Consider the following 72089-nt stretch of genomic DNA (forward strand, 5'->3'; position numbering starts at 1 on the left):
GGCAATGGGTTTTTGCACATTGATTTTGTATCCTGAAACTTGACTGTATTTGTTTATTGTTTCTAATAGTTTTTTGGAGGAGTTTTTAGGGTTTTCTATGTACAGAATCATGTCATCTGCAAAAAGTGACAGTTTCACTTCTTCCTCCCCTATTTGGATGCCTTTTATTTCTTTCCCTTGCCTTATTGCTCTAGCTAGGACTTCCAGAACTATCTATACTAATAAAAGGGTAATATGCTAATTAGGGCAGATGTCTTCCAGACGTCCATCCGGACAAAGCCACAGTGGATGTGAGGCCCAGGGCTCACAGCAGCCATGGGCTCATGGCAGCCATGGGCTCAGGCAGCCATGATCCCCGGTGGCTGCGAGGCCCGGGGCTCAGGCCTCGCAGCTGCCATGGCCGGCAGTGGGAGCAGCAGCAGGGTGATGGGGGCAGCACCTTTCCCTGATCAGCCTGGTCGCCTCCTGCAGAGGGAGGCCAGACTGCAGCTTAGGTCCACTCCCCATGGCCATCAGTAGGACATCCCCTGAGGGCTCCTGGACTGTGAGAGGGGGCAGGCCAGGCTGAGGGACCCCCCCACCCCCTGCCCTAGTGCACAGATTTTCATGCACCGGGCCTCTAGTGTTGAATAATAGTGGCAAGAGTGGACATCCTTGTCTTGTTCCTGATTTTAGAGGAAAAGCTTTCAATTTTTCACCATCGAGTATGATATTAGCTGAGGATTTATTATAGGTGGCCTTTATTATGTTGAGGTACTTTCCTTCTATTCATATTTTATTGAGTGTTTTAATCATAAATGGATATTGTATCTTGTCAAGTGCTTTTTCTGCATCTATTGATGAGATCATATGATTTTTATCCTTTCTTTTGTTAATGTGGTGTATTACATTGATTGATTTGCATATGTTGAACCATCCTTGTGCCCCTGGAATAAACCCCACTTGGTCGTGATGTATTATTTTATTTATTTATTTATTTTTGATGTACTGTTGTATTCGATCTGTATTTGTTTAGGACTTTTGCATCTGTATTCATCAGAGATATTGGTCTGTAGATTTTTTGTGTGTGTTATCTTTGCCAGGTTTTGGTATTAGGGTTATATTGTCCTCATAAAATATGTTAGGGAGTCTGATCTTTTCTTCAATTTTTTGGAAGAGTTTGAGAAGGATAGGTTTTAAATCTTCTTTGAATGTTTGGTAGAATTCACTGGTGAAGGCATCTGATCCTGGACTTTTATTTTTGGGGAGTTTTTTATGATTGTTTTAATTTCCTCACTGTTGACCAGTCTATTTAGATTTTCCAATTCTTCATGATTTAGTTTAGGAAGGTTATATATTTCTAGGAACTTACCCATTTCTTCTAAGTTATTGAATTTGGTGGCATATAGTCTTTTATAATATTCTAGTATGATCCTTTGTACAACTGTGATGTTGGTGTTGACTTCTCCTCTCTCATTTCTGATTTTGTTTATATAGGTCTGTTCCCTTTTTTCCTTAGTGAGTCTAGCCAGGGGTTTGTCAATTTTATTAATCTTTTCAAAGAATCAGCTTTTTGTTTTATGAATTTTTGTATAGACTTTTTGTTCTCAAGTTCATTCAATTCTCTAATTTTGATTATCTCCTTTCTTCTGCTGCTATTGCTTTTGTTCTTCTTTTTCTAGTTCCTTAAGATATGATGCTAGGTTGTTTACTTGGTATTTCTCTTGTTGCTTAAGATAGGTCTGTAATGATATAAATTTCCCTCTTATTACTGCTTTTACTGCATCCCAGAAGTTTTGATATGTTGTATTGTCATTCTAATTTGTCTCTCTATATCTTTTTTAAAATATATTTTTATTGATTTCAGAGAGGAAGGGAGAGGGAGATAGAGATAGAAACATCACTGATGAGAGAGAATCATTGATTAGCTGCCTTCTGCATGCCCCACACTCGGGATAAAGCTCGCAACCCAGGCATGTGCCCGAACCAGGAACCAACTGTGACCTCCTGGTTCATAGGTCAATGCTCAACCACTGAGCCACCACAGCTGGGCTATCTCTCTCTCTATTTTTTATCTCATCTTTTATTTCTTCTTTGACCCAGTCATTTTTAGTGGTATGTTGTTTAGTCTCCTCATATTTGCAGTTTGTTTCTAATTTCAAGTTGTCATAGTTAGAGAATATGCTTAGTATAATTTCAATCTTCTTGAATTTGTTGCTAGTCCTATGACCCAACATATGTGCACTGGAGAAGAATATATAATCTGATGTTCTGAGATGAAAGGTTCTGTAAATCAATTATGTTCGTGTGGTCTAGTATTTCAATATTTCTTTATTGATTTTCTGTTTGGTTGATTTGCCTAGAGCTGTCAGTGAAATATTAAGGTTGCCAGCTATGATTCTGTTTTGAAGTTTGAAGATAAACCAATAGAATGTATCTAAGCTGAAAAAACTAAAGACTGGGAAAAGTGAAGAATATCAGAGAGCTATGAGATCACCAAGGAATGGTTTAATATATGTGTACATGTAGTCTCAGAATAAGAGATGAGAGAAAAAATATTTGAGAAAAAATATGATACTATCCCAAAATTTGGTGAAAGGCATGATTTTACTCATCTAGCAAGTTCAATTGAACTCTAAGAAGAAAATAAACAAACAAAATCAAAACTATTTCTGGGCATATCACAGTCCATCTTCAGGAAACCATAGTTTAAAAGAAACTCTTGAAAGCAACCACAGATTAACCACATATTAATTTATAACATGCAGTGGAATGATATAGATTAACAATGATTTCTTCTCAGAAACAATGGAAACAAGAAGTCAATGGAATGACATCTCTAAAATGCAGTGAAAATAACATTCAAGAATGACGACAAATTAAGACATTTTCAGATAGATGAAAACTAAGAGGATTTTTATCATCAGACTTTCAGTGCAAAAGAAATGCAAAATAAATTCTTTAGGTGGAGAAATGATGATAGTTAGGACACTTAAATCTTCAGAAGAGAATGAAATACCAAAAATGATAAATGTGTGGCTAAGTATAAAATATCATTGTCTTCCTCCTAATTATTTTAGAAATATGGAAGAAGCTGTTTAAAGCAAAATTGATAACATTTTTATGGGATTTAAAATATTTTAGGTAAAATATATGACAACTAAAAAAACAAAAGGAAGAGTTTTAAATATATATTTTTTGAAAGACTATTATACTTTATGTGAAATGATCCAATATTAAATTTAAATAGACTGTGAAAGATTAAGGATGCATATTGTGACCCCTAGAGCAACCACTTGAAACAATGCAAAAAGATATAACTAAAAAGCCAAAACCCATTAAAAGGTAATTCTCAAAAAGTTTAAATTACATTAAAAAAATTAAGAACATAGGAACAGAAAATCAAAGAAAAAACACAAAAAACAGATAGGACCAACTGAAAACAACTAGTAAAATACTTGGTTTAAATTCATTTATATCAATAATTGGATGAAATGTAATTAGACTACACACTCCAATTATAAGTTTGAAATTCTCAGAACTGATAAAGGAGCAAGACCCAACATAGTCTCTCCACAAGAGATGAACTTTAATTATAAAAATACAAGTGGGTTGAAAGTAAATAATAGTAAAAGATATATCATGTAAACAAGAAACCTAAGAAGGTTGGAGTGGCTATATTAACAGGAGATATAATAGATGCCAAGACAAAGAGTCTTGCCAGAGATTAGCTGAGCTGTATGAAAACAATAAAAGGATAAATACACAAAAGGACTTAAGAATCATACATAGGCACATAAGGTATATGCCTAATAAAAGACATTCAAAATACACTAGATGAAAAAGTAACATAAAATTAAAAAGAGAAAGAAAGAAATCCACAATGATAATTGGCTTTTTCTCTTAGCAATTAATAGAAAAAATAGACAAAAGATCTAAATAACACTATCAATCTCCTTTATCTAATTGATATTTATAGAACATTACACCAAAAGATTGCAGAATCAACATTCTTTACAAGTGCATATAGCATGTTCACTAAGGTAAGCCATTTGCCAGACCATAAAACAAGTCTTATTAGTACACTTAAAATGATTGAAATAATAAACTATGTTTTCCTGAACATGGAAATAAATTAGAAACCAATAACAATAAGATATATAGGGTAACAAACCTCAAATATTTAGAAATGAAAGAAACACAATAATCCATGGGCCAAAGAAAAAAATCACAAGACATATTAGGAAATATTTCAAACTGAATTATAATGAAAATACAGCATATCAAAATTTGTGAAATACAGCTAACAGTGCTTAGAGGAAAATGCATAGCTTTTAAAGGCCTAGATAAGGAAAGAATGAAGGAATAAAAGCAATCATGTAAGGCTCTACTAAAGAAAGAAGAGCAAAATAAATCCCAAGTAACTCTAGCAAGAAAATAATAAAGAGTAGAAAACCATGAAATAGAAAGCAGATAAATGATAGAAAATATTGACATATATAAAGGTTTTTTTTGTAAAGGATAACAAAATTTACACTCTCTAGTTAGACTGATCAAGAAAAAAAATGGAAGTATAAATATCAGAAAAAATGTTCAAATATAGATCTTATAGATATTATGAACAACTTTCTGATAATAAATTCAACAACTTACATGAGTAGACACATTTCCTGAACAATACAACTTACCAAAATGGACATAAAATAAAATAGAAAATTTTTTAGCCCTATATCTATTAAAGAAGTTGGATTTGTTTGCTCAGGTATAATCATACAATCAATCATCAGGGTCTGATGGTGTCACAGGTAAAAAAAAAAAAAAGGTATTAATTTACATAAATACTTATATAAACAAAAGAGGAGGAAACACTTCCCAACATGTTTTATGAGACCAGCATGACTGGATACTAAATCTGACAGGGACATTTCACGGAAAGAAAATTAAACCATTAGTTTTGTCAAGTTGGCCACCTAGTTTGGTTTTCTTTCCCCACTACCAACAGGCAGGCAGGTTGCCCTGAATTTGGGGGAGCAGGGGGAAAAGTGGGCTGGCTGGCTGGTGGGCTACAATCCAGACAGTGCAATCCAATCTGTCTTCAAGTTCTTGCAAGATCTGGACAGAAGCCAGAAATGGTTGAAGAAATATATGGAAGCTGACTTAGAAGATGAAATGGCTGATTAGCTAAGTAAACATTATTGCCAAAGACTTTGTGCATCTATGATTTGTGGAACTAGTACTTATAAGACAGTTCTTTAAGATTATGTTTAACATATGCTTTGATTTAAGAAAAGCCATGCATTTGGCACAAAACTTGATATTTAAATAAAATTTCCTGGGAAATTCCTGAGCTCAACAAGATAATCTAGGATCTGTTGAGAATTACTCTAAAGAAATACTTTGTGTTCCAACAGTGAAGCACATTATTTAGTACCTTAAAGATATTTTCTTAGACTACTTCATAGTTCTTAAATGCTTATTTCTGACAGACTCCGTCCTAGAACAGCTTACACTTAACATCATGCCAACAGGTACCAAAGGGACTTATCCAATCCCTCACTGTCATATCAAGCCAGAACACAGAAGAAAAGAACTAGATCTTCCATCCATATATACAAAGCTCCCCATCTGTCTCACTTCACATTGTTGAAGTCCCTGTGTGTCCTTCCTTGATGAAGTCTGAGAATAAGAGATATGAAATTGGATGAAAAGACCTCAAAGCTAATCGAGAAATACTTTAAAAGACCAGAGGTTGAATAACTTTGCTTAATATAAATACTGATAGAAAGTATGATCTTAATATAATGGTAGGTACCGTATTTTCCGGCGTATAAGACGACTTTTTAACCCAGGAAAATCTTCTATACACCCAGTTGTCTTATACGCCGGAAAATATGGTACATATATCAAACTATACATATAAGCCAGAGCTTTCTAAAAGTATTTCAGAAACCACAAAAAATATCTAAGAGAAAGTTTGAAAATGGGTTTTAACCTTGTATTTTATATATGGAGGAAAAGCTATATGATATATGAAGCACTTAATTACTGAGTATTTCCTGTGGACCATCCATTGAATGCATTAAACATTGATGATCTACTTGTTAAGTGGCCACTGCTTGAACGTGCATTTCTTGAATGACCTCTCTTTTCAGAAGACAACATTGTTGGTGGCACTCTGGGGGTATTTTAGTTAAGTCATTTTGAATATAACATTATTATTTCTCTCCCACTAGAGGCCCGGTGCACGAATTTGTGCACAGGTCGGGTCCCTCAGCCTAGCCTGCACCCTCTTACAATCCGGGACCCATCGGGGGATATCAGACTGCCAGTTTTGGCCCGGTGGGATGGGGCTGAAACTGGCAGTCCGACACCCTCTGAGGGATGTAGCAGTGCCAAAGCGCAGGCAGCCTGAGAGGAGCCCAAGCTGGGGCCAGGCGCCATGCCGCCACTCACCCTGGCCCCGCTGCACCTACTGCTGCTTGGTAACGCTGCCACGGAGGCGGGAGCCCGCAGCTACACTTGCCAGCCATGAGCCTGGCTTCTGGCTGAGCAGCGCTCCCACTGTGGGAGTGCACTGACCACCAGGGGGCAGCTCCTGCATTGAGCGTCTGCCCCCTGGTAGTTGGTGTGTGTCATAATGACCAGTCGACTGGTCATTCCGATCGTTCCGATCGTTAAGATCGCTTAGGCTTTTATATATATGGATGATTCTAATTATTAGGTACTAGAGGCCTGGCACACGAAATTCATACATGGGTAGGTCCTTAGGCCAGGGCCAATTGGGGCCTTCTGGCTGCCAGCCAGGGCCTTGCTTCTGGCTGCTGGCTGGGGCCTTCCTTCACTGGCTGCCAGCTGCCGGCCAGGGCCTTCCTTCATTTTGGCCGGCCCCCTGGTGGTCAGCGCACGTCATAGTAAGTGATTGAACTCCTGGTCTCCTGGTCGAACTCTTGAGGGGACACTTCGCATATTAGCCTTTTATATATACTAGAGGCCCGGTGCATGAAATTTGTGCACGGGGTGGGGCGGTTCCCTCAGCCCAGCCTGCACCCTCTCCAATCTGGGACACCTCGAGGGATGGCCGACTGCCCATTTAGGCCCGATCCCGGTAGGATGGGGCCTAAATAGGCAATCGGACATCCCTCTCACAATCCAGGACTGCTGGCTCCCAACTGCTCACCTGCCTGCCTTCCAGATTGCCCCTAATCGCTTCTGCCTGCCAGCCTGATCACCCCCTAACCACTCCCCTGCCAGCCTGATTGATGCCTAACTGCTTCCCTGCCAGCCTGTTTGTCCCTAACTGCCCTCCCCTGCAGGCCTGGTCACCCCTAACTGTCCTCCCCTGCAGGCTTGATCGCCCCCAACTGACCTTCCTTTCAGGCCTGGTCCCTCCCAACTTCCCTCCCCTCCTGGCCTGATCACCAACAACTGCCCTCCCTTGCAGGCCTGGTCCCTCCCAACTGCCCTCCCCTGTTGGCCATCTTGTGGTGGCCATCTTTTTGTCCACATGGGGGCAGCCATCTTGTGTGTTGGAGTGATGGTCAATTTGCATATTATTCTTTTATTAGATAGGATAGATTTTATATATATAGATTACTTACCAGTTCTTTGAAGAAATAAATGCTGAGAAGGTGTGAAAAAGATATATACTTTATAAAATATTACAATAAAGTTCAGGACTAACCATTGACTAGTAGTCGCTTTACTATGTTGTTAAATCTCTAATGGGCAGTACAGTTGGTGTGGTTCAGTGGTTGAGCATCAACCCATGAACCAGGAGGTCGCAGGTTTTATCCCCAGTAGGGGATGTGCAGGAAGAGGCTGATTGATATTTCTCTCTCATCAATGTTTCTATCTCTCTCTCTCCATCTCCATTCCTCTCTTTGAAATCAGTAAAAGAACATATTTTTTTAAAAAAAAATTCTCTAATGGACAGTTAAAGAAGTTATCTAAATGTAGAAGAAACTGTGAACTCCCCAAACAGAGATTTCAGTGTAATATTATCTCCATTAAGTGAGTGTAAAGAGAAAATTAAAGTTTGAGTAGAAAGCAATCTACTGTTGTTCCATATCTGGTTGTTATTTACATTCATTTGTTGAATTTGCACCTTAACTGAGTCATAAGCTTTCTAGCAGGTGTACACTGAATACTTCTGTTTTGTGGTCAAAACAGAGTCAGAGGACAAAGATACTGACCATCTATTTGACGATTTTTCCATGACTATATCCATTGCCTTGTCTTGCTTTATAAGAACTACCTGAAAAAGATAGGAATTTTGTTATTTATATAGAAATAACATAGAAATTATTGCCTTCATTTTGGGTGGGAGAAATAACTTTTATACAATGTGCTTTAATCTAAATAAAATACAAATTTTATTATTCTTATTATTATTTAATCCTCACCCAAAGATATTTTTTCCATTGATTTTTAGAGATAGTGGAAGGAAAGGTTGGAGGGGGAGAGAGAGAGAAACATTGATGTGAAAGAGACACATCGATTGGTTGCCTCCTGCATACACCCTCACTGGGGCCAGGATTGAACCTGCAACCTAGATACATGCTCTTGACCAGGAATCAAACTCGAGACCCTTCCATGTGCCCGCCAGCACTCTAACCACTGAGCTCACCAGCCAGGGTGACTCACCTCATTTCTTATCAAAAGCAATGTTTTCCCAGCCTAGTCACTCAACTGACATGGCACCAAGAAACTTCCATTTCCAAACACCAAATCCATGCTTAAATTACAAATAGCTCTATTGAAGACATTTTTAAAGTGTACCAAATAGTTATCAAAGTTAGTCTTAAATACCCAAATGTGAGAGAAAACATTCTGAATTCAAATAGACTATCAATATTGTTGGCATAAATAATGGATGACTTCAAACAAAGCAAGCTTTTTTAGATAACTTTTAAAAAGTATGTATTATATATCAGTCTTTTCTCAGATACCTAAGTGGTTAGCCCTAACTGGCTACTCACTGAAGTAATGAACTATGCAGTGGTATATTTCTAATTGATGCCCACTCAGCAATTTCAAAGTAAGTAAATTGAAATACATAGATTTATATTTTTCTTCTTATATATTAAACCTTACAATGCATGAGAAGGGGCTTTATTTTTCAAAGGCTTACAAAGAATAGAAAGGAATAAACAATGATTTCAAATGCTTGATAATCTGTATTATGTTCAGAATTTCAGAAAGGAAGGAGGAAAAGGAAAAGGCAAAAGGTCTTCTTTTAATCTGTGCTGACTTTAAGTAATGTTCCCAGAGATCCCAGACAGATGAAAAATGATCAATAAAAAAAAATTAACTTTGTTAAAAATGGGCCTCTTAGAATACATGAACCAAGACTTTTTCATTGCCTAATCTTTACCCTGAGTCAATTAAATTCTTTATTCATCTTTCTACTGGACTTTGTGCATCATATTTCACAGTAAAATACTAAACTGTACTTTATTTGAACTTAGAAATCCAGGACAAAGACACGGTGTCCCAAAATATGTATACACACTTCGAATAGTTACTAATTCCAATGGGTTAAATCTGAAAAGAAAAGGATAACAATTGAGCTATCAGAAAAAACAGTGTATACATTTTTTGGGACACCCTATATAAGGAGGTTGAAATAAAAGAGGAGCCTCCCTTGGAAGCCAAATTTTGAAAAGCAGAGAGGAAGTTGCATTTTGTTGTGCAACTTTTTGGTTACACAGAACCCTTGGCCTAATTCTAAGACATGACATTAATTTAACTATTGCCCAACTTGGTGCCTTACACAACCAATATGTGTTGATTTGATTTTAAAACACTGTCTTCCATTCTTTTGGTCATCAGGAAAGATGAAGAAACTAAGAGAGGGAGCTGAGTGTCCTAGTTGATACAACCTTTTCTCCAACTTGGAAGTGGGTCGCATGACCTTGGCTATGAGCAAAGCTCTGATTCAACCTACACTGTTCTTACAATTCTCTTGGCATTAATGGAATACACACACACACACACACACACACACACACACACACACACATATACAGTAACTGAGAATACATGTTATATATATGTAACATATTTACTGAACACACACATATATTATGTAATATACTATGTAATATGTTGTTATACATTTTACAGTATAATACATACTATAATAGTATCTGTATATTATGTATACAACTATAATAATACATAAATTATACACATATAATATATACATATACGGCACATGTACATATAATATATATAATGTTAGTTTTGTACTCAGTACCAGGTTGTTTGTCATTTGTTTCCCTATTGTTTCAAATGTATGTTTTGTTCTCCCTTAAACCCATGTTAAGCTTGGTCTTTTATTTCTTAATACATATAATTAATATAATGAAAGAAAAATAATAAAAATTATAAAGTTGGCTTCAATTTCATACTTTTATAATGGGCTAGATGTTCTCATTATATTTCCAGTTACCCCAGATATGTACTCTATGAACTTAAAAAAAGTTTTATTATCTAAGATGGCATAAAAAATGGCCATTGGAAAACTTAAGTTCAGAATTTAATTTTTTTATTGATTTTTTTTTTTTTTAGAGAAAGAGGAAAAGAGAAAGAGAAAAAAACATTGAGTTGTTGTTCCACTTATTTATGCATTCATTGGTTGATTGTTGTATGTGCCCTGACTGGGGATCAAACCCACAACCTTGGCATATTGAGACGATGCTCTAACCAAATGAGCCCAGACAGGGCCCAGAATTTTATTTATTTAATGCAACAAAATATTTCCAGTTGAATTCAATCTATGATAGATGGTTTATATAACTTAATTAAACAGAAATTTAAGATGGAGTAGAGTAATGGAGCAACACTCTTTCTGTATGTGGCAAAGAAAATTAGACACTCAGAAAGAAGGTGGTCTGGATGAGTTATCTAGAAAATGGCCTTCGTTAGCTGCAAGATTTTTGCCTGGGTAGCAGGACTTTGTGGGTAAACAAGATCTACTTGAATTGTTTGGGTCTGATAGAATCACCTAGATTTGATTACTAAATTGAATTCACCAACAGATTTCCAGGAAATAGGATCACTAGAAACATCAAATACAAAATAATCTATTCTTATAGAGCAGTATTAAAGTATTTCTTAGATTAGTTAAACTGCTGAAACCAAAGTTTCAAAATGCAACAGCTCAACACTGAGAAAGTTCAAGTTGGTTCCAGTTCACCAGGGGTGCTCTGTGCTCGGTTCCATGCACCTTTGCAAGAACCTGGGCTGCTGGCAGCTGTGACATCTTCAACATGTGGCTTTCGGGGGTAGTTTGGTATCACCCTCCCCCTTTTCATCAGTAAAGTGAAAGAGTATGAAGGAACAGTTGGGTGGGGGTGGTTATACATCAGGCTTGGAAGCGGCACACAGCACATATGACCAGTCCATGGCCAATACCTAACTACAGAGGAGGCTGGGGAAGGTATCTAGTTGGGTGCCCAGGAGGAAGGGAAGAAGAGATTCAGGTGAACAGCTAATGTCTCTGTCACAAAAGTCATTCAACAAGCAGGTCTCCTATAGCCTCTGTAATTCTGAGCCTCAACAGTCTTATGAAAACAGAAGGGCAGTTTGGAGGAGTAGCAGTTAGGTTCTGGGGATCAGATGGCATTAGGCTGGGTGACCTTGGCAGGGATGTCCCATCCTTTTGGGGCCATAGCTCTTTCAACCAGAGAAGAATTCTCTCAGAGTTTTAGCCTCCTGCTGTTCCCATAGACATCATTGCAGCTGCCTCAGCTATAGCACATTAGGGGCTGGGACTGAGCACAACAAAAAATCCCACACAAAACAGTGATTTCTCCCCACTCTCTCTGGTTGTTGGGAGACCTTTTTCCTTCTCTTCAAGCCCAAACAAGAGGACTTCTCCTGGAGCTCTCTGTTGGCACCTATGTCCATGTCCACATTCTCCGCTGTCCTGAGCCCAGCCGAGGGGACACAGAGAAAAAGGCATGGGACACTAATGGCTTGTTTGACGGCACTTCCAATTCTCATCTTCCTCCCCAACCGACCAGCTCCTCTTTCCTCTCCAAATTCCTCCCTGCGTGCTAAGTTCAGTGGCATGTGCCTTAGGAGACACTGGATGAAGGATGTTCACTCTATCTTGCCCTATACTGGACCCTTCATTATTAATTTTATACTTGCTTAAATTCTCATTTAAGTATAAAACAAAAGTAACAACAAAAACTTCAAGGAATATGCTGTAGTTTCCTTAAGTTTTCTTAATGTCAAGATGAAATAATGTTGTGTAACTGGCAGCAGTTGGGAGGGGAAGGGGGGAGGGGAGGAAGTTTAAATACGCTGATCTCCTCATTTTTCATAGTTACAAATATATCTGAAGTAGCTAAAATTCAGGAAGAATCCACAGAGAAGCTAATAATGACGGTTGCCTGAGGAGCACTAAGTGGCTTGGGAACAGGGGTGAAAGGTGACTTTTTACTGAACACACTTCAGCCATCTGAATATATTATGTTAAAAGCAAAACAGGGGGAAATAGAGGTAGATACTTGTCCATCAATAGAATTCTTCACAAGTTCTCTTTGCTTGTTCTTTAGGAGGAATATTCTTTAGAAGTTGGCATTCCCGTGTAGTTTTTAAAATCTATTAATATTTAAATAAAACAATAATAAAAGCTAGCATTTATTGAGTATTTATAGCTCCAGACTCCACTCTAAAGATATAATATTAGTGGTCTAGTGCACGAAATTCATGCACATTAAAAGGGATTAATTAGAGGAAATATTTTAATATTGCTATTTGCCCTTTCTCTATAATAGAATTGTCAGAGATGAAAGAAAATTAGTAAAATGTATATGAAAATCTTCCTCCTATCAGAGTCTGGGGCGCACCATGGGACCCAGAGTCAAGTCCCCACCCACCCACGTGCGCCTCAAAATCACGTGAGACCCAGACCTGGCCGCCCTCCCCCCCATTGGGCTAGATCCAGACTGGCCAGTCCCACCCTTGTCAAGCCCCACCAGGCAGGGGGTGGGGGGGGGCGCAGCCTTGAGGTCCCCTGTCAAGCCCCACTGGGTAGGAGCGTGGCCTGAGGTCCCCTGTCAAGCCACGCTGAGGTCCCATGGCCCGGGGCAAGTGGAGCAGCCTAAGGTCCCCCGCCCAGCACTGGGGTGGAGGGGGGCACACCTTGAGGTCCCCTGTCAAGCCCTGCCGGGCAGGGGCCGTGGCCTGAGGTCCCCTGTCCAGGCGGGGGGCACGGCCTCAGGTCCCCTAGCCCGGTGCTGGGGTGGGGGTCATGGCCTGAGGTCCCCCATCAAGCCCTGCCAGGTGGGGGGCTTGGCATGAGGTCCCCCGGCCTGGCACCAGGGTGTTGGGGCACGACCTGAGGTTAACTGTCAAGCCCCACAGGGGCGGGGGGGTGGAGGGGAGCAGCCTCAGGTCCCTGCTGATTGCTCGTTAAGGCTTGTTACAGGAACTCAGCCTCTGCTGTGGGTGCAGCCATCTTGTGTTATGGAAACCCTCACCTCCGCTGTGGGTGCCGCCATGTTTGTGGCAGAGTGATGGTCAATTTGCATATTCTCTATTATATAGGATAGAAATGAATAATATATATGAAATACAGATATTTCCCATTTTACAGATGAGGAAACTGAAGATCAGTGAGGTTAAATAGCTTGCATAATGTTCTTATCTGGTAAAACAGCCAGACTTGGATTAGACCAGGTGTTGAGTTGTAGAGGTAAAGAGTAGAAAATATATAACCTACTGTAATCTGTTTAAAGTTAACAGAGAGTATATACTTTTGAATTGCTTAGAGTGTGTCAACAGCTACACTCTGTTTAGGGGAGATTGGGGTAGTGGAGATTACCATAAGAATAAAAGTGGATCCAGCCCTTTCAAATTATAATGAACATAAACAAAAGAAAGGCAACACAAACCATACCAACTATTTTAGAAGAAGCAACAAAAATAGAAAGAATAATATAGCCAATACTACATGCTTATTATATCAACAAATACAAAGTTTAAATTAAAATAGGAATTGAACATTATATTACAAAGTAAAATTCAACATAAGAATTCCCTAAAACAAAGTGATTCAGAAAGGTTGACAAAGATATACTTGGCAAAATGCAAGCAAAAATAAAGTTAATATTTCTTCTAAAGTCATGACCTTAACATTAGGCAAGATTAAATTAAATTTTAAAAGAATTCTATAATACAAATTGACATTTTTAATCTGAAAAGTAAAATCATAATTAAAATTTAACCTATTTGAGTATCTATCCACTATAAAAAATACAGAATTAAAATTCATAAAGCCCAAACTATAAAAAAAGAAAAAGAAACAGAAATATATTATTTGTAGACTGATCTCACTCAGCTGTGTTAGACTGCATTATTTGTTCAAATTATTTGTTGCTTCCACCTACTCACCTTCGCCATTCTTCCCAGTAGACCAAATATACTTCTTTATTTTATTCAGTTTGGGTTTGACCTTTCTGCTTTGACCAAATAAATGTGAGTATACATGACATGAACCATACTGGAGCATAAACTTAAAATGCACCTGCATGGTTTGGCCCTGCCTCTCTTGTTCCTGCCAGGACTGGGTTCTAGGTGGGTCATAATGTATTCGTTTTTAGACTTGGGGTAACAAACCAGGAGCTACACTGTAAGGGGGTGATAGCTGGGAGAATTTGGTAGGTAGGTGGTATGAATGCATAGATGGAGGGAGCGCACAAGAATGAAGTAGAAAATGGAGCTAGAGGCACATGTCCTGACTCTGGGTGACTGTGGGTGGAGGTCCTATCCCACTGCCATTACAAAGCAGCTCTCCTTCCTTTTCTGGGCAGGGCTCGATCCCTCCGAAGCCTCATATCATTAGTTGGTACCCTAGGTGTACCATATGTTACTGAGGAGACAAAACAGGACATATCTTTATATTTCCTAGTCCCAGAAATTTAAGTTTTTCAAACAGTCTACGTGGGCAATTTGGAATTCTTCTAATTCTGATGTCAGTTTGCAAAATCGTTTTTAGAGTCAGAGTTATCACAGAAGGAAAATCCTCTTTACCTTGTTTCTCTGACTTACTGTGATGGAAATGTCTCTTGACACTAATAGGTGTTCTGAGAAACATTTCAACATGTAAGTTTCAGCACAATACACAGTTTGGAATGATATGCATGGCTTTCTTCCTCTTACTTCTGTCATTTTGTTACAGGATTCCAGGGCAGGAGGGATAGGGAAACTGAGACAGGAAAGTTAAAACAAGGCCAAACAGTGTGGGCAATTTGCAGCTACCCTGTAACTTAGCAAGCCATTATCTTCCCCAGCCAAGGACATGAGAGCAAATGGTTAAAAAACCTCTCTAGTGTGAGAATGCAGGAAGGGAAGGGGGAAAATGGAAAGGCAAAAAGGGCAGTTTTACTTCCTAAGCAGAGAAAGAAGCCAGCAGTCTCAAGGCTTGGCGTGATAAAGTTGCCAGGTGCTGCTCATGAATTCTGGGAAGGCCACAGCAAAGTAAAAATAAATAAATAAATAAATAAATAAATAAATAAATAAATAAATAAATAAATAAAGGGGGGTGGGGCTTGAGAATTAATCTGTACCAAAATATTCAGCAAATGATTTTTGAAACTTATAGACAGGGGGTATATAACACCTCGGACCCCCATCCAACCTGCTTTACAGATTAGCTGAGAGCCTGTTTGTGCTTTGTAAGGCAGATGTATAGGTTTGCTTGCTTGCTTTGCTTTTTCAATAAAGGTGCATGCTTTAATTAATTGACTTTTCACAACGCAGTCAAGGTCTCTCATATAAATTCATTGAGGATCGAGGTTGGGAACAGCCCTCTCCCACTGACTGAGGGGGCTGTCCAGTAACACCTCTCTGGTGACGGTGAGGTGCCGCTAACACCTCTAACAATTCTTACATAGTACCTTACAGCAAGAAAGATAAAGTGGAGAAAAAAATGACTTTAAGGACATTTCCTCTAAGGATCAATATCATTGTGCAGTCTAACTGATTTTAAAAGCTTTATTCTGGGCTCTATCTGGACATTTAATAGGATGGATAAGACTTATGAGTGAACCCTCAGTTGTGTGTAAGAAATAAACCAGGAACTGTTCATAAATTGCTTATTTTATACTGAAGGGCACAGGATTGAAAGAGACTTTTAGGAGTCATTTGGGGTGTTCCCTGATTTCTGGCAGGAATGTGACTAAGGCATTCCTTGATTGTTGTATTAATGCAATATCTAAAATCTGCAAGGAAAGAAATTACACAATTTTCATTTGCATTAACTCACTTTTGTGTTTTATAGCTCTGGCTGTTAGAAAATGTTCAATTCCCTTAAGAGTACTGGCTTCCAACACAGTGGGTATCATTAGCCTAATATAAGTTAAATGCAATGAATTAGCCTAGAGAGTAGAGAACTTATTAATATTCAAATCCTATACATAATGCCTAGCATAGAACATTATAAGTAATAGATGCCAAATAAATACTTATTAAATTGAATGAAACTGAAAAGCAGGGGGAAGGTTGTTGGGTTATCAAAGTGCATTATGGACTAGAGCAGTAATTTTCAACCGGGGTGCCGCCAGAATTTTTAAAACATGCAATCCCAGATGATTTTAGTCAGGGGCACTGACCTCTTTCCCCTTAAATTGTCAAAAAAAAATGACAACAGCCAACACAACAGTGGCCATCTGGTGTGAATGAATCAAAATAATACCTAGCATGTTGTTTTTTGTCAGATTGGCAAAAAATATATTTTTGGGTGTGCCGCAGAATTTTAGTAATTGGTTTATGTGTGCCATGAGGTGAAAAGGGTTGATAGCCGCTGGACCAGAGGCTTCATTGCTGTGTCTTACTTTCTCATTTCTGAAATCAATACTTAAATTACATTTTTAAAAAAATATGTGAAACAAGAAAAATGCTGACTTTCTATGACATTCATTCAGCAAATATTTATTGAACATCATGTGCTAGGCACTGTCCCAGGTTCTGAATATTTTATTTTATTTTTTAAATTGAATTTATTCAGGTGACATTGGTTCACAAAACCATACCGGTTTCAAGTGCATAACTCAATAAGACATCATCTGCACACATCATCATGTCCCCATTGCCCCAAGCAAAGTCTCTGTCAGTCCCCTCCCCCCCGCCTTTGCCCACCTCCACACACCTCACCCTCCTTTCCCTCTGGCTATCACCACACTGTTTTCTGTGTCTATGTGTTATGTATACATGTGTTTTTCTAATGCCTTCACCTTCTTTCACCCAGTCCCCCCATCCTGCTTCCCCTCTGACATCCGTCAGTCTGTATCCATGCCTCTGTTTCTATTTTGGTCATCAGTTTATTTTGTTCATTAGATTCAACATCTGAGTGAGATCATATGGTATTTGTCTTTCACTGACTGCCTTATTTCACATAGCATAATAATCTCTAGATCCATCCATGCTGTCACAAAAGGTCAGATTTCCTTCTTCTATATGGCCAAGTAGTATTCCATTGTGTAAATGTACCAGTTTTTTTTTTTTTTTTTTATCCCCTCATCTACTGATGGGCACTTGGGCTATTTCCAGATCTTGGCTATTGTAAATACCACTGCAATGTGCATGAATGCTATGTTTTAAACAATAGTGTACAATACTGAGAATACCAATTGTTCCAAACCAACTGAAAGTTCCTGATGTGAGAGTTTAATGAGCTGTTGCTCAGAGTTTGCTATGAACACTTCACTGGATGTGGTTGCGTGATTTTTTAAAATACCACTACTCATATACTATCGACTCTCTTAATACCACCATTACATAACCTGCACCTCCACATCCAGAATCTTAAAGTTATGGAGTAATAGTGAGTTAAGAAACACAGTGTGGTTGCTAGAAAGAATTAATAGACGGGGAATTCATAAACTAGCCTCTGAAGTGGTGTCACCTCTGTCAAGAAACTGAATTGTGCAGAATCCGTTTCCTTATCTATTAAATAAAATGAATTAGAAAAATGCTAAGGCCAATTTTAAGTCTGATATTCTATAATCTTTAATTAATTAAGATCTAGATAATTCTAAATATTGGGAGGAAGATAAACTCTACATTATTTGTTTGGTTCCAATTCCTATTAGTGATACAACAATTTCCCCTTTTTTTTTTGTGTTGTGACACCAATACATCTATTATATACACATACATAAATATGTATGTATAATTACTGTTTTAAAAGTGGTCACCAAAGTACCATCATACAGGTGATTCAACCCTACAGGTTTTGCCGAGTATACTTGCTTTTGCTACGGCATGAACTTCCCTTCCCTTTGTACATCTTCTTTACAGATGGCAGAGCCATTGAAAAGGGTGGAGTTGGGAATGGCAGTGGCTAGTGCATATTTACGTTATGGCCAAAACTTAATTTTTATTTTTCAAGTTAAAAGGTTTCAAACTTCAAGGAGTTTAGTTTGTCATAGTTGGAATTTAGATAGCTCCTCAGGCTAACCGATGCGCATGAAAAAAAGGTAGCAAACAATGGGAAGAAAGTTTAAGTCCTAGGGGAGAAAAATAACGAAAGCTTTTTAAAAATTTGTTTGTTTTTACAATTTAAATAAAAAGAATACTGCAATGCAAAAAGAGCTAGATCAGGGAATGGCGCCGAATAGGACACCTGCGAGCCCTATGTCAGTAAGTATTTGGGAACCTGGAACCACAGGAGGCCCAAGTTCTTGCTGCCAGAAGGACTGGATGAATGAGAAAGGGAGTCTATTTCCGTTTTAGTAGCTTTAAAGTATATTCTGCAGGTGGTGACCTATCCAACTCACCTGACTCACTCAGAAAAACACACACACAAAAACCCTCAATTAATAAACGTAAAATGTTGAGATATTTAAGCCTTTCAAAAAAGGATGCAAACATTTGCTATCAAAAGTATTTCATTAGGAGCCAAAGATCTGAACTACCACAGAAACCATCTCAGGAAGTTTAGTACCGTTTGCCCCCCCTCTCCTCCCCGCCCCGCGCTCAGGCTTGGTCTTCAGCACCGACGGCCACTCCGCACGCCCGGAGCGCCGCGGGTCAAGGGCTGCAGCTCCCAGGGCGCGCGCCCGCGTGTGGGGCGGGGAGTGTGGGGGTGGGTCCTTGCGGCACCCAATCAGCAGCGGAGCCGGCGGTGGCGCTAGTGACGCAACTGCGCTTCTCCCCGCCCCACTGCGGGTGGCTCCCGGCGCTGTCGGCCTCGCGAGCTCCGCGCGGGGAGGGGAATAAGGAGGACTCCGGGGCCGGCCGGGTGTCCGAGGGCGGCGGGTCGCGGGAAGCGGGAGACTGAGCATGCGCAGCCGATCCGGCGAAGGAAGGGAGGAGGGGACCCGTGCGCGCGCGCACGAGCGGCCCGCCGGCGGCCGCGGGTGGAGGGGGCGGTTCCTCGAGTGTCGGCGGCCGGAGGGTGGGCAGGCTGGTGGCAGGTGCCGCCTGGGCCACCGCCGCAGCCTCCTCCGGGTCCCGGGTCTCCCGAGCCTCCGGAGGTGATGAGTTGGACTCCGTTGGGGGCTGCACCTGCCGGCTGCCCATCACTCCAAGCCTCCCGGCTTGACCTCGGCCTCCCAGCGCGCCCGATCCCCGCGGCGCGGTGCTGCCCCTGAGAGGGAGCGGCGGCGGCCTCCTCCGCACCGCGTCCTCGCTGGGGGGCCGCGCGGGGACAGCGCCGGGCCCCCTCCCCTCCCCCGTCCGCCGTCCTCAATGTCTCCGCGGCGGGGAGGGGGCTGCCTGGGAGACGCGCTGAGCGGCCCCCCTCGGAGGTCCGTCGGCCGCAGCCGCAGCGCCCAGCCCGGCGCCCCGCAGCCTTGCCCGGCGGCGGCGGCCTGGAGGAGCCGCGCACCCGCCGCCGCCCCCGGAGCCTCACACCAGCTGCCGCCCCCCGGCGCCCGAGGAGAAGGCGGCGGGCGCCCCCCGGGGAAGATGAAGGCGGAGGGGGGTGACCACTCCATGATCAACCTGTCGGTGCAGCAGGTCCTGAGCCTCTGGGCCCACGGGACGGTGCTGAGGAACCTCACGGGTAATTGATGCGCCGGGGTGGGGACTGGGATGCGGTGCCACCCCTCGCCTTCTCCCTCCCTCCCGAGCGGAGGAAGTGCTCCGGGCCGCCCCACCCCGCGTGCGCCTCCTCGGGAGATCGCGGTCCCAGGTCCCGGCCGGGGAGGTCTTCATTGGATCCGCTCCGCGCGGGATCCAGGGGCGCCGGCGGCCGCCACCCGTTCGCCCCGCGCTCAGGGGCTCCCCGGTCTGGAGGGTGCGCGGGGGAGAATCCACGACCCCCGCCTCCCGCCTTGCAGGGGAGGGCCCAGGGCCCTGCCTCCCGTAGTACTCGCGGAACAGCATCTGTGCAGAGACGGGAGCACAGTTAGCTTTCATTTACCCCTCTGCCCCCACTAGCGCGCACACTCGTACACGCACAGCGCTTTTTATTGTTTAGATCTTTTTCTGTTTAGCTCTTTTTTCTTTCTGGCAAACCTCAGGCTGAACGCAGGACTTAAATTTCCTGCTCATGATCAATTTGCTTCCAGTATTAACTTTTTGTTGTTTTTTTGGAAAGATAGATGACATGAAGTAGATTACAGTGGGTCAGGGGCTGGGCCAAGGTCTAGTGATTATAAGCATTTTAGTTTCAACCATACATCTCCTCCCTCTCCTGTTTCCTTTTGTCTGTCTGTCTCTCTTTCTCCCCTTCTGGCCTCAAGCGGCTGCTTCTGTGACATTTGATAATTTTATGCATTTCCCTTCATTCTCAAGGCTATCAGGAGGGAATTGGACTGAACTACATTACAATAATTAACATCAGTTTATCGTTATAAAAATGAGCAGTAATACTCATTTTTATAGGATGTCCGGGTTTGCTTTGTGAAGAAACTTCTGGGTTTGTTAATGTGGAAATGCTTGATAATACTCTTGAGTTGTGAATTTTAAAAAGACCCTCTAAAGATTAGTATTTACAAGAAAGAGATTCTTTTGCAGTTGGGTGACTCCTCAGTGCCTTATCCTCAGAGAAAAAACTTTAAAACATGCCCAGGATTTGATTCTTGCAAATGTATAAAGCAGCTAATTTTGATAGAACTTTAGTATTTCAAAATGCATTATGTCAAACTGGCTAAGAGTAGGAAGAGTATACTGTAAATATAACTGGTATGATATGGATATTCATAGAGATATTTGGGGTTTTTTTTGGAATTATATACCACAAGGTGACTTAGAGTCACTGGTTTTCTTGAATGTGGAAGCTATAAAATTAAAGTAAGTTCTGGATTGATTCATGATGTCCTCAGTTTTAATACGTGGTTATTTAACTTGGAGCAAACTGACCTTACATGATGGTTTAAAGACAGGAACATGTTCTTAGTTCTGAAAAACTATGTTGACAAGTTTATGACAAGACCACTTTATGATTCAATAGAATTTAGGGATAGACTGCTTTGCCTTTTTACTATGGCTTTGCCTCATATTTGTTCATTGTGTATATTTCAAATGTTGTATCAGTTAGAGTATTTAGAAAAAATAGCTTTGGGGAACAGAGAAAATGTAAATGTAACTTAACCTCTTGGCTGGATTTTACAATATTTTAAAATATTTACTTTTAGATTCTAACCATTATTTAGCAGCTTCCAGTTCTGCAAGTCAACCATTAGGTTAGTAATAGTAGTTTGAGCCCAGAGTTAGCTCCAATTATGTCCTAATACAATCTTAATAATCACCAGTTGCTCACAGGACTTTGCCATTTCCTGGAGGATATGCAGAACGTCCCAAACTAGGACTGAAGTGGGCCTGGGGAATAAATGGAAAAAAGTAGAGTGTGAGTATGCAAAATTGTTTGTCAGGGTAAAAATGGAGAAGGAAATAGATTAGAAATATGTTTCACCAGCAGGTGAGTGTACCACGTTAGGAACTACATCACTTTGGACTTTGGAAGTGGTAACATTCTGATGTGGTTCTTTATGGCATTCTCGGTTCTGGCGACATATGTAGTTTAATCATTAGTCAAGATATGCTACCCACCATAGCTTTTAAATTTGGTCTATTAAAAACAAATCCTAAAACAATGAAAAATAATTTCTGCTATGTATCAGGTACTTCACATATATTATTTCTAATCTTCAGAATAACTCTCCAAAGTAGATTTACAAAGAAGCTCAGAGAGGTAAATTCAGTTGCCCCAAATCACAGAGCTAGTAAATGGCTGAGCTAGGCTTTAAAAACCCAGTCTTTGCCTGCAAAACTACTCTTTCCCCTTTTCCAGGATGTTTTAGCTACTTCCTCTTTACGCTCTGTAGATAGTGAAACATTTGCTTCATCCTGCTCCTTGTATATGCTTTTCAATTATATTTTTCAATTGTATTATAGACTATGAGCTTTTTGGGGGTGGAATCAATGTCTTAATCACCGATTTCTGGAACCCTAGCATTATAGTACCTGGCACATAGTAAATGCTCAATACATATTTACAGAATTTTAAAAATAATACTTAACAGTTGCATGATTTAAACATTCTATTTGTATTATGTTTTGGTTACATCTTTTGGAGTAAATATGCTGTTAACTAGGGAATGAGGTGTTTCAATAACTTTTGTAGATAATTGTCAAAGATTTAAAACACACAAATGCTTATTGAAAGTACTTTTGTGCTAGTTAACCATACTTCCATGTATATTATTGAATCTTGTCAACAATCTTAAGAGAGATTGTTTATCTTTATTTTACACATTTAGACATTGAAGTGAAGAGTAACTTGCTTACATCTGATAGCTAATAAGTTAAATATCATTACCTTTTTTCAAAGTATGATAACATTAAGTCAGAAAGCATTTTTGTCACCATAATAAACTTGGAAGAGAAACAGGTAAAAGAAAGGAGCATAGTATAGAACCAGACTGATTTGGATTTAAGAAATGACTGTGTAAAGGATTTATAGAATTCTGAGAAATAGGAATTCTAGTTATTAAAAGCCAATTAAAGGGGGAACACCCTCTCATCTCTATTTTTTTGAAAAAAATATTTTTATTGATTTCTGAGAGCAAGGTAGAGGGGGAGAGAGATAAAAACATCAATGATGAGAGAGAATCATGATCAGCTGCCTCCTGCATACCTACTGGGGACCGAGTCCACAACCTGGGCCAATACCTTGACTGGAAATCAAACTGTGATCTTCAGGTTCCTAGGTTGATGCTCAACTACTGAGCCACACCAGACAGGCTGTATTTTTTTCTTTATACAAACCAACAGCTGTTTGTTTTTTTTTCCTTCTCTTTGCATCTTATCCCATAAGTGAAGCGGGAAAATTTTTATATTGACCTTTTTATCTTAGAGACTGACCTTTAGAAAGCAGTCTTGAGTATGTATCACTTTGATAGAAATAAATGTTTAAAAAGTGATCATGAGAACAAACAACATTTTAGAGCTAGAAGTTATGTTGTTCAGCGACTTCACTTTGGAAATATCAAATGTCACATTGTTGAAGTGAAGGGCATGGCGGGGATCAAACAGTTGCTTAATGATGGAGGCAGGGCTGGAACTAACCTTCCCTGACCCTTAGTTCTGTGCCTTTTCCTTTTACCCCACATGGCTTTTTTCAGGCAGGTCTGTTGGACAATTAATCTTAATGTACTTAAGAATAGCCTGGTAAGTATTTGTCCCAATGAATCCAAGAATGTATGACTGGAATTTATTTCTATCCATCTAATAAAATATATTAGAAAATGCAAGAATTATTGAATAATAGTGCTTTATAAAATTTTAAGTTGCTTTTGCCTATGTAAAAGTTAGTGATTCATATTTATATATATCCACTTTTAGAAATCCTATGAAGTTCAGGCTGCTATTTATTTTTCCTCCTTCATGGAAGACACTAGGATTGAGGACTCCATATAGAGCAGATTAATAGATGGAGACCCCCATGTCTGTCACTTAGTAACCATTGCCACAGTTCTCTTCTGTATCCAACACTTCCCAAAATGTGTGATTCATAAGATTCCTAAAGTGTTAACTGTGCATAGGTTAGATGGGTCTTTAGCTTACTAAAGTAGAGAGATAAATGGCTTTCTTTCTCAAATCGTTTTTCTTTCTCTAAATTTTTCCTAATACCATAGCCCCAATCTAAAATTAGTCAGTATGTATATACTCTTTCAGTTTCATGGGTTACTGGACTTTAAAAAATGATCTACAATAAAATGTATTCCTTTGCTTTACCTTTATTTTCTCAACTTTGTGTTCTAACCCAAATTTGGTTTAGAGAAGAATTTTTTACTTAGAAATAGGCAGGATGCATAAACCCCTGGATAAACACAGATCCAGGCTGGTGTTGGGAAAGGGATAATTGGTCCCTGGGAAAAAAGGCAAAGGCTGGCCTTAGACTGTCTCCTCTCTCAGTGACAGCAGCAAATGTGGCGGCAGGTGCTCCCCTTTTTCTATTGGTAATAAGCATTGGGAGGCTGGGAATTCAAACTGGAAGGAAAGTCAACCGTCTCTGTGTGTGCGTATATGTGTGTGTCTATAGTAAATATATGTGCTTATTTTTGCAGTATGTACACACACACTATTGTAGTTCCCTTTTAGACTTTTCACTTACTAAGCCACTTCAGTGTTAATATTTTTAGCAAAAAAAAAAAAAAAAAAAAAAAAAAAGAAAGAAAGAAAGAGGGAAAATAATTGGTATCTACTATAGGTATCTGGAATTGCTTACACCACATGCTAGTAAGGCCGGCACCTTCCTTTAGCCGTGCTCCCAAGTCGGTTTGCTTCTCTCTGTGTTATTTTGTATCCTAGGCTACGATTAAATTTAATTCCTCTTCCTAACTGCTCTGTTATTGGAGGTGAGTTTATGTAGGTAAAATTATTTCAAATGTCCACTTATAGGTATTTATGTTTTGTAAATGTAGCCTTAAAGACAAGTACTTCTTTTCAGTATTGTGCTGGACTCCAAAATTAGCTGTTTCTGAAATACTTGTGAAAAAATCCTGTATTCTTTTGTGGTACAGAGCCAATTAATAAGTGATGGTATGATTTGTACTTTATAGGAGTTTGCTTTTTGGAAGGTTGTATATCGTATTGTGAATGAAGCTACTGTAATTTTTCAAAAATTAGATTTTTTATCTTAAGGTTTTAAAAATTCCCATTTCATTATCTTTGAACCATATCCTCTGGCAATACCAAGTCTAAGGTCCAGATGACATGTTTTAAATCTAAAGCAATTTCTGGGTAAGTCTTGGGACTGTGTAAGCTATGATTTTGATAATTTAATAGTTAACTAGTAGTTAACTATCAAGTACAAATTTATCTTTGCTCTGTTCAGTTGTGATAGGCTAATTATGTATTTTTTAAAATATATTTTTATTGATTTCAGAGAGGAAGGGAGAAGGAGAGAGAGATAGAAACATCAAGGATGAGAGAGAATCATTGATCAGCTGCCTCCTGCACACCCCCTACTGGGGATAAGGTCAATAACCCGGGCATGTCCTGACCAGGAATCGAACTGTGACCTCTTGGTTCATAGGTCAATGCTCAACCACTGAGCCATGCTGGCTGAACTAATTATGTATTTTTAATGACTAAGTATTTTAACAAAAATCATATAGTGAACAGTGGCAATAGCAACACATTTGAGAGAGTTCTCATTAAACTATTATTCCAGTGACCTTAGCTAAGTAGATGAAACTTTGAAATAGAAAAAGATTTTCCACCAAATTTCATACAAAAAAAAAAAAAAGAACCAAACTTTTACCTGGATCCAGTTACTTGTGTTCTTATAATATAATCTTGTAATATAGTCTAGGAGCATGTTATGAACTTATTGCAGTATGACTAGGACAAATGAAAACAGTTTTGAGGAAAATAGATTGCTAAATTAATTAGTATTATCATATTAACATATCCAGTATCTTCTTTTATTTGGTATTCTATCTTAATATTTGAAGGTAAATCAGTTTTCTAAGTTTATTTCATGAATCTGACATGGCTTGTAAATAATTCTTACTTTAAAAAATTCATTTTTAGGGTTTCAATACTAAGGAAAGAGAGTGATACATTTCCTTTTAAGAAATTTTACTTTTAGTAGTTAACAACGCTTAACACTTTTTAGTGTGGTGGGCATTGTTCTGAGGCAGTTATGAATATTATATTATTGGATCCTTATAATAACCCCGTGAGGTAAGGGACCATTATTGATTCCACTTTTAAAACTAGAGAAAGTGTTATAGGCAATATCTTGCTCCTGCTTACAAAATACATAATCTAGGACTTGAAAAATTATCAATCAATCCAATTCAGCAAACATTGGAGTAACTGCAGTGGACATGATGCTGTCAGAGATACCATAACATGTCATGGCTGTTTTTAAGAAGCTTATGTTGTAGTGAGTATGCATTTACAAATCTTTGTATTCGTTATTTATTGCGGAGTAATAAATTACCCCAGAATTTAGCAGTTTAAAACCAAACACATTCATTTTCTCATACAGTTTTTGATACTCAGGAATCTGGGAATGGTTTTGCTGGTTGCGGCTCATCGTCTTACAGAGGTAACAGTCAAGCTGTCAGCCTGGACTGCAGTCTCTACAGACCTGACTGTGCTGGAGGGTTGGCTCACTTCCAGGCACTTGCATGTGACTGCTGGTAGGAGGCATCCAGGGGCTGCTCGTAACATGGCTTTCGCCATAGTGAGTGGTCAGAGAGAAACCAAAAACAGAAGTCATAGGGTCTCTTATGATCTAATCTTGGAAGTGGTATCCCATCACTTCTGCTGTACTCTATTGTCACACAACTCTGGTATATTGTCCAGGGGACTGTACCAGATCAGGATCATTGGGGGTCTCCCAGAGCCTGGCTGCTCAGTCCTGGAGGTAGGTATGGGGAGTAGGGAATGAGGCCCTGAACGGGAAGACTAGAGGTAATGTAGTGGGTGAGGGGATGAAATATCTGTAAGAGGAACAGGTGCCTAGAAAAAGCAAAACCCATCTTGATACATTGAAGAATTATACTAAAATGCAGTGTCTAGCATTTTTAAGGTTTAATTTATTGGATATTTCTTGATCATGAGTCATGTGTCAGTCTCTGGTAAATACTGATAAAGATGAAAATATCAATCATTGTCCCTAAGGAGCTCATGGGCTAAAGACCCTGACTAACCATCAGGTTAAGTCAGTGGTCGGCAAACTGCAACTCGCGAGCCACGTGCGGCTCGCAAGCCGCGGTTTGCCGCTCTGTTGACTAATGAGTTTGCCGACCACTGGGTTAAGTAATTCTTTTGTGGCTTTTTGAGTTCAGGGAGAACCAGGTAGTGGGATTTTGAAGGCAACAGAAGAGGTAGAGAGTGGAGAAAGAACCTGTTTATGGGGTGATGGAGAGAAAGGAAAGATGAACTGCCTGTAGGATGGTCCAGGAATACTATCAGGACTTGATTAAGTTTAAAAGTATTACTTGAATATCTGTCCAACTAAGATGTTTTCATTAGTAATGTGAAACTGGATTTTCATGATCAAATTCTCCTTCTTCCATTCCCTCCCATGAATTACTTTAATCCCGAATGATTTCTAAACCTTGCTAATATTGGAATCACCTGGGGCTGGTTAAGGGCACAGATCCAGGGCCTCAGCCCCTGTCTATGGAAGTAGGGTCTTTGAAAACAGAGGCTAGGAAACCACCTTTTAAACTAGCTCTTCAGGTAATTTTGTTATTGAGGGTTCAAGGATTGGGAACACCTGATTTTTAAAAACTAAGTTTTTTAGTGATCAAATTGTAGGTATGTAAGATATATAATGCACTTTAATATGGAGTATTTAGTATAGTTAAAATATCAATATTAATGATCCATGTATTTCCAAGAGGATGCTATACCAATTTTTTAAGTGACTTTTAGCATTAGGATCATATATCTTTTAAAAATGTTTTCTTTATTTATATGAACTATTAGCTATAGAGAATAATGCTTATGAAATAATTGTATTTTTAAAATTCTATGCAGTTTATATTAAATCTGAAGTATATGGGAGAATTAAACATGAACACTGTTTATGTAAATACTTACATAATGAGCAGTTATTAGAATTACCCCTAGTATAATTTGGGTTCTGCTAGATTTCTCTATGCAAATAAAGAGTCTAAATAAGCACTAGATCCTTGAGTTTATAAGAACCTGAGTTTTATCCTTGAATGCTACTAATTAGCCTTTGCACTTAAGACAACCCACCTATTTCCGAGGCCTAGGTTTTCTCATTCATAATATAACCTAATGCCCACAGTTTTCATATTGAAAGCTGATTTAGAAATTTTGATGAGTTGAGAAAAAGTGTAGAAATTTTACTATGAGTTAAGAAAAATGTTTATATTTGCATAGAAACTTGTTTCTTTACTCTCTAAAACTAAGAAACTTCTTTTTTAATGGGGACTTCTTCAGATATTTTAATATGCTAATTAATTAGGTTTTGGTTTAGGACCTAGAAAATCTTTGGTGTCTGAATACCATTTAATAGCTCTTATAATTAGACCTTCTTAAAATTTGGTTTAGAAACTGGATTCAGTATCTGAAGATCCCTTCAAGTTCCGAAATTATGTTGTTTTTGTTTTTTTAATCCCCATGCGGTATAAACCACTCCCTCAGGATTACTATCAATAATACCTGAGGCGTGACTGTCTTGACGTGCTTGTGCATTGCTTGCTTAGTTTTTCTGGTGCTTTTATTTTCTGATCTGCCATTCATGTTAATAATTTGTTATTGGGTATTTCATTATAAGTTCTGCTTATTGATGTAAAAAGTTCATTTTTCAGTATTCAGTGTAAATATCTTTTTGTAATGTATCATGAGATCATTCGCTGAGTTAAGGACAGTGACTAAATCAAACAAATGTAATTTAAGATGCTTGAGGGCAGACAAGTAATAACAATAGAAACTATTGCATAATCTTTTTTAATTTTATAATTAGATTCAGATTCTGATTTATAAACCCTATATTTTATAACTGAGTGATAATTAATCATTTATGAGGAAGAACAAACAATGACATCCTTAGGAAGATAGTGCTGTGGCTTAAATATAGAGCAATTTTTGAACTATTTTAAATAGCTTAACCTGATTTCTTTAAAGCAATTGGTATTCAGATTGTTTTAAATTAAACACCTGTTTTTCTAAGAATTTTACTATTCAATGATGAGTACTGTAATTTACAGTTTAAAATTACATAATTATCTAGTGAAAGGGTAATTTAGTTTAAGTGGGTGATAAACAGTATTGCCATAAGCTTTAAGAGAGGCAGTATTTTAAAGTAGTTCTTGAAGGTGTCACAATTAAATTTAAAATCTAGTGTTTTTGCTCTTTTTTAAGCAGAATTAAATATCCAACACAGCTTTAACTTCTATGTTAAATGAGGTTTCAAGTGCAAAAACAGTAACTTATTTTTAAATCTGGTTAAAATGTTAGTGTGATTAAAAATAAGAAAATATATCTTATGTTTATCTTCACTGTTACTCATTTCTTTGTGTAGAGTTAGGATTCCATGTAGTATTATACTTCTGTCTGAAGAACTTCCTTTACTATGTCTTGTAGCTCAGGTCTGTCGGCAGTTAATTCTCCCAGCATTTTTATTTCTGGAAAAAGTCTTCATTTCACCTTCAGTTCTGAAAGTTATTTCTCTTGAATATAGATTTCTGGCTTTACAGATTTTTTTCTTTCAGTCTTTTTTAAAAATGTCATTCTGTTGTCTTCTGGTTTGATAATTTCTGATGAGAAGTATGCTCTACTTTTTATCTTTGTTCCTCTGTGTCTAATATAACTGGAGTCCTAGAAGGAGAAGAGAGAATGGAGAAGAAAAATATTTGAAGAGAGACCATTTGAACCATTTGAAATTATTCCATAGCTCTTGGATGGTTTCTATTTGTCCTTCTATTATATTTCAGTTTGAATAACTTCTACTGTTTTATAAGTTCACTGATTCTTTGCTTAGCTGTGTCCAGTCTTCTGGTGAGCCTACCAGTATTAAAGGAATTCTTTATCTCTGAGATATTTTTGTTGTTACTGTATTTTAAAACAATTTCTAGGATTTTCATTTGACTTTTTCCTAGAGTTTCTATCTCTTTGCTGAAATTTCTCTGTTCATGTGAGCTGTCCACCTTTTTCATGAGAGCCTTTAACGTGTTAATTATAGTTATTTTAAAGTTCTTGTCTGGTTGTTCTAAAATCTGGATCATCCCTGGGTCTGGTTTTGTTGATCACTTTATTTCTTAGCAGTGGATTGTTTTTCCTGTTTTTGAGTGGGTCTCATAATTTATTTTTTTAATTCTCACCTGAGAATATGTTTATAGATTTCAGAAAGAAAGGGAGAGAGAAAGAGAGGTGAGAGAAATATCAATCAGTTGCCTCCATTACATGCCCAGACTGGGGATTGAACCCTTAACCTAGATATGTGCCCTGACTGGGAATTGAGCCCTCAACCCTTTTGGTGTATGGGATGAAGCTCCAACCAACTAAGCCACCTGGCCAGGACTGTCTCATAATTTTTTATTAAATGCAGGACTTTATATGCATAGCAGTACAGACTGAAGTATGTAGTATTTATGCCAGCAAATGGGCTGCTGCTTGTTAGACCAGAGTGTGAAGAGTTGATTTAATCTCCTCAGGAGTAAGCTGAGTTTGAGTTGTGTTGTTGTTATGGTTACCTTCAGTGTGCCACAGGCTTCAAAGTCTATAGACATTGCTGCTGTTGCGATGTCCCTGTGCTGCAGAGTTATTCTCATTGTCAGTGCTGTGTGTCAGGTTTTAGCCATCTCTGCATGCCGACACCACAGAAGGACTGTCAGTCCACGCACTTCCCTTCCCCCAGTGGCAGACTTCTGTTGCTTGTTACTTAGTGTTTGACTCATGGTGGAGGCAGGAAGATTTCTTTGCTGGCCTGGTCCAGTTTTCATCTTTGGTAAACTCTGTGTTAAGATCTCAAGAATTGGACTGTATTTTTGCCTTTTAGAACTATGGTAGCCACACTATTCCTTGTATCAGGTAACCTTGCCTGCTTCTTGGCACCTTCTATTATTCAAAACAAAAGACTTAAGCCATTGGGGGAGAGCAACCTCAAGACCAGAGTTTTTGCAGTTTCATATTCTCCATTGCGTGTAATTCTATGACTTGATCATTATATCTTAGAGCAGTTTTTTTCTCATTCGTGGCTGTGCATGAGTCACCTGGGAACTTTAAAAATTTCTGATGCCCAATTAAATCAGAATTTCTGTGGTGGTATTTCTTTTAGGCTCACTCAAGTCACTCCAACATATGGGGGGCGGGGGAAGGGGTTCTGAGAACCATCCACCATCCCCATTCCTCACCCTTATTCTATCTCCAATATGTTTATAGTTTGGTTAATCCTGTTTATTTTTGAAAACTCAGGTGTAGCAATGTGTTCTCTTGCAATCTTCTTTGATATTCCTTCCTTTTGCTGAGGACTCTATATCCCATAGTACTAGCTGCACACTGTGCTCTGAAGAACCTAAGGTATTAGAATATATGCCATTGAAGTATCATTAATTAAATACCAGATGTGTTCTTGATAATATATGGAAGTACTGTGACTAATTTTCAATGGGGTATGGAACAACGCAGCACCCAGGACATATGTCAAATCATCTAGACCAGGAATCGGCAACTTTTTCTGTAAAGGCCAGTACTCAACATACTCAACATATAGTAACTGCAGTAAATATTTTTGGCTTTGCTGACCATATGGTCTCTATCCCAACTACTCGACTGCCCATTGTAGCATGAACATAGCCATAGACAATGTGAATGAGCATGTTTGCATTAGAATAAAACTTCATGAACAATGAAATTTGAATTTTTTGTAATTTTCATGTGCCTTGAAATATTGTTTTTTGAATTTTTTCAACCATTTCAAAATATAAAAGCAATTTTTAGCTCACAAACTCAAAGGCTAACACAGCCAAATAAATAAGGTTTAAGTTTATGTGGGCCACAAAAAAACAAAAGCTTCAGTTTTCATAGTAAGGTAGGTTTATTTTGATAGAAACATGCTAAATACAAAGGGCTGAAATAAATGAGTAATCGTTAACATAAAATAATAGAACATTTTAATAAAAATTGATATTTTTTTCTCGAACATTAACTTACCAGACACTGAATAACTGCACAAATTAATAAGCATAACGCAAATAAACCTAGTATTTTTATTGTTCTCCAAAAGCAAAATATTTTCTGTTGCACACACCAAACAGTTCAGTACAAGACAAATGATGTGGCAATCGACTGCTAAAATATTCGCTGTTAGTATTAGTGGAGAGAAATGGTGAACCTGCGCATCAGGCGTTTAAGGGAAATGAATGCAACATGATTATAGTAATCATTCATTACGAATGTTGTAGTTTGTTATTAATAACTAGAGGCCCAGTGCACGAAATTTGTGCATGGGTAGGGTCCCTAGGCCTGGCCGGCGATCAGGGCCGATCAGGTTCCCCGCCTCCCCACCTCCTCCTTCCCTCACCACCTGCGCCCCCCCAACGCATGGTTCCTCACCTCCTCCTTCCCTTGCTCCCTTAGTGCCCTGCTGCCGCTGGTCGCCCGCCATGTTCCGCGCCGCCCCCCTGGTGGTCAGCGCATGTCATAGCGAGCGATCGAACTCCCGGTCAAACTCCTGAGGGGACACTTTGCATATTAGCCTTTTATATATATAGATTATGTATAACAGGATATTGTAAAAAGTAAGTTATGAAATTTGTATTAAAACATTTCTTACATACCGTTATGTTGGCTGGGCTGCAAAAATATTCGTTGTGGGCCGCGAGTTTGACATGCTTGCTGTACAGAAACAGGCGGTGGATCAGACAGTTATGGGTCATGAGCCATATCTGAGGCTGACTCTGATCTGGTGACTTTTTCACATACAAATGCATCATTTTCCTGAGAACCTAATAAGCCTCCTCTGTTGGATATATCCCCAAATTTAGAAGTTACTCCTATTTGAAACTAGAGAGAGCAAGTTCCACACCTTAGATTTGCTAGAATGAAAAAAGTTTGAGACACTGAGATAGCCTAATTTGAACACAATTTATTTAAACTTATAGTGTGCACCATTTCTATAAAGAAGGTGGAAAATTATGAACAGTCCCCAAATAGAGTCTTACTGGCATGGTATCTTCAGCTTGAGGCTTAGAATATGTTGAATACATAGTACATTTTTAGTATCTACTTGCTAATGATATTAAAGGGTTAGATACGCTACAGAGGATTAAAAATACATTTAGTGTTGTTTAATGAGATAGGTTTCCTTGTTTTATGACTTTTGGATTTTTTTAAACACATACCTCTATGAACCTTTAGCTTAGAGTAATTTCTGTCTCTATTGCATGTCATGATTATTTGATAAAAACATGGTAGTTTAGGTCCTACCTCCAGAGAGTATTAGTTGCTCCATGGGTAATTATCATGAGCTGCCTGGGTTGAGAACCTTTGGCTTTGATGAACTATAGAATGAAAACCTATTTTTTTTTGTTAATCCTCACTAAGGATTTTTCCATTGATTTTTTAGAGAAAGTGGAAGGGAGGGAGGGAGATGGGGGTGGGAGAGAGAGAGAGAGAGAGAGAAAAACATATCGATGTGAGAGAGACACATGGATTGGTTGCCTCTTGCACATGTCCCAGGGCCAGGGAGCAAACCTGCCATCCAGGTTTGTGCTCTTGACCAGAAATTGAACCTGAGACCCTTTGGTGCTAACCACTTAGCACCGGCCAGGGCAAAAACCTATTTTTTAAAGACAGTATGTTTGCAGTAAAATTTTTTTAAAAGTCTTTCCAGCAGGTTGTTAAAAACAAGCAAATGATAAAGAATATATAAAATGGCATTCATCTTGTATCTTATCTTTAAAAGATAGCCATTGTCAAGTATTTTGTTTATTTATACATTTTATGTACATATATAAACATGTAATTTTTTAAACAAATAGGATGAAACATTATGTACCATTCTTTGACTTGTCTTTACTCAGTTAATATATTCTAAACATTGAGAGAAGTTCATTTTTCATAAATAATTTTCCCAAGGATTAAAATCAAAAGCACAGAGTATAATTTCTGAGTGACTTGGCAACCAGGGCTGATGAGGTGTAGATTTCAAGCAGGGCTATTACTAGTATTGTTTGGAGGCTGAAACAAATCACAACTCTCCTGCCTCTTGTCTCACTAAAAAGTAAACAAACACTGCAAAAATCCAGGCAAAACTACTTTAAGATGAAGATTATGGACAGCCTTCAATAGGGAGAAATAACCAAAGGGCTTCCTAAGATGTGTCCACGAAGAAGGGATACTTCTTCCATGGAATTAAAGCGATTATATGGATGGCATGCTTCAAAGTTTCTGTGTTGTGCATTGTACTTTAAATTTTTGTATTTGTTTAGCACTAGCAAAGGCTCCCTCTGGCTTCCTCCCTTCACTATTGCTTAATTGCTCGAAAGTTGGATCAGATGAGTTATAGATGGAAAGGAAAAACTGGGATTCTTAGTGTTCAAGTTAGCTGTAGGACCTAGATAGTTAAAGAAAAAATTGTGATATTCTACTCCTGTCCTCTTAGTACCTGTTCTTCCTCTAGGGCTTTTGGACAACTCTTCTTGCTCTACTCTTAGGATCCTACACTTCTCTTCATCTGAACTAACCCAGTAGGTTTCCTGGGTTTGCCAATGGTGAGTAGAACCTTAGACAGGCTTGTTTACCCAGAACAGATCAAGATCTTTAGAGGCCATGCTCAGTGACAGGGTTGTATTAATCTATCAGGTAATTCAAAATAATAGTAGTAACATGACACCTAAGTTAGTTGTAGATATTTTCAGTGGAGTTTAATTTTTTCCATAATATATCATATATATATATTTTTAAAGCGAGAGAAACATAAAAGTAAATTTGAGTTTAGGTACTTTGTTCTCAGTCAGTTTAAGGGATAATCCTGGACTGGTCATTAGAGGACCATTTAAGATTCCTTTTTAGTTATATAATTCTTTTATAATTTGGGGTTTGTTAAAACATTAATTTTAAAATTTACTTTTCCTGATTATTAGGTAAATGTATTGTTGATGTCAATATCTATACAGTCAGGCAAAGAATATTACTTATAGTGTCAAATAATCCCGCATTCATAGTGTTAAATGCAGTCAAGAATTTTTATCTACTTGTATTACAAGGACAACAAAGAAGAGTGCTTTAGGGGGAATACATCTGATAAGCTATCAGAAGTGGTCTTAGGATACAAGGCACATTGTTGACTTATTAGGATTATGTTTTCTGTTGCAGAGCCCTTTCTTGTCTTAGAGCACTCCCTACAGTGCATTAGTACTCCCTTACATTTTTACTTTATTGAGTTCACTTTGGAAAATTATTATCTTTTTAAATATAAATTTTATCTTCTGAGCAGGTTAAGCCTTTTTGTCTTTAATTAATTTATTATAAGTGGAAGCCATTGGTTTGGGTGTGATAGCATGAAAGCACTATTTCCCTGAAAACTGGAAGAGAGAAAACCTTTTAAAAGGAAAGCTGTGTCTATTTTTCCTTAATCACCAGTATCCATCTCCATGCCATTGAGAAGGATGCATGGTACTTTAAAACACTGGAAAATATATCAGATGTCTCCAGTGAAATGATTTCGAATGATTTGAGTCCATTCTAAGGATCAATTCTTTAGAATTTGGAATCTCCCTTTCCTTTTCTTTTTAAATTTAACTTTTTGTTTTGAGATAATTATAGATTTACATGCAGTTGTAAGGAATAAAACAGGGTGAGCCCCTGTGCTCTTTATCCAATGGGAACCTCTTGGAAAAGCACAGTATAATATCCAAACCAGGATATTAATATTAATGCAATCCACAAACCTTCAGACTTCACCGGTATTGTATACATGTACTCATTTGTGTGTGTGTGTGTGTGTGTGTATATTTAGTTGTATACAGTTTATCACTTTTATATATACTCATCATCATAGTCAAAATACAAAACAGTTTTATTGCCACAAAAACCCCTAGTGTTACCCCTTTATAACCTTTCTTTCTCCAGAGAGATTTTTGTTTGTTTTGTTTTTAAATGCCTATTCATTTATGGTCTTGACTTAAAATAATTATCTTTTAAATTTCCACCCAAATGTTTTAAAATTTTTACTTATTTGTGTGGTAAAAAAAAAAATCTATACTAATTAAAGTGTAATATGCTAATTAGACCGGACATCTTCCGGACGTCCTTTCAGACAAAGCCACTGTGGGGCCGAGGCATAAGTGGTTAGGGGCGATCAGGCCGGCAGGGGAGAGCAGTTAGGGGGCTATCAAGCTGGCAGGGGGGAGCAGTTAGGGGGTGATCAGGCCAGCAAGGAAGGGCAGTTAGGGGGCGATCAGGCCGGCAGGGGAGCAGTTAGGGGGTGATAAGGCCAGCAGGGGAGCAATTAGGGGGCAATCAGGCCGGCAGAAAGAGGCAGTTAGGGGTGGTCAGGCCGTCAGGCAGAGGTAGTTAGGGGCGATCAGGTTGGCAGGCAGAGGTGGTTAGGGGCGATCAGGTTGGCAGGCAGAGGCGGTTAGGGGTGATCAGGCTGGCAGGCAGAGGTGGTTAGGGGCGATCAGGCCAGCAGGGGAGCAGTTAGGGGCATCAGGCTGGCAGGCAGGCGAGCAGTTAGGAGCCAGCGGTCCCAGATTGTGAGAGGGATGTCCGACTGCCGGTTGGAATCAGGCCTAAACAGGCAGTCAGACATCCCCCCAGGGGTCCTGGATTGGAGAGGATTCAGGCTGGGCTGAGGGACCCTCCCCATGTGCACGAGTTTTGTGCACCGGGCCTCTAGTTTATATACATAAAAGCCTAAGCAACTGAATGACTGGTTGACTGGTTGCTATGATGCGCACTGACCACCAGGGGTCAGACACTCAATGCAGGAGCTGCCCCCTGGTGGTCATTGAGCTCCCACAGCCAACTTCCTGCAGCCGGCCAACCTCCCACAGTCCCTCCCCCCGGCCGCCAACCTCCCATGGTCCTTCTACCCAGTGGCCGCCCCCCCCCACCACCAATCAGCCCCGATTGCCAGCCAAGCCAAGGGACCCCACCCATACATGAATTCATGCACCAGGCCTCTAGTAGATAATATAAAAGTTATCATCTTATTCGTGCAGTTCAGTAGTAAGCACATTCATATTGTTGTGCACTAGATCACATCGTTTTTGTCTCTGCACCCATTAAGCAACAACTCCCCTTTTCCCTCTTCCCCATTCCCCTGGCAACCACCATTCTGTTTTCTGTTTCTGTGAATTTGACTACTGTAGATACATCATATAAGTGGAATCAAACAGTACTTGTTCTTGTAACTAGCTTATTTTATTTAGAATAAAGTCCTGAAGATTCATCCATGTTGGAGCAGATGACAGGATTGTTTCCTTTTTAAAGCTGAGTAATATTACATTGTATGGAATAAATAAGTTTTAATTCGTCCATTTTTATTTTCTGACTTTTATTGACTTTTATATTCGATAGAGTGAATACTAGCACAAATAGCAGATGAAATATTTTGCATATGGAACATTTGTATACCAAGGATAAGTCTCAAGGTGACATCTAAACATTCTAGAGTCAGCTCTTTTAACTATAGGTAACAGAAACCTTATCTGAACTAATTTAAATAAAAAGAGGGATTTTACTAGTATTACAAGGAAACGGATTGAATCTAAGGATGGAATGTGGCAGGGTGTTAGAAATTACTAAAAATGGAACTTGGTTGTCTCTACTCTTTGATGGATATGTTGTTGTTTCTTCACTGTGTATGGTGGCTTTTATCACATGACTAGAGGCCTGGTGCACGGATTTGTGCACCAGTGGGGTCCCTTGGCCTGGCCTGCACCCTCTCACAATCTGGGACCCCTCAGGAATGTTGGACTGCCGATTTTGGCCCAATCCCCACAGGCCAGGCCAAGGGACCCCACCAGTGCATGAATCTGTGCACCGGGCCTCTAGTATGCATATAAGATCTTTGGTTAATCTCTTCCCGCCCTCCCCCCTTCCCCCTTCCCTCTGAGATTCATCAGTCTGTTCCATGTTTCCATACCTGTGCATTGAGCGTCTGCCCCCTGGTGGTCAGTGCGCGTCATAGCTACCGGTCGAATGGTCGCTTAGGCTTTTATATATATAGATGATGAAATGGCTCTTTACAAATCATGAACCCTTTGGGTTCAACCTCCCAAAGACCTACGTGCTCAATTGGTCCCAGTACAGGATTATCAGGGGACGGGAATGACTGGCGTGGCTGGGCTCAATGGCCTGCCCTGATATGCCTGACCACAAGCATGGTCAGGGAAATGGAGCCAATGTGAGGGCCCAGCAATATCTATGGGAGCTGTGTGCATCGACTGGGAGGCTGCCGGTTGTCAGAGAGAAAGGGAATGAAGGCTAGAGAGACCAAATGAAAGGTATGCTCATTAACTCTTTATAAATTCAATATCAGTGAACAGTAATTGAGGATATATTGAAGAAGAATGGAGTTGAAAGTTTTGGGTAAAGACTATTAAAATGACATAAGGCAAAAAATTCTTAATAAAATAAAAAATTCTAACTGTTTAATAGTGTATATAAAGTTGAAAGCCAAGGTGGGAATCACATGAAGTTCTTAAAATTATAAAAGATAAATTCATTGACTAATTTCTGGAATGATTTGAATTGAGGAATAGATTTTTAAATGTCTTTACACTGCTATTTAGTGTAGAAAATAGAAAATTACATATCAAAGAGTAATAAATTATACAATTAACTTCAGGATATTTGAAAATATATGAGGGGTGTCTAAGACAAATTGATGCACTCTGGCTACATAATGGAGATATTTAGAGGAAATTAGTGTGTAGCCTTAACCTTCTGAAGTCATGGAGGGAATTATTTTCCCATTAAGCATTAGCAAGGATGGTAATTGTTAAAATTTATTTAGTACTACTATGTGTCAGATACTGTACTAGGCATTTTTGTATCTATTATCTCATTTAACCTTCCCCAAACCAGGGGTGCTCACAATTTGTTAAATTGAATTTTCTAAGATATTTTTCCACAGAATCATTAACACTTTGCTTTTCCTTTCAGAGATGTGGTATTGGATCTTTCTCTGGGCTCTCTTCTCCTCTCTGTTTGTCCATGGTGCTGCGGGAGTGCTGATGTTTGTAATGCTGCAGAGGCATAGGCAGGGAAGAGTGATCTCTGTCATTGCAGTCAGCATCGGATTTCTGGCTTCTGTAACTGGAGCAATGATCACTAGTAAGTTGATTTTGTTTTATTTAAGGACAGAATTTTATATGCACTTATAGTTTTGGTAACATTATTCTTATTGTACCTGCAACATGTATTCTTTCATGTAGAGTATTTTTTCAGCACTAATTGCACTTCACCTAGAAGGTAAAGATCAGATCACTTATTCATTGAAATATTTTTTTTTTTACTTCTATGTGAAGACTCATTATGTTTTGTGGGAAATGCAAAAACTTGTAAAACTTGGCAAAGGGCAAAGCAATTCATGGGAAATTGTATCTTACAGTGAATGTAATTTCTGCTTTAAAGGAGCTCACTATCTCATAAGGGGGAAAGGTAGGCACACAAATATGATAGTGATGGTTGTCCTTAAAAAAGAGTGAAAATATAGCCTTTAGGTCCTTGATGTCATCTGCCCGTAACTACAAAATAAAATTACACTTCCTTCTTATACACAAATTATGGCACAGATATCCCTGGCCTATTAGAAATTGGCCACTTTAGCGTGTCCTCTAGCTATTTGCAAGCTTTCTACTGTGCTGCCTCGTGTATTTCATGCATTGTCTTAGGTTCATTCCCTCTGCCCACTCCTCTTTTTTGTTTTAATTCTCATACGAGAATATGATCTTATTGATATTTTTAGAGGAGGAAAGGAGAAGGAGAAGAAAAGGGAGGGAAGGAAGGAGGGAGGGAGGGAGGGAGGGAGAGAGGGAGGGAGAGAGAGAGAGAGAGAGAGAGAGAGAGGAGAGAGAGAAAGAAAGAAACATCAATGTACCCGAGAAACATTGATTGATTGCCTCCTGTACACACCCTGACCAGGAGATTGAACCCGAAACCTGGGTATGTGCCCTGACCAGGAATGGAACTCGAGACTTTTCAGTGTACAGGACGACTCTCTAACCAGCTGAACCACCCAACCATGGCTGGCCCTTTCTGTTAACACTGTCCTTAGGCTCCAACTCTAGCCTTAGGTTCAAAGAGTTCTGGTTTCTGTTGTGCTAGTTGAGCCAGAACTTCGATGCATCTTGTTCAGACTGGAGGGTGCCACAGTGACTTCCTTAATGTGGTCCTGCCAGAAACCGGCTGCTTTTCTATGCTATTGTTGATTGTCAGTGCCACTGAGTAATAGAGGCTTACATTGCCCTTTGCTTCTCGTCTACCGTATTTTCCAGCGTATAAGACGACTGGGCGTATAAGATTTCCCTGGGTTAAAAAGTCGTCTTATACGCCAGAAAATACGGTAATCCTCTTTATTCTAGCTACATAAAATCTGAATCACCAGGAAAATCTATGTACCATATTTTCCGGGTATAAGACGACTTTTTAACCCAGGAAAATCTTATACGCCCAGTCGTCTTATACGCTGGAAAATATGGTACTTCCAAATGTCTGGGGCAGCTCACTGCTCCTACTCTATCTGTTTTGAGACTCTCCACAAAGGACTTTTTCCTTTCTGGTTGGTTCTTAGCCCCAGAAATAAGAGGAGGTCCTTTTCTTCTGTAGCGCTAAGGCCTCTCCTTTAATGTCCCACACTTACCTTTTCCCAGAGTGATTGGCATATGCTGCCTCAAGAGAAAAGCCCTCTCCCATGTCTCTGGGTATGTCCTGTGGCACTAAGACAATCATAAAATAGTTGTGAGAAGTGGTGAGTAGCCTATTTTTTCCTTCCTTCATTTACTATTTATTTTTTATGTTATCTTATATTAGGTTTTTGTTGTTGCTGTATTCAACCAGTAACTTTATCATAAGGTGCCTCATCCATTTTGCCATAGGTAAGGTTTAAAGCACATGCTCAGGTTTAGCTGAAGTATAGGATGTGCATAGTGAAGAAGTAGATTCAGCTTGAAAGATAGAATGGAGACAAATCCTAGAGGATCTTGGAAGGCCAGCCATAAAGTGCTGCAGTATGTGGAAAACAAACAGATATTTGTGAGTAGAGTTGGCAAGGGGCAAAGCAGTTCAATGGGAAAATGTGTCTTATAGCTAAATATAGAATACTAGTGTCCCAGTTCACGGATTCATGCACATTGAAAGGAAATTAATTAGAAGAAATATTTTAATAACACTATTCACGACTTGCTAATGAAAAGAAAATAGAATTCTACCAAGTCTCCTATCTACCTACTCTCGGACTTCTGTGAGGATCAAATGAGATGAGGCATGTGAAAATGCTCCACAAACATTCGGTTAAAGTGTAAAATATTTGCACCTGGCTATAAAGGAAGTCATGTTCCTGGGCTGAAGAAGAAACTCCAAGAATGCTAGTTGCTAGGGAGAGGAAGCTGGGCTTTGCTACGTGATGTCATTACCTGGCACCCACAGCGACCGTTTCTGGGCTGGGCTGTGGGTCGCATTTTGCACCATGGGGTCTTGGCAGCGTTGGCTGCAATTTGGTGGGGTGGTGCTCTGGGGTGGTGGTGGGGCCTGTATCACGCTTGGGGGAAACCGAGTGTTGGTTTGTCGGCACCACGTCTGTGGTGGCTGTTTATTTTTAAATGGCCAGTGCGCCTCATGGCAGCTCCTGTGTTGAGCATCTGCCCACTGGTGGTCAGTGCAAGTCATAGCTACCGGTTGGGCAGACAGACACTTAGCCTTTTATATATATACTAGAGGCCCGGTGCATGAAATTCGTGCATGGGGGGCGGGGTCCCCTCAGCCCAGCCTGCACCCTCTCCAATACGGGACCCCTCGGGGGATGTCCGACAGCTATTGGACATCCCTCTCACAATCCTGGACCGCTGGCTCCTAATTGCTCACCTGCCTGCCGGCCTGGTTGCCCCTAACTTCCCCCTGCTGCCGGCCAGGTTGCCCCCAACTGCCCCCTCCCTGCTGGCTTGGTCGCACCTAACTGCCCCCCCCTCCTGCCAGCCTTGTCACTTCTTACTGCCCCCCCTGCTGGCCTGGTCACCCCTTAGAGCCCCCTCTGCCAGCCTGATTGCCCCTAACTGCCCCCCACTGCCAGCCTGGTCACCCCCAACTGTCCCCCCCACTGGCCTAGTCACTCCTCACTGCCCCCCTGCCAGCCTGGTTGCCCCCAACTGCACCCCCCCCCCACCAGCCTGGTCGCCCCTAACTGCCCTCCTGCTGGGCTGGTCGCCTCTTACTGCCCCCCCCTGCCAACCTGGTTGCCCCCAACTGCCCCCCTGCCAGCCTGATCGCTCCCAACTGCCCCCCCGCCAGCCTGGTCGCCCCATGCAGCCTGCTGTTCAGTTGTTTGGTCATCTCTCACTAACCCCCCGCCGGCCTGGTCGCCCCACGTAGCCTGCTTGTTCAGTCGTTTGGTTGTCCTTCACTAACCCCCCTGCCGGCCTGGTCGCCCCACGCAGCCTGCTTGTTCAGTCATTTGGTCGTCCCTCACTAACTCGCCTGCTGGCCTGGTCATAGGCAGCCATCTTGTGAGGGCTTGAGGGTTAATTTGCATATTATCTCTTTATTATATAGGACTAGTGGCCCAGTGCATGAAATTCGTGCACAGAGGGGGGGGGTTCCCTCAGCCCAGCTTGCACCCTCTCCAATCGGGGACTCCCCACAGGGATCGGGCCTAAACCGGCAGTTGGACATCCCTCTCGCAATCTGGGACCACTGGCTCCTAACTGCTCACCTGCCTGCCTGCCTGATCGCCCCTAACTGCCTCTGACTGCCTGCCTGATCACTCCTAACTGCCCTCCCCTGCCGGCCTGATCTCGCCCCAAACTGCTCTCCCCTGCCAGCCTGATCTTGCCCCCAACTATCTCTGCCTGCCTGGCCACCCCTAACTGCCCTCCTCTGCCAGCCTGATCTTGCCCCCAACTGCCCTCCCCTGCTGGCCAATTTGGTTCTGATTGGTTGGTTTCTATGCCAGTCAGCGTCAAAAGCTCTGCCTCCTAGGCAGCTATTGGCTCCTCACAGTTCACCCAGATTTGGTTCTGATTGGTCAGTTTCTATGCCAGTCAGTGTCAAAAGCTCCGCCTCCTAGGCAGTCATTGGCTCCTCACAGTTCACCAAGATTTGGTTCTGATTGGTCAGTTTATATGCCAGTCAGTGTCTCTAGGCCTGCTTCCAGGTCTGACCAGAGAGGCGGGGCTGATCAGCAGCCCCCGCGGAGGCCCAGAGAGAAATAGAGGCACGGCTGCTGGTGAAATCCGGAGAGAAAGAGCGAGGCAATGGCTGATCAACAGCTGCCACAGAGGCTGCGGATCAGACCCTGCCTCTCTGGGCCTGATCTGCAGCCCCCTCAGCAGTCAGTGCTGGGTTGCAAGACTGACTTCCGGTGTTCGGTCGAGCCTTTGGTCGGTCGTTATGGACCCTGGGTTTTTATATATTAGGATAGATATATGAGGAACCAAGAGAAAACTCTGAAAGAGTGGGGACCTTGTCTGTCTTCTTCACTGCTGTATCCCCAATAAAACACTACCTGGAACATAATAGATACTAACAAGATGCTGGTTGGTTGGATGGATGGATGAACGGATGTAGTGAGTGAAAAAGGGCAGAGGAAAGGAAGAAAGAAAGGATGGGCAAGAAAAGAGAAAGAAAGGGAAGGGAGAGGAATTAAGAGGCAATAACTAAAATTTGAACTTGAGGGTGGATCTTAGCTAGAGTGGCAGTGGGTTGGAAAAGAAAGAGTTAATGTTAGGACTATGGCAGAGGGAAAACCTCCAATTAATTACTATTCACTTTGGTGGCATGCAAAGAGGCATGAAAGGGATTCCAGTGTTTCTGATGTGCCCTCGTGGGAATTATGAAACAGCAAATGAGGAGAGAGAAGGAACAGCTTGTTCAGGTGTCATAGGATGTGTGTGTGTGCTTATTGGCATAAATGTTTAAAGAAATGCCATTCTACTTTCATTTATCTCAGTGGTATATACCTGTATACATTTATTGCCTACTTTTACTTCAGTCAAGAATATAACAAGCCAATGATTTTAGAAACTGCAATGTTATATGTTAAAATCTTCAAAAATATAAGTCTGAAACAATTTCAAGTAAACAATTGTTAGTAAGAAAACATTTAAATTTATTCTGGCTCATTTTCTGACCTGCAAACACTTGAATTAAGAAAACTAATTAATGTGAATATTTAACTAAATTTTCCTAATGTGATTTGTGAGTGTCGGAGCACTCTCAGCTTTATATTCAGTGCAGCAAACGAGTCTTGGATATCTATATTGAACAAGATACTGAATATTCTATATATATATAAAAGGCTAAGTGACTGAGCATACGTCCATCCAAACCGACCAACTGGCTGGTACATATGACATGTACTGGCAATTTAAAAACAAACGTTGACTTGTGCATGCACAATACATATTAAAATATTTTGTATTTGAATTTTATAATACTATATTATATATACTATTTGACATGTAATTTTTTGCAGTAATGCAATTACCGCACGAATCTTTCTTTTAATTAATTTCCTTTCAATGTGCATGAATCCATGCACCGGGCCACTGGTTGATACATATCTCTCATATTTTACTGCTTCTTAGATTTTATTTCTAGAATAGAGTGATTTTTTTTCCATTTTAGTTAGTATAGATAGTTAATACCAATATTGAAAGAAACTGGGTTACTATGTAATACCATCATTTGGCAGTATACACATATCTGTCTAATTTTAGCAAGGTATAAAGTGACATCTCATTGTTGGTTAATTTGCTTTTCTCTGATTATTAAATGAATTAGAACGTCTCTTCTTTTCAGGCATCTGGCATTCAGGTCATAATTTGCCCCTTGGTCTAAAGTCTACCTTTGTATTTGGTGTTAGATAGGATTCTAGGTGCCTTTTCTTCCTCCCAGAGGAGGAAGGCAATTTTTACCACACTAGCCACTAAAGTATACAGCTCCTCATTGATTTGTAGTATCTCTTTTTTTGTGTATTATGCCCTCAAGGTACATGGATATGTCTCTGAACCTCTGTTCTGATTTGTTAGTCTTTTTATCTGTTCTTGCAGCAAGGCCACATTTTATATCCCTATGATTTTGTGGTACAGGCAAACCTCACTTTATTGTGCTTCACGTTATTATGTTTCACAGATGTTGCATTATTTTACAAACTGAAGGCAAACCCTCCACCAGCAAAAAGGTTATGACCTGCTTTATTGCAATACACACTTTATTGCAGTGGTCTGGAACCAAACCCACAATATCTATGAGGTATGCCTGTATTTCTCAATATCTGATAGGGCTAGGTCCCTCTCCTTTTTTTTTGTTTTACTCAGGGTTAACATTGCTATTCATGGGTATTGATTCTTTCATGTAAATTTTTAAAAATATCTACTGAGTCCCTAAAAAAATATAACTATGATTTTAATTGGGATTTAATTGAATGTAGAGGTTAATATGAAAAGAATTGGCATATTAAATTAATCCATCTAAGAACATTAATATATCTTTATTTATTCAGATAAACTTCTATCTTTTGTTAGAGGTTTAAAATGTTTTTCTCCATAGGAAGGGTATATATTTTGATTAAGTTATTTCCTAACCTCATTATGCTGTGGTTATCATGCCTGGTATCTCTTTTGACTACATTGTTTAGTTTTATTGGTGTAGAGAAATGCTGCTAAGTTTTGTATGTTGAAATTATAAAAGATTATAAAACAAAAACACTGATTCTTTGCAAAGTTAATAAGATAAATAGATTACTAGAAATCTAATTAAAAATGAGTTAAGGCAGAAAAGTAAAATATAAAACAAACTAGAAAAAAATAGCCCAGCTGGTGTGGGTCAGTGGTTGAACTTTGACCCAGGAACCAAGATGTCAAGGTTCAATTCCTAGCCAGGGCACATTCCCAGGTTTGGGTTTGATTCCCAGTGGGGGCATATAGGAGGCAGCCAATCAATAATGTTTCTCTCTCATCAATGTTTCTACCTCTATCTCAGTCCCTTCCTCTCTCTCTAAAATCAGTAAAAACATATTTTTTTAATAGAAAAAACAACCACAGATCCAATAATACAGATAGGGTAAAGAATTATTAAAATAACATAGTTTTGTTACAGCTATATATTTCTAAATATAAATATCAAAATTAGCATAAGAAGAAAGAGAAAATATGAATTGGACAATAAGTACTTTTAAACCATTGAAATATTAAATACTCCTCTCCCCAAAGAACTCCAGGCCCAAATGGGTTTACACATATCTCCCAAACTTCCAAGAAACAGTAAGTTCCTATTTTATCCAAATTATTGCAGAAAATGGAAAGAGTAAAAGCTGGGGGCACAGCTTATTTACCAAGGCAAAGTAATCTTGCTGCTAAGCAAGGTAAAGACTACACAAGAACAGAAAAGTGCAGGCTCTTTACCTTATGCATGTTATCCTAGGTATGCAAAGATAGCTCAGTATCAGAAGGAAATATGGCTGTGTGCCAATAAAACATTATTTATGGATGCCTAAAATTTGAATTTTATACAATATTCATTGATCATGAATAGTATTCTTTCTTTGATTTTTTTCAACTGTTTAAAAGTATAGAAATCATCTTTAGCTTTCATGCTATACAAATACAGTGGTGGGTCAGATTTGACCTGCAGAGTATAGTTTGCCAAATCCCTGATCTAACTACAACAGTGATAGAATCAACACACTAGTAAAACTAAATTTGCCTTAACCTTTATATTTGCTTTCTCTTAGGAAATATGAGGAGGAAATCAAATCCCTTTCCTTGGTACACCCCTGCAGGCACGTCGTGTTGCTGTATATTGACACCAACTCAGCCATATTGCTTTCCCCACCAGTCTTCACTAATACTTTTGGGATCCTGTCTTATTCCCAATTCATTCCTTCTGCCATTGATCATATTGGAAGTGCCTAACACGTATCACTTATTCCAAGCACCCTATTCCACTTCTGTTTTCTTCATTCTCACATAGCTTAGCCTCATATTTCACATTATAATGTTCATAATGTTTGTAATTTTTCAGCTGACTATTGTTCAACAAAATACATCTTAAAGTGAATGAAAACTAAAGCACAAATTGGGGAAGAATATTTGTGATCATATATAAATATGTAAGATTAATATCCAAACCCTCTTAATTAAATAAGAAAAAGACGACCCAGTTGCAAAATAGACAAAAGATTTGACAAGCATTTTATAGATGTAGAAACTTTAATTGCAAGTAATGTGAAAACAATATCAGTCACATCAGGAAAATGCAAATTAATCACAGAGATAACACTTCTCACCCACCAGGTTGACAAAATTTTAAAAGACAGAAGATAAGTATATGGATTCGTAACTGGAATATATGTAAATTGGCACAACTACTTTGGAAAATAATTTGGCATTTTCTAGAGAAACTAGTGATTATATGTGTGTGCCAGGTGTTACATGCAAGGATGTTCACAGAAGCAGTCGCTGTGCTTTGGGGCCATAATTAAGTAAAATAAGGGTGAATTGGACACAAGCATCATGATACTACGACAGTGGATCTGATAACTGAGAAGGCTACTTAAGTGGCTGATGCCCAGAGAGCACCAGCAGTGTAGAGATGCTAGACAAGGGAGATTTCCACGTCTGGGCAGAACAGCAGATCTCATCACACTACTCAAATGGGCATGCAGTTTAACCTATGAATTGTTTATTTCTGGAATTTTCCATTTAATATTTTCAGACCACAGTTGATCACAACAAAGAAAGAGAAAACATAAAACAATATATATTTTTTTACTAGTACATACATACAGATGAGTGTGTATGCAGTAGCTGAAACCACAGCAAGTGAAACTGTAGATAAAGGGAACTTATGTATATATGGCATATAACTGTTTTCATCATGTTAAACTTAAAATGTAATGGATGAGTTAGGGGTCTCTTTTGAGTAGCATTCGTAAACCAGTGCTCTTCTCAAATGTAATCCTATTTTCAGTTTGATTATGTATCCCCCAGATTTTTGCTTCTACATTACATGCATGCATGTATGCATATATATATGTACATGTGTGCCTACATGCATCTATAATAATAAAAGAGTAATATGCTAATTAAACCAGATGTCCTTCTGGATTAAGCCGGGCCGAAAGGAAGCCCAGGTTCTGGGTGCCTGCCGGTGGCTGGAGGGAAGCCAGTCCAGGTCCCGGGTGCCAGAGTAAAGCTGGTGCCGGCAGCTGGGGGAATGAAGGCCTACTCTTGCACGAATTTCGTGCATCAGGCCCCTAGTATATATATATATATATATATATATATGTACTAGTAAAGAATATATATATATATTGTTTTATGTTTTATCTATCTTTATTGTATAAATTGTATGTTTTAAGTTTTTTCTTTGTCAATTCATATAGATTTATATTTTTCTTCTGAATAGAATTTTCTGTCAAGTAATTATAAATTTGGTGTCCTCAAATAATTTATCTCTGTTCTTATCTATACTGATAAAAGAGAAATATGCAAATTGACCATACCTCCACTATGCCCACAAGCCACGCCCACCAGCAAATCAGGAGCAAGTATGCAAATTAACCCAACCAAGATGGCTGCGGCCACGGAGCGAGCAGGAGGCTTGGGTTTCCCCGGCAATGGAAGAAGCCAAGCTTCCCGTCTGCTCTGGCCAGCCCTGGCCTCCGCTCAAGGCTACAAAGTTTCAATTATAGAAGATAAATAAATCCCAACAAAAATGGCAGAGGCCACGGAGCTGGAGAGAGCAGGAGGCTTGGGTTGCCCCCGGCGATGGAGGAAGCCAAGCTTCCTGGCCTGCCCTGGCCTTTGCTCAAGGCTACAAAGTTTCAATTATAGAAGATAAATAAATCCCAGATACCAGGGCTTCCACTTGGGTCGCTGGGGGGCATGGCCAGCTTGCAAACCACCACAGGCCCCTCACCTAGGCCGCCCCACACCCCAAGGGAACCCCCACCCTGATCCTGGACACCCTTCAGGGCAAACCAGCCAGCCCCCACCCATGCACCAGGCCTCTATCCTATCTAATAAAAAAGTAATATGCAAATTGACTGTCACTCCAACACATACGATGGCTGCCCCCATGTGGTCAAAGATGGTTGCCCCCATGTGGACACAAGGTGGCCGCCACAAGATGTCCAGCATTTGGGAGGGACCAGGCCTGCAAGGGAAGGCAGTTTGGGGCGATCAAGCCTGTAGGGGAAGGCAGTTGGGGGCGACCGGGCCTGCAGGGAAGGGCAGTTTGGGGGGACCCAGGCCTACAGGGGAGGGCAGTTAGGGGCAATCAGGCTGGCAGGGGAGCAGTTAGGCATCAATCAGGCTGGCAGGGGAGTGGTTAGGGGGTGATCAGGCTGGCAGGCAGAAGCCGTTAGGGGCTATCAGGAAGGCAGGCAGGCGAGTAGTTGGGAGCCAGCAGTTTTGGATTGTGAGAGGGATGTCCGACTTCCTGTTTAGGCCCGATCCTACTGGGATCGGGCCTAAACGGGCAGTCGAGCATCCCTCGAGGGGTCCCAGATTGGAGAGGGTGCAGGCTAGTTTGAGGGACACCCCCTGCCCCCCGTGCATGAATTCCGTGCACTGGGCCTCTAGTTTCTATATATTTGACCATTCTAGGATAGGTAGACAGCTTTTTGTAGAAAAATAGTTTCAAAGCCATCTCAATCTATTAGATGGCATTCTATAATTTAAATATTTCTTACTTTATGATTTCCAAATGTGCTTTTAAAATTATCCACTTAGATACATTATTATATATGCTGTGTTAATAAGGTCAAGTGTTGAATCAGATGGGTCTGAGGCTTCTTGTAATGGTGATTCTCTCATTCTTGGAAGTGCACATTATCTAAAAATATTTTCTGAAACGTCAAGTTCATCTTCTGTTTTTATTAGATATCACCATAGTGGTCTCCAAATAACCTTAATAAGCAATTTTATATGCTAGATTATAAAATGAAATCATCAAATATCCTGATATTTGATGACATTTAAGAATTAACTTACTTACTGAAATAAAATGATTAATATTAAATTGAATAATTTAGAATTTACATTAAATTGTGTAGTTTTGTATTATCATTTATAATTATCAATGTATTATTATCTATATTTATAAAATGCTGATGAATTATGGCCAGTTCAATGCCCAGATGAGAGATTATGTACAATAATGAGTTATTTATTTTTATGAACATATTTTGTGTGAAGCAACATGTAGCATAAATATGTATTTTGTGTTGAATAGAAAAGCCTGTTTTTAAGTTAAGTGGGTAAATGTGGTATGATAAAGTGTAACTTTTACCAATCACATGGAAATTCCTTCATAGAAAATTTATAAAATGAGAATGATCAATGACTAACTCAGTTTTGATTAAATGAAAAGACATCTTAAGTTAAAGCCATGCAGTGTGCTCTAAAATGAATGAATGTGGCCTTTTGTTTCTCTCCCTCCTGTCTCATCCAGGTGCAGCAGTAGCAGGCATTTACCGAGTAGCAGGGAAGAACATGGCCCCTTTGGAAGCCCTGGTGTGGGGCGTAGGACAGACTGTACTGACATTGATCATCTCCTTTTCAAGGATCCTCGCCACACTTTGAGGTTTCTGTGGAAATGTCTGACCTTACATAAGGAAACAGATGTACAGATTCTCTGAAAATGGCATTGTTAGCAAGTGGGAATTAAATTATACAGGAATCCTGGAAGGAGCAGGTCCGAGCATAAGGCCTAGAGCTGTGTGGAAAGATTGCCCTCTGGTGTTCAAGTGATTGCACTACCGCACTGCACCTTACGTGCCTCCATCCCAGGCAAGGCGAATTACACTATGAGAAGCTACAAGAAAAGGCACCTTGTTTAGCTGCCAATCAGGTTAACATTGGTGTTGAATCATTGTTTTTAACAGTGTTGTGTTTAAGTTACAGGGACATTTTGAAGAATTGATATATGTGCCAAACTCTCTTCTTTTTTTATAAATTGGTCATGTGACAGTTTGCAAGTGTAGATGTAGATGAGACAAGTGCTGTGAACATGTTTGACATGAATTCAGGTCACGTAGTGAGACTTTGTAACTCTAAATCCTGTGTGAGTGCCGAATACCGAATTGTTTACTAGGAGATAAATTATTTTATTTTTAATGTTGAACTTTTCTGGGATTTAGGGCTTTAATATGGTTAGGCATTATTGTTATTTAATTTATGTGGAAAATAATATTAATGGAAAACTAGCTAAACTCTTTTAAGGACTCAAAGTAGATCTATAGGGTGCATCCTTTTCATGCACATAAATAATACTTTCAGTAGTTTCCCTCATACATAAATGTTCTATTGATATGAATTAAAAAACTTTATGGGTAACACACATTGATTGTAGTTTGTGTCATAAAAATATTATTTGGAATTTTTCTTATAAATTTTGTTAGAAAACAAGTCTGAAGTGCATGTTGCATTCTTTGCCCCCTAAAGAAAGTTTTGCCCTGTGTCTCATGGAGAAAACATCTTCACAACTGTTCCTCAGTGGGGTTCTATGACTTGTTGCCTATGTCTTGATTTTTGACAAAGTGTAAGCAGTCTTTAATTCTGGAGTATTATCTATATTTAAAGAGTGGCCTAAATTAGGCTGTGAAAACAAAAAGCCTCATTTGTAGATAAGTAACAGTAAGTTATCTAGGAAGATTAATAAACTATCTTACTTTGGATATGTGGTAACAAAATTTCACTAAATAAAAATGGAGGAATTTAGTAAATCTGGCAGTCCTTCTCAGTATATTAAAACAGTACTGAAATACATTTGAGTGATTCATTTTAGTTGTTCAGTTCTTGATTTATGCTGTTATTTAAGTTTATTAGAATGTGATGGCATTTATTAGAAATGAAAAAGTCCTTAGTATAAAATATTTTAAGAGATTTTTGCAACATATACTTGTTTTTAAGACTACAGGAAGTAAGGGAAACAGAACCTGCTTGAACTTCTCTTCTACTGTCATTTTTTAAAACCAGGTACAATTATAACTGTTCTCACTCCAAGGAGAGCCATTGTAGAGAATGCGAAGTGAAGGGCAGTGCAGAAAAACAGTCTGTGTGCTGCAGCCTCACAGCTTTAGAACCTGGCTGGGAAACAAGTAGGTTTCTATTAGGTCGCATTCAAATTGAAGGCCTTTGCTACACAGGCCACTTTTTCTTCACCAAAAAAACAGTGAGGAGTTGGTGGGGGAGGGGGAGCTACTTTTACCAGTAGGAAAGCCAATTTGGGGGATTTTCTAATTCTGTGGCTTGGAAATATTTTTAAAAAACAACAATTAGCATCAATGCACTTAGAGATCTTTGAAGTAAATCTTAAAATTGATTTTAAATATGTATAACCCTGAAATTAATTTCATTTGTTCTTTATATTTTTGATGTTTTCCAAATTAAATTTAGGCATAAGTTTTCCAAATCAATTTGATTTCTCCTTTTCTGTTAGTCTTGAATTGATTGTTCTTTCTTTACTTTGGCTATTCTGTCAATAATTTAAAGTGTTTGTATTCTTTGAGAGGAATTACCAATAACATATTGAAGATGTACAGAATGAAAATTTTTAACATATGGTTATGTTGTGATTTAAGAAAGTTATCATGGTGAGGTAATATGGAACATATGGTTCAGAATCAAAAATTAACCGGAAAATAACTTGGTACATAAATATATGAATGCGTGGACCAAAGAGATTTAAACTCCCGTTTTTACTCTTAGAATGGAAGTATAATTTGATTATTAATAATTAGTTTGTAGAGTGTCCTAATCTCATTATCAAGTTGCTTTATATTATGAAGTGTGTGTGTGTGTGTGTGTGTGTGTGTGTGTGTGTGTGTGTGTACTCTTAACTTGTAGGGGAATTTTTGTTTTGTTTTTTGCTGTTTTCAGCTCTTTCCATTGGGATTTTGTGCAACTGTCACTCTTTTGATGTTTTGAAATATAGTTGAATGGTGTGCATTGATGAAATTGTCTTAATAGATATTTCTGTGTTGAGATTTTTTAAAAGTGGTTTTCCTACAGATACAAGAAACCTGTAATGATATCTATCCACATACACCTCTATATCATATATACGCCCACACAAAGCTGCCATGTATGAACGCAGTCTAGCTGGAAAGCTCCTGTTCCGGGAACACATCCATGCTCTAGTGGAGAGTTTGTTCAGCTGAATGATCTTTTAAATGGGCTTGAGGACATTTGAGATTTTTTAATTTGGGGATATTTTTCTTGGTTTAATAGTGCTGGAGACCCTTGTTTTTGATATGACAAAAGCTCTTATTGATGTATTTGCGTTACACCTCCTTAAAATGTGTATGTGATTTAGCGGTAAACTCTCTTTGATTAAAGCAGGAAGGACAGAGGAAAGCATCTGCAGTTTATACATCTTTCTTTTTAATGTGTAGTAAAGTATTGCTGACAATGAAATCAGTTCCCCAAAGAAGAGACTCCTATATGCCCAAACTAGTTATTATTTAACATCCTGGTTAGAAATGCCCATAGGCCAGAGTTTAGTCAGGGGACCTCATCTATACTATAAATAACGCTGAAAACCTTTAAATGAAGGAGGCACAAATAATCTGCCCATAGGATGATTCCGTGGGTTGTCTAGAATAAGGAAAGTCCTAAATGATGGCTATATTCAGTGTTTGCATTTAATTATTCTTACTGTAGATCTCAGTGTTTACCAAACAGTGTTACAGTTTATTACCCAATGTACTAAGTAACAAACTAAGTGTTTGCAGCATTTAGTATTTCCACTCCCCTAAAAAATGTAAGGGTTTAATTTTGCTTTAAGTGAGAAATAAAGAAATGAGCTGCCCTGTATATCATGTATTTGTGATGTAAGGAACAGGATAATTTAAAATCAAAGAACATTGTTGGAAAAAGTCTTTAGAGAACTTTAATTAAGGTGAGGAGAGTGGGGCTGACATGTTAACATGCCCAAGCAGACACACACCAACTAATTCAATTGTTTAAATATTTTTGATGGACCTACTATGTATGTACAAAGCTGTATGGAGTATTTTCTATAGGAAGTACAAGGATGACCAAGATAGGATTCCTGCCCTTGAGTTCACCAAAAGCTAGCAAGATGGTTTTAAATCCTAAAAAGACCAGAACAACATTTTGCTTCCTGATTCTAGTTGAGAGTTCAAGTCTTTCTCTCGACCCCATCACCCCAAATTCTGATTTTCCCAGTTTATCCACAAAATGGAGTTTCAGTAACTGAGTTACCATCACTGTGACAGAGTGATGAGAATACTAGACTGTAAGCCAGAGACATAAATGTGAACCCAGGCCTGTTGCTTGTCGACTTTTTGGTCATGAATGGCAAAGCAGTAAATGTTCGACAGTAAATGATAGTCAGTCAGTAGAATTTTTTAAATTACATTTTGCAGTGCTATTTAATAATGTTGTTTTATAAAATACATTTGTTTTCTTTCATTTCCACATTTTGTCTACATGTTTTTTAAAAAGGAAAATTAAAATAACCATTACAATCTTGCTTCCTTTACCTCCTCTTGACCTCTTTATTTTTAAGATCAGCAGATACTTAACTAGGAGCATTTTTAGGGGTTGGTGGTGGTAGAAATGGCCAGAGCAAGCAGGATTAAATTACACATTGTGTTTATCACTGGTTAAGATAGAAAAAGGTAGAGGTAGCCAATATTTACTCCTTTACCTTATCCTGCTACTTTCCTTGAATTCATTCAACCAACATTCATTGAATCTCTACTACATGCAACTTACCATGTGTTTACGGGATGAAGTGTCTCCTCTTCTGCCCCATGGGTGTTGGCCTCACAGTGCAGTGCAAATTCTATAGGGAAACAAAAGAGTGTCTACCAAGTCCTTCCTTCATGGACCAAGGTGCTTCAGCTACTGTTTATTTGCTTTTACTTAAAAAGAAATAGTGTTATTTTACATTTATGTCCATTTTATAATTCAAGAAGTAACAAGATGCTACGAGTATTTTCTCAAACTATTTCACTTTTGCTATTACAATTTTTTCTCTCAGAAAATCTTAATCGGAACCTCTTCAAAGAGTTGTTATTTGTTTTTAAGATATGAAGAATGCAGAAAGTTGGTGAAGAAATTCAACTAGGCTTAGATTGCAGAGAAGTTTGGCAATACTTGAGTAACGGGGTAAATTGCTGTTTCTTTTCATAATCAAAGTGAGACTCTCAGTGGTTAACATTGACTACTGATCGATTTTAATTTCCCTCAAGGGTCATTCCTTTTTGTAACATCTTAGAGCAGGCGTCCTCAAACTACGGCCGAGGGCCACATGCGGGTGTTTTTGCCGTTTTGTTTTTTTACTTCAAAATAAGATATGTGCAGTGTGCATAGGAATTTGTTCATAGTTTTTTTAAAACTATAGTCCGGCCCTCCAACCGTCTGAGGGACAGTGAACTGGCCCCCTGTTTAAAAAGTTTGAGGACCCCTGTCTTAGAGAGGGACTCTCCAGGATAAAAAGGACATTACTTAGTTAAAAATGATGAAAAATTTTAAACATGTGGTAGCATTTTGTAGCAGAGGGAAGTTTAAAGATAGGAAGACACATTGGAGGGGTGACACACAGAACAAAGGCATATCATGAATACTCAACGTTCTGTGAACAATTCCCCCTTGTGTTAAGAATATAAACTACACTGTATGCATATGTGTCCTGCATGTTTCCAGAATGTGGGGTTTGTTTACCTGTGAGACAACTTCCACAAAGCTTTGAAATCATTATTACTTGTGTGTGTGTGTGGTGCTGGTAGGTTTGCCCTTCTAACTTAAGGATCTCTGTTCAGTGTAGGAATACAGTGCTTTTGGGGTTGCTGAATAAATTATCTAAAAATGTATCTGAATTTGTTTTAGAGGAAGTAGTGCTTAATATATAAAGTATTTTCAGTAAATGTGGAGATGTACCAGTTAATACTTTATTAAATTAGTGGAAACACCCAAATTTCTGAGTGAACTGAACTGTGAACTGTAACCACCTCCTCCCCTGTGTTTAGAGAACTCCTCTTCACATTCTTTACATTCATTGCATATATGTTGAAGCTGTTTATCATAATCCTTTCTTGATTTGAGAACCAATTTAGCAATTTCTTAAAAATATCCTCCCTCCACACAACTGTCATATGTTGTGGTTTAAACATATGTACAGTTTGTTAATAGAATGAGAAGTGCTGGTTTTGAAGAGAATGTGCTAGATACTAAGGAGACAAATAGATACTAAGGAGAGTCAAGAGAGCATGAAACGTTAACATATTTTTTTAGATTCTATAGTGCACCCATATGCATTTTCCTTCAATGGTAACATGACTGCCCCCCTTTTAGGAATGCATTTAGATATGTAACTAAAACTGGAAAGCAGTGTAATATAAATATATAGAAAGAGGAGCTGTAATGCATAATTACCATAACAAGAACACCTTTGCTCCAAAATGGTTATATATTGGCAAATTCTAAAAAGCATCATTTTTTAGAGCCTTGTATAAATGAATGTTAAATTGATAGTATTACTGATGATGAAAAGTTTTCTTTGTTTTTAAATTAGTGTATTTGCACAGCATCACTAAGTATATTTGGGCAGGAACATTTTAAAGTTTTCTCCATAGAAAGAAAAATAGAGGCACTTGTTTGAATAATAATAAGAATGATTTACTTTGAATATTGGATGAGTTGATAGTGTAATTGTTGACACTTTCTTAGTATTTGTGATATTGGATGCATTTACGATGGAGGAATTTTTGTATATTCTAGCGTTCTACACACACACACACACACACACACGCACACAAGCTCTACACATTTAGATGAACAATATGAAATTCCACAGTATATTTCATTTTAGTCTTATAACTTGGTAAAATTCATATGATTCTACCATAAAGTATTAACTCCTGATTCTAGTCATTCTATGATGAGAGAATCGATTTCATCTTGAAGTTAACCAACTAAAATGTATTTATTTAAAGATCAAAAATATAGTTTACCTGATAGGTATTAAAAGACTCTCTTTCAAATTGTGTTAACTCTCACAGACTACTGATGAATCGTTTAGTAAACCACAGTACCATTTTTAAGGCTAAATGATGTCTCAGTGCCTTGGAAATTAAGATGCTTTTTCAAAGTGAATCCAGTGAGATTCAGGATTGGTACACCTGTTAATGGGGATTCAGCGTTAAGGACAGTGTAATGGAATCACCTGTGGTTTAATAAGTCAGTTATTTTGCTATTGACGATGACAGATGATGACTTTCATTACATTTTCATGATGTGGTATTTGTCTCTCTTTTTTAAAAAGTAAGTTTGAAATGGGGAAAAATGTAGTCAAGACAAAAGTGGTATTTTAAAATTTAATTTTGTTGTAAACTAGAGATTCTAGTATAAACAGTGTTAGTTTTATATTGTAGTACAAGGGCGGACATTTTATGTAACCTTTAGAAATATGTTTACCATCAGGGATTTATTTTTGCTATCCAAATACTTAATGTACTGTGAAGCTTAAAGACAGGAGGAATAAATGCTGGAGGGGTAATGCACAAAAACAAAGGCATATCTGATGAAGTACCCTATGTTATGTGAACACAATTTCCCCTTCTGTTAAGACTATAAACTACACTGTATGAGTATATGTACTGCATGTTTACATAATACAGCTTAATTTTGAAGGATTATTTTAAAAAAACTATGTTTATGTATAATACCTAACAGTCTGTAAATATTGTATACTATTGATTTTTAATTTTCTATAAGCAATTTTTTAATTTCCCAATTCATGTACAAATCTCATTGTATATATAGCATAATTTCTTGGAGAACACAAATTTTGCGGTGAATTTTAATTATTTTAACTGTGGTAAGCATCAGGTTAGCCTTAGCGATGTTGATTTTTGTTTTAAATTATTTTTACCGCTCATTTTCTTCAAAGGGCAGCAATAAACATATGCAAATTCTTTTTGGTTATAGACAGTTGGTCTACAAAGACGAGATCTAGGTTCCAATTCCTGGCTTTAAAAAACAGATGCACAATTAATATCATCCACTGTTTAATCACAGGACCATTTCTGAGGTCCATGTTTGTTTCTCCTCTTTGTAACATACAGGGTGATTCTACTGATACACACAAAACAACTGTTAAAAGTGAATCCAGCACTTAAATGTCATAACACAGAATTTATTGGATTAAAAATTTGTAATATACAGTATTTTAATAAAGTTTCTGTATTCTATTTCATGCACTTATATATAAATAAATCTGTCTTTAAAAGCTTTATGGGATGTGTGATTCTTGATAACATCTTTTCAGTTCATTCTCTATAAACTCCAATGTTCTCACCCTTTTGTCAGTTTTTCTGGGGCAGTTTTACATAGGGCTTTTGGGGGTAGTGCTGAAATGTAATTATGAAATCTGAAAAACACACTTGGCCTAGTTTATAGTTTTACCTGGGACCAGTCCCAGGCAATATAAGCATTCACTTCTAAGAGTTATTGTTTTAAAAAGCATACTATCGCCCTAGCCAGTTTGGCTCAATGGATAGAGTGTCAGCCCTCAGACTAAAGGGTCCCGGGTTCGATTCTGGTTCAGGGCACATACCTTGGTTGCAGGTTCCCTAGCCCTGGTCAAGGTGCGTATAGGAGGCAACAAATCAATGTGTCTCATATCGATGTTTCTCTCTGTCTCTCCCTCTCCCTCTCCCTCCCACTCTCTCTAAAAATTAATTGGAAAAATATCCTCGGGTGAGGATTAACAAAAAATAAAATAATTAAAAAGCCTACTATCACTTTCAATAATAAATGACTACCATTTTTCAAGTGCTTATGTTAGACACTGTAATCCTTCAGGTTAAGTGTTTTATCCCTACTTTACAGGTGGAGAATTGGAGGTTCAGAGAAGATGAAAACTTCTCAAGGTCACATAGGCAATAATGCTTAGTTGAGGTTTTCTTACTCTTACCTGTGTTTTTCCCCACTATGCTATATGAGGGATTTCTACAGAGTATTCTGGGAACTCTTACCTGTAATGAGATAAAGTCTCATTATTGAAGAGGAGATGGAGTTACGGGGATTTGAAAATGATTAACTCAGGATTTGTATTGTCAAATTTATGCATAGTTTAAATTTTTGTTAGGGATTTCTAAGAGATGATACTAAGTACTCAATGAGGCTCAGCTGTTCTGTCTGAGAAAAGAGTGGGGCTGACTGTAAGTGGTACAGCCTTGCTGGAATAAAGACTAGCTTAACTTTTAAAACTGGGCAGGCAAAATGGAAGTGAATGTTTCTTCATATATATTGACAGTTTATGTAACTACTAAATTGAAATGTATTTCCTTTTTTTCTAGGTAACTGTTTCAACCATAGAATTACAAAATTATTAAACATATTTTCTTCCCGACTATGAGTCTGAAAAAGTTCTTAAACAAAATATAAATCTTGAGATTAAAAAATAAATTTTCTATTTTGATTCTACCACCTTTGGCTCTTGAAGTAATATTTTTGTAATAGGTAATCTATCTGGGTATTTTGACATTTACTGAGCATTGAAAAAATGCATCTGATTCCAGATTTAGTGCCATCTATGTAGACAAGACCAGTATGAAAGGTAATCTAGAAGAAAGATGCTCAGATTTCACACTGAGCTTTATGATGCAGAATGAGTCCTGGTCATACTTACTGAATATATACTTATGTTATCTCTGTTTAACTCAGTTGAACTGTTAATTCATAAAATGGTACTATATAATAAAAGCCTAATATGCTAAATGTCTGGTCATCTGGTCATCTGTTCAACCAATCAAAGTGTAATATGCTAATGATATGCTAAGGCTGCTCAACCACTCACTATGACGTGCACTGACCACCAGGGGGCAGACAGTTGACCAGTCACTATGACGGGCACTGACCACCAGGGGGCAGACGCTCTGACTGGTAGGTTAGCTTGCTGCTGGGGTCCTGCTGATTGGGACTGAATGAGACAGGCTGGACATGCCCTGGAGCCCTCCCACATTCCCTCCCCAGCTGGCCAACCTCCTGCATCCCTCCATGGCCCCAATCGTGCACTTGTGGGGTCCCTTAGCCTGGCCTGCACCCTCTCGCAATCCGGGACTCCTCGGGGGATGTCAGAGAGCTGGTTTCTGCCTGATCCCACAGGCCAGGCCAAGGGACCCCACTAGTGCACAAATTCGTGCACTGGGTCTCTAATTAGGATATAAAGAAAAGTAAACAGGACCTCTGGCAATTCTCTGAGGAGTAGAATTTGGGTTCACCTCCAGCTTCCAAAGGAACTTGAACAGAAGAATCCATCCCATTCCACTGTTTCTATTTATCTCCCCTTAATTTTCCATTGAATTTTTTGTCATCACACATTTTTCTTTTGCCCAATTTTATGAATATTCAGGCTTAGACTGTTTTTGCAAAATAGAATTGCATCAAGTGATTTTCTTGCAAAGCAATAGTTTCATCACTAGATGGTGCAGTGGTTCTATTTATTTTCCCTCCTTTTTTTTTTTTTTGTCTTGGACACTTACCTAAGAACCCATATTAACTTAGTCTGTACTTTTGTCCATTCTTACCTAAGATTAACTTTTAATGGGACAACATCATTTGTACTTCATACTCATAGGTTGTATCTAGTGTTATCTTTTTCCAATAAATGTACTCGAGAAAATTAAGAGAAAAGTCAAGAGTGTCTACATGTTATCACTAACAAATTTAACTTTCTTCAAAGAGTGTTAAAATATGGTGTTTAAGGTTTATTTACAAATCAGAAAATTACATTAATTTTGATAAGTTATTAATCTGGATCTTGATTTGTGTGTTTTTCTTAATTCTGTCATTCTAACTCTTAATGCATAATGGTTTTTTTTTAATCTAATTTAATAGTTTATACTTTAGTGACATTTAGTTACATAGTTGGTCAACTGGTTGGGACCAAAGGGAATACACCAACATAACACAATCCTTGTATTGTGAGACTTGGGTTTAAGTTCTTGCTCTGCCATTTAATGTTTGAACTCGGCCAAGTTACTTTACTCCCATGATCGTCAGTTTTCCTCATTTGTACAAAGGGACAATGTATCCTGTTGCATACAGTGGGTGCTCAGCAAATCCTCTACTTTATCCCATTGGCCTCTTCTTCTTGTGCATGTGTGTACACAGAAGGATGGCGTAGTTCTGGATTTTGCTATAAGTTTTGGTTGAGTCTATTTCAAAGTCAGCCGGATTCCATTTCCGCGCAGGTCACAGTGCATTTTCAGAGAGGACAGTTTCAGGTTTAAACTGTCCATTGAATTGTATGCTGCGCTGGCAGCAGAGTCTGCGGAGGGATTTTTTTACAAACAGACCTCAGTGGAACAGAGCCTGGCTAGAAAACAGAATGAACAAACTTGCTCAGCTAGCAAATTCCTTGCATTCTCTAACCCTAATATGTACAAAAGGAGGAAGCCAAAGCAGCCAACATAAATTAAATCCCCCAAAAGATGGTCATGACTCCCTGTCAGCTGTGCACAGTCCCCAACCAGCTCAGATCCTGTTGCAAGTGGGCTTCTAAACTTTGTTTATTGCTCCGCAGAAACAGCCTATGTTTCACACTTAAAGATGTGTTGCTGCTCTTTTCAGCTCCAGAGTTTTTGACCTTAAAAGCACACATCTCACTCCACATCATGGTCTGTGGCAGCCATGGAGACAGACATGCCCGTAGACTCTAGGTCTTAAAGAAAGCAGGACTGAGCTTAAGAGATTAGAGACGAGGACCAGATTTTCATACAACATCTCTCCTGTTCCTTTGCTTATTTTTTGTGGTAATAGGTGTAGGTGGGTGACTTTAAGATAAAAGAAGACATGTGTTATCTCTGATGTGGAAAATAGGAGACGGTAGAGATGGCTGGGAGATGAAGGGCTGAGGGAACAACAATTATAAGAGAGTTCAGATTTGAAAGTCCCGCGTTTGTTCACTGAGTGGGGAAGGGGTCAGACCTGGGTCTTCTCCCTGGTTCTGACCCCCTGCACATGAGACCTCATATGTCAATTTCTTCTGTAATAAACATGCAAAAGGATTGGCTCTTTTGTCTTCTCTTAAATGTAGACTGAAACTTTTAATGGGACAACATCAATATAGGTCTGTTATGTTTGTACTTTCCTGGGCCAGGGCCAGTGTGGCATCAGGAACTTGACATTTGCCAAACCCACTGTTGCCTTCAGATTTCTTGCTTGAGCTTATTTAACTTTTGCAAGATGAATGAAAGGGATGAGAATTTCAAATCTCAACCAAAACTTCTGGGTTTTTAAAATTAGTATCTTTAGGAAATACGCAAAGCCTGTATAGGGTCATGCTTGAAACAATGTTGATATTGAACTTTTACTCTCAAACCATTTTCACATCTATTGTCTCATTTTATCCTCACAATTTGTACTTGTTTGGGGGAAAGATGTCCATGTTTTTCCCTTTAAAATCAAAGCCACTTACCTGCTAACCACAGGTCTTTTATGAGACCTGGGCAGCTGTTTGGACAAATGTGAACAATTAAAAACAGACCTAAAATAGACTCATCAGCCCAGAGCCTGGACCCAGGTAGTCTCCAGAAGCCTGAAGAGATCTCCTTGGGAACTGGTCGCTTCCTGGGTAACCCATGATCAGCTGATCCTCCTGCCATTGTGCTTCGACTTAAGACTTCTTATGAAAGGACACAGGAAGGCCGAGATGTGTTCACATGCGATCTTATTGGGCAGTTAACCTGTTTTCTCCGATCAGGAATATTTTCCTTGTGATGGATGCCTTCAGTCCTAAGAATTACATGCCAGTGCTGACAGAATGCTCATGTCAATGGGAGTGCCACCATATTTAATTAAGGTTTTTCAAGATTTAGCTTAATTCAGCAGATTATTTCTTTCATAAATAAAACAGCATGATTTTCAGAGACTCTTCTTTTACCTTAACTGGTTTAATGTACACCACTAATTATCTGGACAGGAAAAGTTGCCAAGTCAAAGAAAACATTTCAGTGTTCCTGGACATAGAAATGGGAAGCGGTGTTTTAGAGACGTCCGCAGACTCGGGCCTGCAGTATGTCAGCAGCAGGTTTGTCGGCCATGATGGAAAAAATGAACAACCGGCTGATTAACCTCAGAATCAGGATCAAGTTAAAACACATCCACCCATGACATCAGAACTCTGTTTGCGGGATCTGAAACTGTATTGGGGAAACTTTTAAAAGCTTGAACTGAAATTTAGATTACAATAGTGCCCATAAATAAAGACGAGGCCAACATGGGTCAAGCCCTCCACAATGGAAGAAACAAAAGGCGGATAACAAATTGGTGAATAACCCCTCAAGAATTTTTGCCTGACATTGAAATTTGTGTCGCCTTATAAATTCCCTTTTTAGTTTAAAGCACTTTTTTTTCTGTATATATAAGCTTTGTCTTCACTCACCATATCTGGAAGGGGGTAGAGGTGGTCAAGTGCCAAAGGATTTCTTTGCATGCAGAGTAGATGAAGAATTAAGATGGATCAAGTAGACTTGGATTGTTCTCAAAAGAACACTCCAAAAACTTAACAAAATAAGCCCTTGAAATAGGCTTTGTTATGAAAGCAGGGCTTTTTTTCATACGCTAAAATGAGGACAATCAAGCTAAAAATAACTAAAAATTATTATTTTTCTTAAATATCCATGCAGTGTCTTTAATATGGGAAAATATCCGCTGTTAACTTGAGAAGTGTATCAAATCATTTGGTAGGGTTCCAGGTTTGTGATGTACACCTCAAGGAATTCTATGGTTATCTTGGCTGTTACTAACCCAGACTGGACTCATTCTTTGGTCCAAAGCTACCCATAACTATGGCTTTTAACACAGTGATAAATTTGCTAAAAGTAAGGCCTAATCACTGTAAAATTTCCTAATCTTAGCACTTTTTAAGCCACAACGAAACAGGGGTTAGACTAAATGTAAGTAGCATTTATAAAGTGTGTTCTGAAGATCACCAATTGGGAGAGGCTTTTGAGAAAAAAAATTCTCTGAATAAATAATTTTGAAAAAACTTGCCTTCTATATTTCTGTCTTAGAGAGTCACAATCCACACAAGCATATCGAAGACTTTGAAAAGCTTTGAGTTAAGAATCCTAATTGTCCTGGCCAGTGTAACTCGGTTGAACATCGTCTGGTGCACCAAAAGGCTGCCAGTTCAATTCCGGGTCAGGGCACATGCCCCAGTTTCGTGTAGGAGGCAGCCAATTGAAACACATCGGTGTTTTCTTCTCCCTCTCCCTCTCCCTCTCCCTCTCCCCCCCCCCTCTCCCTCCTCCTCCCCCTCTCCCTCTCCCTTCCCCTCTCCCTCCCCCTCTCCCTCTCCCTTCCCCTCTCCCTCCCCCTCTCCCTCTCCCTTCCCCTCTCCCTCCCCCTCCCCCTCTCCCTCTCCCTCTCCTTCTCCCTCCCCCTCCCCCTCTCCCTCCCCTCCCCCTCCCCCTCCCCCTCTCCCTCCCCCTCCCCCTCTCCCTCTCCCTCTCCCTTTAAAAATAAAAAGTATTTTTGAAAAAGAACCCTAATTGACTTAGTTTAATGGCCATGAATTCTCATAAAATGTGTACAGTATATAGTAATATGAGAAATCTTGCTGGCTAATCCTGTTGTCCCTGGAAAGCATTTCCAAGCATATTTTCAAGTTCTTCCCAGTGTCCCCATCCCAAAGACCTCTGGATTATCCCACTGAGCCTGAACCAAGGTTTTAATACCTCAGGTTTAAGTTTTTAATTCCTCTCTAGCCTGCAGTGTATGCTGACCTTCTCCCACCCTGTGATGTCACGTTTGGCAGATCTATGCCAGGCACTTCCGAACTTGCATGTCCTCCTGGGGCTTCCCGAACCCACTTCCCCTGAGGGCAATCACTGTTCCTGGCCCAGGCTCAAGTTGGTCATATTCAATGGGACCCTCATGTAACATCCAAGGTAGCATCTGGCAAATACCAAATGAGAGCTGCAGACTAAATGTCACAGCATTTTAGCAAAGGGAGAGGCCCCTGGGGGCTGGGAAGGTCAGGGACAGCTGCACGGGGACTTGGCAATAGGACAGGCCTTGGAGGTTATTACTAAAGGCAGAAGTGGTGGCCTATCTGGACAAGGAAAGTGACAGACGACGATACTTCAGGCTGGAGAACAACAGAAACCCAGGTCGGGGATGGGGGTACGCCATGTGAGTCAGACAGGCGAGGCTGAAGGGGGAGACAGGGAAAGGTAGGACTAAAAGGTAAATGGACACCAGATGTGAGAGCCCTGCCCAGGCATAGAAACTTGAATTTTATTCTCTAGGCAGAGGAAACCCACTGAAAGGGAAGTCCACTTCCATCTGAAATTAGAGGAAAAGCAGGTGATGGGGTGCTGTCACCTGCTCACATCGTTTTAGTGTCTGCTTCCTGGTATTAGCAGAGAGAACAGGAGCTCTAGGTCAGATCCCTTATGATAACCCACCTACCCACCTTTGCCACTTATTACTGCCACTTATTTTATGATCTTGAGAAAGTTTTTTTAAAAATATATTTTATTGATTTTTTACAGAGAGGAAGAGAGAGGGATAGAGAGTTAGAAACATCCATGAGAGAGAAACATCGATCAGCTGCCTCTTGCACACCCCCTACTGTGGATGTGCCCGCAACAAGGTACATGCCCTTGACCAGAATCAAACCTGGGATCCTTGAGTCCGCAGGCCGACGCTCTATCCACTGAGCCAAACCGGTTTCGGCTTGAGAAAGTTTCTTAATCTCACAGAAGCTCGGTTTCCTCATGTATGAAATGATTTTCAAAGCCATCTTGTCAGGTTGTTGTAAGGCTTAAACATGTAAACAGCCTGTGCTGTGGGAATGAGACGTGGCTACAGACATACTACTAAAGCCGGCGCTGGGATCATTCTGACCTGCAATACACGCAACACAGTTTTCCTGGGACATTGACGGGGCCGGAGGGGCGGGGGGTGCGGGGTGCGCACCACCTGGCCATCCGCTTGCCCTTGGCAGGACCCCTGAGCCCACACAGCCCTAATTGCCCACAACAGAGAGAATCATGCTGCTAATGCATTTTTCCTTATTCACTTGAGTTGCTGTTTTTGGTTGCTATTGAGTGCTTATCTCACTGTTTTCTTCATTAGCATTGGTGTTAGCTGTCAGCAGACAGAAGCGGCCACCTGGGCTGGCTCTGGTGGACTGACTTCTTGAAACCCAACCTGCCCCATTACCTCCCCTGCAAAGAGGCCTTCAGGGTGAGGTGAAACCAACTGACCCCAACCTGGCAGGTTTTGCCTGGAGCTGGAAAACTAAAGTTCCCTTTGTAGCGTCTCCCTTTCTTCTTTTAAAGCCTGTTAGTTGGGGAAGGGAATGCCTGAAGGGAATCCACTGCAAAATCTCTTATCTGGACACTACTTGGTGCCCAAGGCATGGCAAATAAGTAAAAATAAATCCTTATATGTGAGCATTTATTTTCAACTATAAGACTCTTAGCAAGTAGTTCTCACTAGCCCCAAATTTATTGATGTCTTTCGATTTTCTGTTTTTCTCCTTACCCTATTGCTACCTGTTAGGATCTTTAATTTACCTCCTCCCCTCAGTCCAGACGCTCCAAAATGAAGGCCTCATCTCACTTGATCACGTGTCCAGGTGGTTCCTTGTCTCTCACTCTGCTTCTGCACAGCCCGCCTCCCCACAGGCACAGCGCCCACCTCACAGCTACTCCAGATGCACCTGAACTCTGAACTTCATTCCTGGGGAAAGACTCCCCAGTCATAGGACAAAAGCCAGTGGAGAAGGAGGCAAAGGAGAGAGAAAAGGGGAAGGAAGAGCGAGAGAGAGAGAGAGAGAGAGAGAGAGAGAGAGAGAGAGAGAGAGAGACTGATTGTTGTGGCTAAGTCTCAAGGAGAGAAAATAGCCTCCAGAAGGTCACCCAGGGTTTGGGAGGGGGAATGACCTGAAAGGACATCTCTTCTAAGGACACGGTGGGTGGTTGAGAATAAGATTGAGTGTGGCTGAAGGTAAGGGGGTATAATCTTCATATTATTATGAAACTAGAGGCCTGATGCACAAAATTTGTGCATGGGTAGGGTCCCTAGGCAATCAGGGCTGATCTGTGGGGCGACTGGCAGGGTGATGAGGGAGCCCCTCACTGGCACCCTCCTTGGCTGGCCTGGGGCCTGTGGGCTGAGGGCACCTCCTGCATTGAGCATCTGCCCCCTGGTTGTCAGTTCTTATCATAGCGACGAGTCATTCTGCGGTTCAGTTGATTTGCATATTAGGCTTTTATTATGTAGGGTTACATCTATCTATCATCTATCTATCTATCTATCTATCTATCTATCTATCTATCTATCTATCATCTATCATCTAATCTCTCCCCTTCCCTTTATGATAGATCCTCCCTTCCCCCAACTGATGGATGGAGTATGACGTAAACTCCACCTGCAGCACGGACATTCCTGAGCACCTAACTAGGCACCTTATATGGACTGTACATTGAACCACCAATCAGCACCTGCCAAATACCCTAAGCCCCTGATTCCTAAGTCCCTAGGTGCCTAATCATGTGCCTTATATGAAACCACCAATCAGCACGTGCTGAGTGCCCTAAGCCCGTCCCTTCCTTTTCCTCCCCTCAAAAGGCGTGTTCACCCCGGCACGTGTGTTCTTTCTCCTTTGGAAGGCAGCCCGGCAGGGTCTTCTCCTCCAATAAAGCCTGTGTCCTGGTCTCCTGGTCTCCGGCCCTCTGTCTCATCTTTCACTTTAAGAAGTAAAACCATAGAGCCAGGATGGTTCTGTGCTTGGGTTAGTGATTCTTGCTCTTGGTTCCTGGTGTGACTATTAATTGTGTGCATCCTGGTCTTATGGAGACTGGGGTAATGTTCACAAAGAACATTTCTCATCCATGTTTTAATTCTTGTATGTCCCAGAAGCCCAAACCCTGCTAAAATTTTAAAGGCTGCATTTTACCTCTTCAACTTCCCTACTGATTAATTGCTTTTATAGTAAAATATCAGATCTTTCCAATCAACTTGATACCAGCAGGATATCCAGACTATCTGCCTGGATTTACAGCTAGGTCTTCAGAGGCTTTAGTGCTAGGCAATAAGCAAACTAAAAATAGCTACATCAATAAATAATTTATGGAGCAAATAATTTGTTCTTCATATAAATTGGTAGGAAGGTTCTCATGAATAATCTCCGCAGTGAGTAAGACATTTTTCTTTGTTTTATTAAAAACATTAAACAGCTTAAAGCTGCACTAAGACTTTTGGGATACATTATAGCTATAGTTAATGAACGGTAGATTAGATAACTATCACATCATTGTTAGATTTCTTGAACTTGATAACTTTACTGTGGTTATGTAAGAGAGCATCTTTATCTCAAGCAAACTCTGGTGCATTCAGGGGTAAAGGGGAATAATTCTATATAATAAAGAAGTAATATGCTAATTAGATCAAACAGCAGAACAAGTCCAGACGATCTTCCCTATGAAGCCAGGGTTGTGAGGGCCGACCGAGGCAGGCGGGGCTGTGAGGGCCAAGCCCCTTGCACAAATTTTGTGCATTGGGCCTCTAGTTGTATATAACCTACTCTCAAATAATTTAGGGGCAAACATATATATGAAGAGAGAGAGAGAGAGAGAGAGAGAGAGAGAGAGAGAGAGAGAGAGAGAGGTGAGAAAAATACATGTGGACCAACATTAAAATCTGAGTAAAGAGTATGTAAGAGTTATTTGTATTATTTTAGCAACTTTATGAAACTGAAGTGATCTCAAATAAGAAGTTTAAAATATGTGTTTATAATTCATATACCTATAGTATGTAATATATATATATATATATATATATATATATATATATAGTATATAATATAGCTATAGTATACAATATATCCTTGTTTTGAAATTAACCTTTAGATTGAGGTTGATATTTCCATGGAAAAGGCTGAGTCGGATGACTAGTTTCAGGTGCATTTGCAATCTGCAGCCTGTGTTGGGTGGCTGCTTCCCCACCAGGCATCTAGTAAATGCTGCAGCCTTGAGAGTGACAACCTGAGTTTCTCGCTGGGAGCTGAAGTTTGGTTTCCTGGTTTATTGAGCTACCTGATTATCATGGAGAGAGAACATGCAAGGGCTCCTGCCCAGGCTCTGCAAAAGGCAAGCTAAGGAGCTTAGCTGCAAATTGCCAAGGACAACCACTAGGTTATTTCTACACAAAAACTCCTGTGTCGGCAAGGCTTCAGAACCTTCCAGATTCACATCAGTGAGCTGATGTAAAGTCCTTTGACAAGTGAACAGCTCCTGCTCAGGAGCCTCTGCTCAGAGGGCTCAGGGTGGTGGTGGGGGTCGGACAATGAGTGACAGTAAGATGTGGAGATTCCTGTCCTGATTCTGTTCCTCCAAAGGCCTGAGACCTTCAGCAAATACCATCACTTCCATCTCAGCCTCTGGCTAGGTTACTGATCTTGGCCCCGCTCTAAAAACTTCAAGGACAGTGTTGTGCTAACAGGAAGCTCCTTATGGGAGGAGGTGATCCGAAGGGAATCAGGCTGAAAACAAACAGAACTCATCTTTTACTTTCACTGTCCCCAGGGCACCTCCACTTTCTACCATTAGCTCCTGGTCTCTCAAGTTTCATAATCTTACAAGGAATTCCCATGGGAACTGCTTTGGAACTGAAAGATATTCTCAAAACAAAAAGGGCAGGCTGCTTTTCACATTTAAATGGAAATATTTTAAATGGGGGGAAAACAAAGCCAAAACAACCCTCCTTGACCAGGAATAGAATCAACTTGAAAGTTTAATTGGATATGAGAAGAATTTGACATCTTGAGGACAAGGGTGAGCTGCAGGTACAATTGTAATGTACTAGTAGATGAGACTGCTCTTTAGGGACCCTACCTGCTCTCAGTGCCCTGGCCCTGGGGGCCCATGGATCTCAGTTTCCTGACCAGTGCACCCCCATCTAGGTCCACCCCTCAGTTTCCTGTTAGTGCTCTCGGTGCAGCCTGCTCTCTAGCCAGGTTTGGTAAAAAGGATGTGTTAATGAAAACATTATTCATGAGACTAGTAAAAGGATCCTAAGGCTGACTTTACTCCAGGGGGAGCTATCAGGATGTGTATGGGGACCACTGCAGTGGGGTTTTGTGTGGGGGAGAGAGATTGGGCTCATCTCTGAAACAACAAGGAAAAATGGGAATTTATACCCCAGGAACAGGGTGGGGCATCAGTGGCTGAAAAATTACTGAGTGGAAACATCAGGGTTGAGGGGGATTCTGGCTGAACCAATCAACAAGGTTCTTGTTGAAGTCAGGGCAGGATATCAGACACCACCAGGAGGATGGTGGAGAATGAGGACCTGGCCAGAAATCGAGGATGATCAGATACAGAGGACGGGGATTCTAAACCAACTTAGCAGGATTCTTGCTAAAGTTGGATAATGCAGAAACAAACCCAGAAGCCCAAAATCCAGTGCCTGGTTGAGAAGAGAATTCAGAAGAGCCTGGCTAGGGTTTGGTCAAAGACCAGTAATTGTTCACAGAGGGAATTATGTCATAGGGTTGAATCACAAGAATAAATTACTTCTGAAATGCTTTCATTCTGTAAGCTCTTTGGTAATAACTAAGACTCTCTCCTTGACCAGACTTTAGTCAGGGTCCTCTGAGCCCGCTTTTTGAATGGGCCTTGGAATGGGTCCCTGTCTTTGGTCTAGCCAACCTAGTCTTAGCAAAGAGTCCTGGCAAGTCAACTTAGCAAGAAGTCCCCATTCTTGATGTCCTCTCTTAGTAATAGTCCATTTCCTGAACCCCTTCACCCTGCTCCTTGGCTGTAAATCGCTACTTGCCCTTGCTGTGTTTAGAGTTGAGCCTGATCTCTCTCCCTTATTGCAGCAGTCTTGAATAAAGTCTTCATTACCAAGTCTCAGAGCAATTTTTTCCTTACCAGTACCCATTAGGTCCCAGGCCTTGTTTTATAGAGATAATAAGACTGGTCTTGGGCTGGATGAAAGCGCTATGGAGAGGGAGTGTGTTGTGGAAAGAAGTCGTGCAGACAAACAAAGGACAAGTTAAGGACTGTAACAGTAGTAGGAGTAAGAATCTGGAAGACAGAACAACTAACCCTGAGTACTTAACCTTGAGCTGTGTGTTCAAGAATAAGTAGAATTTTGCCAGGTAGAAAGAGACTCCAGGAAGAGAACTTTAAATAGGGACTTTCCATGTCTCAGCCCAAAGTAGTGATTCCGCTAGTAGGATGGTCAGGTAAGTGCAGTGTACCTACCAATGGCAATCAGATCGCTGGAGTCCCTGCCCCAAGGAAAACTCTCATTTTAATACCTAACATATAGAAGCACCCTGCCTTTGCTATTGTAAAGAGTTTTCTAAAAATGAACATTGGCCCTTTGGCTTTAAATGTCAAAGGAATGTTTCTCTCTATCTCTACAAATAAAATATTTATTTTGGTTCTTCTGATAAGACTAAAGGGGATGAATCGGGGAAGGAAGAGGAGGAAAGAGACCTTGGCTCCGGTGCCTGGAGAACAGCTCCCTGTGAGTAGAAAATGTTCCAGTCCTCCCTCCTAGGCAAGACCTGAAGCAAAGAAATCATGCGCAAAGAGCATGGAAAATTCAAACAAAATATTTTTAGCTGGTTGACCTTTTAGTAAGAGTAGCATCTCCTTTAAAAGGAAACATAATCAGAAGAATGTTAAGATACTAATACTTGGAAGGGAGGCAGGAGGGGGGATAAGCCAGAGGTAAAAATATCCAAGTTTGTGGTATACACTTTTGGGGCTTGGGTGCCCCTGGCAGCTCATCTTTCCGAACTGAATGGCACTGGAACTTTGCTCCTGCATCTGGTATAGCAACATCCCTTGTCTGTTGGAATGTGTCTGTAGAACCATTTCTTGATTCTCAAAATGTTCCCATACTTGCCCTGACCAGTTTGGCTCAGTGGATAGAGCGTCGGCCTGCCGACTGAAAGGTCCCAGGTTT

General features: G+C 39.7%; 1 protein-coding gene across 2 annotated transcripts; it reads left to right on the top strand.

Moving 5' to 3' along the window:
• The first annotated feature begins 19298 nt into the window (after positions 1 to 19298).
• TMEM170B (transmembrane protein 170B) lies at positions 19299 to 58403 on the top strand. Of its 2 annotated transcripts, XM_079776585.1 has the most exons (3): positions 19299 to 20002; positions 39058 to 39228; positions 50566 to 58396. In XM_079776585.1, exons 1-3 carry the CDS (start codon positions 19687 to 19689, stop codon positions 50694 to 50696), a joined length of 618 nt encoding a protein of 205 aa, XP_079632711.1. In that variant the 5' UTR covers positions 19299 to 19686; the 3' UTR covers positions 50697 to 58396. The 2 variants fall into 2 exon arrangements, with proteins under 2 accessions (XP_079632711.1, XP_079632712.1); XM_079776586.1 differs by lacking the exon at positions 39058 to 39228 and having other exon boundaries at positions 50566 to 58403.
• Positions 58404 to 72089: the final 13686 nt, after the last annotated feature.

This window comes from Cnephaeus nilssonii (assembly GCF_951640355.1).
Source record: "Cnephaeus nilssonii genome assembly, chromosome: 7".
In the NCBI taxonomy this organism is placed as follows: Eukaryota; Metazoa; Chordata; class Mammalia; order Chiroptera; family Vespertilionidae; genus Cnephaeus; species Cnephaeus nilssonii.

What these genes read in the sequence shown, in the direction of transcription:
- TMEM170B (XM_079776585.1), top strand. Translation starts at nt 19,687, where the DNA reads ATGTCTCCGCGGCGGGGAGGGGGCTGCCTGGGAGACGCGCTGAGCGGC. An exon ending in GGTGCTGAGGAACCTCACGG is followed by an intron (nt 20,003 to 39,057) that starts GTAATTGATGCG and finishes TTTTCCTTTCAG; the next exon opens with AGATGTGGTATTGGATCTTT. An exon ending in AACTGGAGCAATGATCACTA is followed by an intron (nt 39,229 to 50,565) that starts GTAAGTTGATTT and finishes TGTCTCATCCAG; the next exon opens with GTGCAGCAGTAGCAGGCATT.